The sequence below is a fragment of the Ictalurus punctatus genome, chromosome 3, assembly GCF_001660625.3.
Source record: "Ictalurus punctatus breed USDA103 chromosome 3, Coco_2.0, whole genome shotgun sequence".
NCBI classification, from domain to species: Eukaryota; Metazoa; Chordata; class Actinopteri; order Siluriformes; family Ictaluridae; genus Ictalurus; species Ictalurus punctatus.
In genome coordinates, this window is record NC_030418.2 from 21,712,663 (window position 1) to 21,784,751 (window position 72,089).

Here is a 72,089-nt window from a genome sequence, read left to right on the forward strand (position 1 = left end):
AATTTGGCATGATGGAGGCTTCATATAGCGAGCCTTTTTTTCACCCAAACTTGGCAAGTCTAGATATTAGATAAACTCAGTACTAAGTTTACTGTTAACTGACCATTTACTTACACAAAGCACCTCAACATGTCAAATAAAAAAAACAACAAAATATTGCATTTCACAACATGTTTCTCTCTCTGTGTGTATGCGTGGTTAGGGATGGGTTATACAAGTGTTGAAGTCTGGAAGGAATTGTGATATATTATTTGGGCTACACAAAAAATGTACTGAGTATTATAATTATAAACCTGAGCATTGCTGGTTGTGGGGGTAGAGACTAATTAAAAAAAAAAAAAAAAAAAGATCAAAGGCATTATGATCACGGGCATGTGCACAATGATGTGTTACACAAACATTGTGTTAAAGTATTGATTCAGTGTGTTTTAAGCAAATCGCATTGCAAAGGTTTGCAGCTGTGCATGCTATATACTCAGAACACAACTTAATGAACAGGTAAAACAGTGTTGTCAAACAGTAATTAGTAAAGTAATTATATTTAGTAAAGTAATTATAAGATACAGTAATTATATCTCATAAGCAATATTTTAGGCACATATTGCTAAATTTGCACATCTGCGAAATTTCCATGCGGAACTTTTAATGTTGTTGTTGTTGTTGATGAATTTTCATTAAGCAAACTTCATACAGCAGGACATTACACATTACATAAGCATACATGTTACAAATATAGATGTTCAGTTATTGAAACATAGAAAAAGACAGTGTGTTGAAAAAACACAAACATGAGAGACGAGAGGACATTTAAAAAAAAAAAAAGAGCCTGTGATAGAGGATGGAGAAAGTGGAGGAGACGGGTTGGAGACAGCAGCATCAGGCAGGGTACTAATGGCTCCCAGTGCTGTGAGACACAGGCATTATGCAGAAACATGCTGGCCATATGGAAAAGACAATGAAGTACAGTAATTAAAACAGAAGAAAGAGACTGAAGCACTGTGCCATAATTAGAACACTGATTAATCAGCTGATAATTTTATCTTGATTAATGTTCCTGATTTTCTCTTCATATTGACCTGAGCCAGTTGGGTATGGTCCAATTAAATTTAAATTAAGCCGCAGAAAATTCCTCGTCAAAATGGGATGTCACAGGACCCTGTAGAAAGCGTAATTGTTTTATTGGGGACATTATATATTATAGGTACATATTTTTGCCATAGCAAAGGCTTAAAAACTTTCTTATTCCTTCTCCACCTTGTGTTGAACTACCTGAAGATCACAAACACCTATACTTGTTCCGATTAAATTTAATAAGTGGTATATTTTGATGGTTTAATCAGCAAGGTGTTTTTTACATGACTCCTGAGACTCTCTGTTCCTCCTCTGCTTGATACCCAGCATTACATCCAAAAAGTAGATAAAGAGATGGACCCACACAGACAAAAAAACAAAAACAAAAAACATCATTTGAAGCAAGCAGCAGTTCTGAAACAGCCCAGCTCCCCGGGTGGTTCCTCTCAACGATGGCCCCTCTGACACCAGCCCCTCCATCACAGCCAAAACTAATCTGCTCAATATTACACAATGGCAGGTGCATTTATTCTGTCAATTAAGAAAAGAGGAAAGAAACAGTTGGGTGGCTAAATGAAAAAGCTGGCTTCCTCTCTCTCGTGGCCGTGCTGCATGGCGATCGAGTCCAGTTCGGGCCTGCTGGCTGGGCTTCAGCTGACTGGCTGGCCGCCAGCCCCTACAGAGTCACTTTGGGCAGGTCCTGCCAGCCATGCCAGTCTGCCAAAGCCTCTTCCAGTAGAGTTAGTGGAGGGCACCGCTACTGTCACCAGTGCCCCAGCAGACTCGACCCACTGTGCCATGTTAATTCGTTCAGATCTATTTAAAAGCAGGGTGACAGCTCTGTTACGGATGGAAAGGTGGCAAGGGCAGCTGCTTTCATATACACACACATACACATGTTGCGGAATGCAGTATTTGTAGGTTTTTTTGACATTCTGAATGAGTGTCCATGTTTTATGGTCAGTTAACAGAAATACAGTGCATCCAAAACAAACTTAGTAATGATATATGATATCTAATATCAATTCTTGCCAAGTTTGGGCAGGAAAAAAAAAGGTTCACTGCATGAAGCCTCCATTATATCAAGCCAAATCAGGATGAAGTAAATAAAGAAATAAAAGACAGTGAAATTGAGAGAGCAGCAAAAGGCCCCCTGTAATCTTCAGATATGAGGTTTGCTAAATTAACATGTGGTCTCCAATCGAGGGAGGCACACCACGGGGTATCTCATCGACACGGCCAGATAGAAAAAAACAAAATTATAATAAATAAAACCACCGAAAGCTAAAACTCATCTGCACCAGTCGAGTAGGGGAAAGCTGGGAAGAGATCCAAAATTTTGCTCACCAGTTTATATGCAATGACCCACTCCTGATGGGGGCCTCTGAGCTCATCTAGGCCCCTTTATCTTCTCTCTGGTGGGACCCAAACACCATCAAGCCTGGATTGTGCTTGTAATTGACCATTAGAGAGCCAGGTACAAATCATTCAGCTATCTCCCTGAGACAAAGACAACAACAGCAACACTACATGACAACATTCCATTAGTGCGGCATTTAAGGGGGCTTACAATCCGATATTGATTGAATATGACAAGCAATGTGCAAATATCCATAAACATTTGCTTGGCTTTCGGCATCTTCCAGTGTTAGGTACTTTCCATTTGCTTTGGAGTGTAAATCAAACCTAAAGTGGCAGATGACACTTGGTTCTATTCAAATGTTCAGGAATCTTATTTCTTCAGAAGGGCCATGAGCGCTGATGCCATGTCTCCTTCAGACGCTTAAGTTTAATTACGTGGAAACCTTCCTTTCCCCAGGCCATGGCACAGAAATGTTTTGACAAGTAAGTATTCATACTGACAACATTGCTCAGGAATTATTTCGGATTAATAGAATAGAACAGAGCAGATAATATTAGTCCATTAAAAACAGCAGGCTGCGCTGGTGCATTGATATTCAATGTTGCGCCAGCGATAAAAAATGATTATTAGTCCATAAAACCTGCACTAATTTAATTCAGACCTTGGGATTCCAGAGTATTGTTAGCCCCTGAAATAGCAGAATAGTTACTGATCTAATAAAACCCTGCAATATGAAATAAATAAATATGTGAATGACTCTGGGTTTGACATAAGCTGACAGCATTGAATAGGAAATTAGCCACAAAGCCGTGGTAAAAGTCTATTACTGGGTTCGGTATCTGTTTAGCAGCCATATGATTGGATTTGACACATCTGTGAACAGGTGCACATTTATCTCCTAAGTAAAATAAAGTGACTCATTGCTCATTTCAGTGGCGGTATTTACACACAAAAAAAAAAAAAAAAAAAAAGAACCGAGCATTCAATAGGTCTTAAATTTCTATTTCAAACAGCAAGAAATAAGTCATCTAAAAAAAGAAAATATGTAAATTTTTCATTAGAGCAATACCAGAGCTCAATCCTAGTTCACATTTTGCACAGTTTATGCAAGACCTTTTTTTCTCTGTGGCCTTTTTGATATTCTAATAACAGGCGGTGAGCTGGACGCAGGTGTGGTGTTCTGGGCAATAACAAGGCCTGAATAATTACTGCCGCCATATCCATAACAGCCCCAAACCTCTGAAGTGTGTTCAGTCTGTGGAGCCACTTCTTTGCGGCGCGCAGAGCCGTCTCTCCAATGGTAAATGGCAGAACTGGGATCTTTTCCAGATTTAGTGATGCCCAGTTAAAGGGAAATAAAGCTGGCAATCCTCAGGAGGACCCTCTAATGTCTCTGTTAATTGTGAGTTATGGGTAAACATTGCAGGCTTGCTGAGGTCAGACCTGTCAGCAATAATACTTTTCAGGAAGAATTTACAAGCTGGCCCTGTTTATTCCAGTGTAAAAGGAAGTAACAGAAGGAATTAGACATGGCCTGCTGTTGTCATTTGTTTTGGCTGTTGTTTGGTTATGTCATTCATTCTTCCAGTTATGTCCTGATTCACGTTCAATAGAAAGAGTTACTCATCGGAGTTGTGAGATGTTGCTAGTATTAGTAGATGTGACTCTTAGGCATGCTGGATAGAAATACAGCATCCTGTAGTGATGCCAGATAAGATACTCAAGACATATTGAAAGTTTTCCTTCCAAATTCCTCCCTCCATACATATGCAAATTTGGCTAAATCTCTCTCTCTCACACACACACACTCACACACAAAAACCCCAGGTAAGGAAATGTAGAGCGTTATGTAGTGTGAGCCATTAAAGAGTTAAAGATTGTGTCAAGTGAAATAGATATGCTGTAGTGTAGGATGGCATTGGCACGCTCTCTGGAGGGCATCCTCCCTGGAAAAGGATGGAATTAGACGCATCCAGATTCAGGCTCAAGCCTTGGGAAAAGTTCTGTATGGGGTAGCATTACTTTAACAGCTGTGTAAATAACTTTAATTCCTTCTTTGGATGGGACTCTGGCCAGTTACCAGATCGCACAGTCAACACAGAGCTAATGATACCAAAGCCCTCGCTGTTTGCTCTAAAACCTCCAGGATGAATTGAGATCCTCAGCTCCTAAAAATACCAGCTCCTCGCCACCTCCTCCGTAAGACCACCTTGTGCCAACAGAAGGAGCAGATGAAGCCGAGAGCACACAGGGGAGAAGTGTTAATAAACCCAAGGACAGGGAGAACAAGTGTCTCTCCATCTATCACCATCAGGACCAGGACGCCACAAAACACCATGAAAGACAATGGCTCCAACTGAATGAACATTCAAATGTTGCTTGATGGATGGAAACAAAGAAAAAAGCCAATCGTAAAGGGAGGACAAACATACACACACAACATGATGGCTACAGACACTTGATTAATCCAGGAGGCTGTGTTGCATATAAGAAGGGTATACTGCAAGAAACATGCATGATGACAAATGTGCCATGCAAAATGATGCAAAGTGCCTTGCTAATTACATAACAATAATTAATCACAAAGAACTGCACAACAGGCCTCGAGGCTTTGTGCTCCTTTGAGCAAAACAGAAGTAAAGTTCATTAAAAAACAACAACAACAACAACAACAACAAGATTTCTCTGTGTTCTTCATGTATATGTTCACCGATGTATGTTCTTCGTTTCTCAACACAAATACGTGCACCTGTATACTCTACACTCATGACCAGAATGCTGCCGAGTCAAATAAAGGCACGAAACGCATTGCTAGCTACCCTTGAGCCAATCTGGACATCGTCCCGGCCCTTCCTCAGCAGGACGGTGCCCTCAGAGACAAACCATGCGGCCATACCATCCTGTCACCTGCCCCCTGGCTCCCACCATGCTCTCTGTCCCCCTAACTCCGCCTCTCCCTCCTGCCAAACCTCTCCACCCTTCAGCCAGCATGAAAGGGAGCTCTAGCCCTCTAAATACATAAAACATGCAAATGATGGAAGTGACTGACACAGCATAAATAATCCACAAAGGCACATGAGAGGATATGTGGGCTACAGGACTCACTGTAATGATAAATAATGTATTACAGGAGACAGGCCTTGCTTATTTCAGTAGCTTGTGCGATTCCTCACAGACGAATTATTCCACCTCTGTGACTGATAGGCAAACACAACAGACAATAGCAAGAAGGGTGCATTCATCTTCTGTTTTTAGAACTGTGTGGGATGGGATTATTGGTGCTTGCGCTATATAGAGGTGTAAATATAGAGAGGTAAATGTCAAAAAAACAAACAACAAAAAAAAACCAGCCAGAATATTCTGACTTCAAATAAATAAGAAAAAGACTGGACATTCAAAAGGCTGAAGTTGTAATAGTAATAGCAAAGTTATGAAAATATTTTGTGATTTTTTTTTCTATAACTGTAATTAGAGTAGAATCCTCAAGCATCTCTGTTATCTCTTCAACACAGAAAAAAATAATCAAAAGAAACTTGGGCTGCTGTTTATGAGGAAAATGTCCACAGCAAAACAACTCCTCCAAGAATCTCATTTGCATCCTAAGGGAGCGGTATCTAGGTAACCACATCGGTATGTGGCTTTGTGACAGTGCTGATGGTGACAGTGTTAAATATGCCCAGTGAAACACACCTCAAACACACATGCGAGTGCACACACACACACACACACACACACACAACCTTGTGGCACATCACAACCATCCTGGACACCTGGAGGTGTGATCTGCCATGCAGGCCTGAAAAGCAGAAACACTGTGAAATGTCCATACAGAATTAGCAACAGCAATTAGAGGCATTTCAACACAAGAATGAACGGAGATGAGCTGAACCTCGAAGAGACAAATCTCAGAAAAGGAGACTTAATGCGTTAGAAAAGTGTATGTGGGTAGAAAAGTGTGTGTCCATGGGCATGACATTGTGCTGAAGAAATGTAAAGGCAGAAGTTAGTTTTTAGTTTTTTTTTACTCTGACCATCATGGACTCAGGGAGTCTAAAAGTGGTAGATAGTCTTAAAAGGAAGTCTGAGAGCTCAGTCAGGAAGCCATCATTGACCAAAGAGATGCATGAGAATGACAGGACATAAATAAAAAAACTTTCAAAAATGTAACACAAATAAGCTATAACAACAGCAACAACAACAACAAAACAAATCACTAGAAAGAGTAGTGGTAATGAGAATAAAAATAACTAATAAAATTTGTAAACACAAGAGGATGAGGGATGGAGCAGAAATCGAAAACATTAAGGGTGAGTGTGATGGACAGTGATCAAGAGAGGAAGAATGTGAATTCCATCAGCAGTAGGGAGTGATAATCGGGGGATGGGGGATAAGGGGATATGGCAGGGAGGGGCCACGTCTCGGAAGGGCAGTGCGGGCACAGGTGACTGTCATGTGTGATAATTATTATTACTGTACACCTGCTCCTCCACACTAATTAACTTTGGATATGCAAATCAGCCCTATTGCATCATGGCCCCTCTCTCCTCCCCTACAGATAAGAGGATGTTCAGCTGCTGGATTTAATTAGGATAATGAACGGTCGGACCACTGAGAGAGAGGAGGAGGAGGAGGAGGAGAGGGGAAAAGGGATAGGGAGAGGAAGAGAAAATGGGAGGGAGGTAGATGAATGAAAGCGGATGTTAGGGAGAGGTATGGAGGGATTTAAAGACAGGAAAAATCGAAATATGTCAAGGGAGAAACAATATTAGACAAAGCCAAGAAAACAAGCAGGTGGGTTACTAAGTGAGTGTGAAGGAAGCAGAGAGAATGAAAGAGCTATTTCTTCCAGAGTAAAGTCAACAAATAAAAATAATTAGGCCAACGCTGTGGCAAAAACCCGTTCACTCATTAATAACCCTCACAGATCTGTCTACACCACTCATGCCAATGTGCAGCCATTACATATAAATCAGGGTGTATGATGATCTCCATAATCACTGTTGTTGTCATGACTCTCTGCGTCTCAAGCTGGCAGAGTCGTGATGAACCTGGACTGATGAGGTGTCAGTGAGAGGAGGGGTTGGATGCAGGATGAAGGCCCATAGAGAAGACAGCAGGTGTGACAAGGGCAACAGCCCTCACGCCTCCATGCGAAAGCCTTTGTGCCCTTCAGCAAAGAGGGGCCTGCTCTCAACTCCACAGCCCTTGTCTATGGAGGCTTCTGGAAAGAAGGATAACATCACACCTTTCCATTCGGCACGTAGCCAACATGAATCTGAACTCCTGACCAACACAATTCCAGACATGCCTGATCACTATTAACCTCCTATTAACTACAAGGACACATTCCAGACTTTCGCCCTTACTCAGCTTGATCTGATCATTTTGTATTGTTTGTGGTGTAGCTACTGGATAATAAGCCTTAGGGTTTAATATATAAGGGATCATAAACATTGCATCACTACTGTGTTTTATGCTGATGAGCTGATGTTGAAGAATATTTGGGCATGCTGAAAGCTAGAGTGGCTTGCAGTAAGAAACCTGATGCTTAGACTAATTGCCCTGTCAACAGCATGCATAACATCATTCCCATCTTTTTAAGAAGGCAGTGGGAAAGTGAGAGAGATGTGATCAGACAAGTGAAGGTGAGTGAGGGAAAAAAAGCAGGGGAGTCATTTCTCTTTAGACCGTCTAATTAATCATGAGTTGATTTTCATCTTAAACCGGGCTATCTCATGCATGTTAAAAGTGCAAGTTCAAAAACAAAGCAGTGCCATCGTTTTCCTCTACAGACAACACTGACAATCTATAGTATACTACATTGAGAATATACTTCATTTGTACTGTATATACAACTATACAGTTTCTTCTAAATATTGCAACTGTAGCTGGGTTTGGATACTTGTCCACCATGCAGAGCACGTATGTATGCGTATGTATATGTCTGTGGTGTTTTCTTCACTCTAACACCCCCCCCCCCAACTCAATAGGGCTTGATAATTATCCATGTGTTAGGATCACGTGTTAGAGCAAGACAACCCCTTAAATGGGAATTGAGAACCACTTACCAAATGAGCAAGGAAAATGAGTGAAATGCTGTTCTCCATAATTTCAGCCACCATATGGAATTCAGTGGAGTGAATCTGATTTATTATGTACATCATGCCGAGAGTAAAAACAAAGTGGCTGAGTTGGACTTGAGAAAACAATTCTTTTCCTCAGTTGGGAGGGCAATGCAAATAAACTTTCAGACTTGCATCACTACTACTTTTTCCTGCTGTAGTGGCATGAACACCAGTCTGGGCTGCACTGAAGTCTTTAAAGCCAGCAAGAAAATATTTATATATTATGAATTAAGGATGCATTTCGAAACTGTCACTTGATTGAGAAGAAATGGAGATAGTAGATAACTTCAGTCTACTTCAATCAATAATCCAGCCAAGAAGCCGACAATTAATTGCTCTGGGCAAAACTGCCATGAAGAGCTTGGACAAAATTCTCAAGTGCAGGGATGTGACACAAAAGTCCAACTAGTTCAAGCCATGCTCCTCTCAGCCATGTCATGCGGACACGAGTGTTGGACAGTGTAGAAGAACGTTGGTGCTGGCAAAAAATCTTGCATTTACCTTGGATGGCCACGAAAACAAATGCGTGGGTATTGCAGCAGATCTCTTACTGTGGACACATCATGCGGAAAGGACAGGAAAAGGAAAAAGGACATCATGCTGGGCAAAGTGGAACGTCATTGTAGAAGTGGAAGGCCTGCTACACAGTGGATTGACACAATCACCACAGCCATGGATACCCCATTTTCAAGGCTCAGCTAGTTGGCATAGAGTTGTCTTGAGTCGACATTGACTCAGCGGCACTTAACAACAACCGATACTGTGCTTATTTACTCTTACTGGTAAAATTGCTCTGATACCAACATCTGACATGGGCAGGGATGGCTCAATGGTTAAGGCTCTGGGTTACTGATTTGAAGGTTGGGGGTTCAATCCCCAGCAGTGCCAAGCTGCCACTGTTGGGCCCTTAACCCCATTTGCTCCAGGGATGATGTATCATGGCTGACATCTACAATGTTATACTATGTCATATAACCCTAGTGTATGTTGATATATTTTATGGTCAAAGCAAGCAGGAGGTCAAACTGTGTTCTGCAAAACTCTATCAAGAGAAGGTACTACAGAATCTTCCTACAATACAAATTACCTTTATGTTGAAAGACGATATCTTTAATAGAGAGCGGGATGGTGGCCGATCTGAGCGTGCAGTATCAGCAGTCATGGTGAGCACACAGAGATATTTGTGAGTGAGCAATGCTGAAAAACTATCGTGCATGAGAGCACTTCCGTTCTGCGAGCACTGAGCACGGAGACACACATGCTTCCTTTCCTTTTGCTCACCAGGGTTTACACCTTTTCTTGGGAAACAAGGTGCAATTCATGGCACCTTGTGCTCATTTTTTTTAACATAAACATAAACTGAGCAATATTACATGTACCATAACACCCCTGATTGTGGTTTTGTGCAACTATGCATTTTAATGTACTGTTTCTCTAATTTATGTCACCTTTTTAAGGTTTTCATGTGACTCACCATGGAAATTAGTATTTTTCCTCTCATGATTACTATGACTGAATGCTTAGGAACTTACACAAAAGTTCAAATATTTTGTGGTTGCTTCATAGCCTTTATGTGTAGTTTTTTTTTTCCTCCCAGGCCTGACTCCTAACATTAGTTTGTAGTCAGCAGCTGTAGCAGCTTCCTATTTTGAGCTTTTCATAAACAAAAACACTCCATAACGCCCCTTTTGTTAATACAAAGTAGGTTACTCTTTTCATTATCAGTATCGGTACTGACCAAGTACCAAAAAAAAAAAAAAACATGTCCCCCATACTCATACTCGGTCTGGGGGGAAAAAAAATGTTATCCATGCATTCCTATTCTGAATTATACATACAACTCTTTATTTGCATAGTCCACTGTAACGGTTAACAACCATCCATAGCCTTTCAACATCCTGTCAGGGGCCTGTCATCAACCAGCCTACTGACTAATGCTGACTTATGTTTAAAGTGTACCTATTATGGTTTTTCAAATATTACCTTTCATGTAGCGTGTTACAGAGCTGTTTGTGAATGTAAAAAAATCTACAAAGTTTCAAAAATCAAAGCGCACGACAAACGCTGTTATTGACTCCCAAAAGAAGGAACCGATTCCGAACAGCTGAATCAAGTCGTTACTCGTTTTCCAGACTTACTTCCTGTATCTTCATTGGCTGGTCACGAACAGATGGAGCTGAAACTCGTTATGGTAGTGGCTGTTTCCTTTTTGCACACGTTGACAGCGAAAGACCAATCACAACAGACTGGGACATCTGACCAATCAGAGCAGAGTATGCTCTCTGAAAGGAGGAATTTAGATTGAATCCTTTAGAACGGATCATTGAATGAATCGTTTGTGACACTGGGGGAAAAAGGTAATGCTGTAATTTAAATTATGAGCACATTAAAGTGTTTTTTGTCCTTGCATGTATGTAAATCTATTGTATGAGACCTTTAAAACAAAATTAGGCACATTTCAAAACCATAAGAGGTGCGCTTTAAAAGTTTAACAGATAATCTATACAGTCCAGTTTATAGCTCTTGATGTATAGTAGATAATCTATAGAACCTATATAAACCAGCATGCCAACTCTTCATTAGTCCTATCACAATTTCAAATTCACTTATTTTAGACTTAATTGCTACATTTTATGACAGTCTATAGATTTTTTGTACTGTAGATTGTTTAAAGCAAACTATCGAAATAGACTGTTACCGACATCACTTTTAAACTTCATACGGTTTTATACTTGCAAGCAATATTTTAGTGTAAACCATCTCATGTAAATTTACTTGTTGTTTTTTTTGTTTTTTTTTTTAATAAAAAAAAACTACAGAACTTGATTTGTTAGACAATACAAACTGTAAATACCACAAGACCATCACACAATATCAAGACCTCACTTCAGATTGTTTGGGATCCCTTTATTAAGAATTGGAGGTGGTATAGCAACAAACCAGTCCAAAGAAGAAGAAAAATCTTAGCATATAGAAGAACATTGCTGTGAAATTTTGTCAAATGTAAGAGGTGGTGATTAGTAGCCTATGTTAATTCTACCTGCTGAATATAAGCTCTGGTATAATAGATGTAAGTGCATGCAACTGTTGGCCATTAAAATCAAACCTCTTGCTAACTATAACCAGTAACTTTGGCTGTGATCAAAGCCAAAAGCAGCCAATACTCACTGTCTCTATACAATGAACACTTTCCTCAAATGTTTTCAGGTTTTAAATAACTGTTTTGTGTATGCTAAAAATGACTACTTAGGACAGATCCATATCTGTTAATGCTTTAAATATTCCTTCCTAAATGATCAATACTGAGGCACTGCTCACATCAGTACTAATTTCACACAATGTACAAAAGATTGGACTTCATAACGCCACAAATATTTACTCATGTAGTTCAGTGGACTACTTTATTTAAGGGATTTTCAAATGATGCTATTTTTATATCTTTTGTGGAACCCTTCATAACTGCTGCAGTAATAAAGCAGGCTCTGTGAAAATGAGTAAATTCCTGCTCTGTTGTTATTGTTTTATGAGAGGGCGATGCAGACTGCCTTCAGGATCCACCGCTGATTTTACACACCAACCTGCAGCCTGAAGTCTTTTCCCCCCTACTTTTAATCTTTCTGCTTGAGGTGATTGATTGAAAAAGGAATGAGCTGTTTATTGGATGCAAGGGAAACAAATTGCTGTTTTAAGTGTGTTGCCTTAATACCAGACATGACTCAAGATGAAGCATCTAGCACCCTCTCGCTCCCTCCTTTCTCCCTGGTGTGCGCAATACAGTCTTCATTTGGAGAGCTGCCAGTGCAATCCCACTCACACAAACTGCTTAAGTGTGCCCTACACACACACTCCCCATTTAACATGGCATCTGTTTCAGCTGCTTTTTTGTCAATCCGTAAAATCAGCCCAAAGGTTTTCCTTACGAGTAAACCAAGCTCTAAAGTCTGACATGGGCAAAGTGTTAAATTTCACACCAGAAAACAGCATCTTATAAATTTTTTACTCTTAGTTCATATGTACCCCATGTGCTGATTGATCACATCAGAACAATGTCAGGACGCCACAAATGTGACACAATGTGGATACGATTCAAGCATGATGAATAGAAAATTAATAACCTCAGGGTGAAAAATAGCATCAAGTGCTTAGCTGTGAATCTAGAACATATGACCCTGCACTATTATGGAGAGTGTAGACTTATTGCTATGCATAATCCACAAAGATAAATCATTATGTCTTCCCTCAGTCAAAACACCAAGAGTTTTGCTTTCAATGAATTTATTCAACACGTTCTCTCTGTCATTTCCTCTGGCTCACCCTCTCTTTATTATTTTATTGCGTGAACGTATGTGCCCATTCTCTGGAGGCGAGCAGTCACGTGACCTACTTAATGACAATCTGTCTCTGAGCTCACATTTCTCCACACGGCTTATTTATTTGATAAAGTGTGATGCCTCTACTTTTGTGGCCTTAATCGGAGCTTAACGTCTTTACTCAGAGATCAATAAACTTTATGAATTATATCACTGGCATCTATTTTTATGGCTTCTCTTTGCTCATTAGCATGGCTTGCTTTATTAGCTGAGGCTTGCCAGTGTCTTTAGCCCGTCCTGTGTTCCTTAGGTACAGTAAATATCATTCATGTTGTAATTAATATGCACACCCTCAGCACTAATTAAAACATAGACCCCTCCAACCAGCTGGGTCCAAGCAGCCAGAGCCGCCGCCGCACTGTAATGAACTTGTTGTAAATGTGAGCCCAGCCATCGGATATCATATCCCTAGGAGCTGACAGCATGCGATGGAGGGGGGAAGTAATAAGATCTATGAACTTGTTAATATCCAGCCAACCATCCACAAGATTCCCCCTACTCCCCTCTGAAAAAAAGAGGATATTTTAATGACACAACTCTAATTAAAGCCTTACTTTATCTCACGTGTTTGCTTAAAAGGACAGAAAGAATGAGAAAGAGAGCAAGGAAAGATTCTATTATGTAAAGTTTATGACTATAGAATGAAAGTTTTTAGGAAAGTGATAATTTGGGCTACTTGTGAGTGAGTTATTGCCTTTGACACCAAGTTAACACTGTCTGTTTGAATGTATACAACGACGGTGAGACTGACAAGACCGCTGAGTGCTCTCTGTCTCCTGTGAACAAATTATAAGCAAATAAATTCAACCAGCCACGAGAGATCCACAAGAACCTTGTAAAAGCACTCTTTAATTGTTTTAACCAGACTTAAACTGGATTGACTGACCTTAATGTTGATTATTACATCCATGCTGCTGGAACATGAAAAGTGCATTTATTAATAAACTGACTGGCCATTATATGATGTACTAAACAACTATCAAATGTGGTCTCTTGTTAAAATTCATGGCTGAAAACTATCAGTCCATGGGAACTTTAATAATATTCTAACTCTGCATTATGGTTATAGACTTTCATTAGTGCAGAGATAATAAATATATAAGGATTTACCTTAGTATTATGCTAATTATAGTTCGTCACACGATGACAAGTAAATACGGTCCATTAAAGAACTTTAATATGGGGATTTAGATCCAACAGTCTTTCATTAATATAGAAACTTCCTCTATAACTCCCTAAACAATTCCCCTGAACGCTTAATCTGGCATTATTGTATCTTTAATAATTGAGCAAACAGTGAGAAAGGTCAAGGCTCATAACAACGAGAACAGAGATGTGCTGCTGGAAAGGACGAATGAACTCTAGCACCCAGCTCTGATCTCACCACTAGTCTCTGCTGTTGCTTCACTTTTCCCATTTCTGCAATCATACTTCACATATACATATACAATACATAGAGATGTATAAACTGCTATTGGGACTAAGGGCGAGGTGCAGTAATCATGATACATAAAATACAATATAAATGTCTGCACACTGCACTATATGAGAGAAGTTAAAAGTAATTATGTAAACACACTTAATTGCTCTGGAAACAAATAACTCAAATTGGCTACCTTCTGACTTTTCATCTAATTCTCTTAGCTATGAGGTTTGGATATCACACTGAGCTTTATTCAGGATGCAGCTATACATGTGGTCAAAGTTGAGCCTACCCGAGGCTTTAATTTGGTTATAGTTTATTAATGTCAGAGGTACAAGTCCATTAATGAAGTTATAACACAAGTGTGTACAGGGAGAGACGGCAGCACTTCCTCCTGGTAATAAGATCACATGTGTTTGAAAGGGCTGCCATTATCTCTGTGGGTTTCCGAGCTTAAGTTAGAACTCCAAAAATGATTTTCATCCCACGCTCATTAATATGCAAAATTATTCAAATGAGATTGTAATTAAGCATCTACTCAGTGGAAACCCTTTTCATGATAATTTATGATAAACTTAGCTGCTTTGATTGAGATTGATTTTTTTTTTTTTTTTTTTTTTTTTAACTGAGGAACTGTCATGAATACAAAACTGATTTTAGCATTCAGGTAGACACTCAGAAAAGAGGAGATTGAAAAAAGAAATAAATAAATAAAAAGCAGAAATACACCTGAATAATGTAGTGTGTTGAATCTGAATATCGCTTAAAGAAAATTCTGTTTTTCATCTTCTTTGAATTCACCACTCTGTGATGAAAAATGTAAGACGTGGACAGGACGAGTTCGAAAATGAGCGAGAGCAAGAGATGTATAGAGAGAGATAGAGAGAGATAGAGAGAGAGAGAGAGAGAGAGAGAGAGACAGAAAGAGAGGGAGAGAGAAAGAGAGAGAGAGAGACAGAAAGAGAGGGAGAGAGAAAGAGAAAGAGAGAGGGAGGAGAAAATGCCATAACCCAGAGGCTTCTCTTTCTCTTAGTCAATTCCTTCTCTTAATAAGCCACTGGAGAGTGAATTAAAAGGTCCTGTTAACTTATGAGGTTCAAAACTACACCACACTTGATGTGTAATGGCATCTAATGGCTTGTTATAAACTGATGAAGCTAAAATAGACTAAGTACTGAGAGGCATTTATGAGGGCATTAATGCAGAGTAAAGGAGCCTCACACTCATCCAGCTTTACCTCTAACAACAACTTTCATTCAACTGCACATACTTCACATTTCTTTGAAGAAAATATTTTCTATATGATAGATGCACACTTTTAAATGTCTAAAAAAAAGTGACTGTAACCAGGAATGTTCTTAATGGTAAACTGAAGGATAAGTTAACTGATAACCAATATATTTGAACAGCTCTGTCTGTGTGTGTGTGTGTGTGTGTGTGTGTGTGTGTGTGTGTGTGTGTGTGTGTGTGTGTGTGTGTGTGTGAGTGTGTGTGTGTGTGTGTGTGTAAAAATGCAGTGGACATGGATGAGCATATGCAAATGATAATAGCTCATATAATTAACAGAAGATGAGATAACGCCTCAGGGATGAAACACTCATTGTTATTAAGGCAGAACATGAAAGAGAAAGGTAATTTTGAACAAATAATATTACTGGAATTGACATATGTGTATTTTGGTGCAATTCTCAAAGCTTGTTAAGTTTCCTGATGAAAGCAAAGGGGGAATACTGTTCATTTCTTAGATCCAAGTTCAGGTTTAGGTTTGTATGAAGGCTTTAGGGAAACAACAATTTAGGGAATCTTCGTGAAGCTTTGAAACAAGTTCATACTTTTTAAGTTCTGCTTCCTAAACTTCTTGTTATTTCCCTTTGATTTTAACCCAATTTCTACCAGTTTACCCAATTTGTAACCAATTTCCAAATGAAGGCTAACACACACGTATGGCCTGTTGACACAGCTTTAGAGACTGCTGCTCATACAATATAATGGGGCCGCTGAACACACTTAGAGGAGAGCACTAATCACCCTCTTCAGTATACATGAGCTTTTTGATACTTGTGATTGGCTAGTGTCACTCTAAATAACAATGAAGAGATTAATGGCACTCCAGGGCCAGTTATGTCATCTTGGACATAAACAAGTGTAATCTGAGCTTAGGTTATATCTGAGTGGTTTCAGATGTTCTCCCCATGGTTTCATGTGGGTTCCCTATGGATTCTCCAGTTTCCATCCCACTGTTCAAAAACATGCAGGTATGCGTATTGGCTATACTGAATTGCCCTTTGAATGAGTGTGTGAGCCTTTGCTACTCTAAATTTATGAATGAGTGTGTAAATATGTGTGCATTGTGCCCTGCGATGGACTGGAGTCCTATCTGGGGTGAATTTTCCCACTTTGCACCCCAGGATCCACTGCAACCCTGACCAGGAAGAAGTGATGAAGCATGAAATGTTCTAATCCAGAGTAAATCATACGTCTTTGCTGTTTCACAGATAACATTTTTAAATGGAAACGTTGTGGATTAATTGTATGATTTTTTTCTCAAAAAAGGCAAGAATAAAAATATTGACATCAAGGTGATCCCAGACAAAAGTCTGAAAAGGCAGGGACTGATGTGAAGAGAGGGAGAGAGACGTGAAACCTTCACGTCACACAAAGGATCTGATCAGCTAAATGAGTCACCAGCTCCAGACTCTGTGATTGTTTGCATCTCACTGAACAGTGACAAGCCTTCACAAATCATACGAGACCTTCATACAGACCGAATATGAACTTGACATGAACAATAACAGATAACAAAAAACATGACGTGAGGGTATCATCAGTACAGAACTGCATGAAAAATGAGGTGTTTCCCTCACACATTCTCATAAAAATTCATGCTTTATAGGACTTTATAGGAAATGATTTATAAACCACACGTGTTCTGAATAATTGTTATAATAATGGTTATAAATAACAGTTGTTCTGACCCTGTGATAGAGGACTAACAGGCCAAGAGGCTGGCCATGTGGACAGTTTGGTTATTACTGGGCTGAAAGTGCTGAACGCGCCCTCTTTCATACCCCATACGCGTTAAGCCTCTCAGTATTAGACAGCTTTATTAACTCAGTGCTACATCTGCCCATTGCACTGACTCCAGGTCAGAGTAAGACCCCACAGTGTGTGCTGGAAGAGGAAGCTGGCATAGAAGTGGCTGCCAAGTGTTAATTCACATTTCTTTTCCTCTTTTATGCTCCCTCCTTCCCAACTCTCACTGCTCAATGAGCCTCTTGTGAAATGGCATATATGGATAGAAGGCAATGGACAATAAGTTGATGTTCTAGATTATTAATATGTATAAGAAAAAGCTGAAGATTAAAAAAGCACACTCTAGAGACATGCAGATTTAATCATTGAAATAGTGGACTTTTTTTTAAGTATAGTCCTCAGCTTCCTTTAGGTTTTAATAATGAAACACAGTTTTGAAAAACTATGAAAATAATCCTTTGATTCGATTAAGATCCTTTGATTCGATTTCAGGGCACGAGGCAGGGAACTCAGGGTATGAGGCAGGGGACACCCTGGACAGGGTGCCAACCCATTGCGTGGCACAATCGCAAACACACTTACACACTATGGACAATTTGGAAATGCCAATCAGCATACAATGCATGTCTTTTGACGGGTGGAGGAAACCAGAGTTCCCAAAGAAAACCCCAGAAGCACGAGGGAGAACATGCAAACTCTGGGCGGAGCCTGGACTCGTACCCCCAACCCCAGAGGTGCCACTGTACCCCCCAGTGAGGAGATCCTTCAAACATATGTTTTTCACTGATGATAAACTACTTTATCAGTAATACATGTTCTACCTGTACTGTGAGGTTTGGGGAATTCCACATGTAATGTTGTTAAATCAGATATTTCAGATATACTGTAGATTAATGTTGTAGCTGAATGACAGCTGTGTTCGAGTTTCAGTATTTCAGAAATACATGTTCCCTAAACAGCCACTACAGCGCAAAAATAGGTCGCGTAACATGCTACCTCTTTTTACCTCAGCAGCTGTGGTGCCATTTAGAAAGGATCCAGGAAATTCAACTATAATTATTACTGTTTTTCAGGGCTTATAAATTTACAGACAGCAATCAGTAGCTGTCTAATGTCTTATGCTTCTGGATCAGCTACTAAATAATAATGCTTGACTGTATTTAACTCAAATCCCTAGGCAGTACAAGTTCTCCTGTGAATCCTGAAATCAGTATACTGTAGTATGTGTAGCTTGTCATCTCAAAACATTGTCATTTTCATTTTGTTTCATAACTAAATTTATTTAACATGAACTAAGCTCAGTTTAGCTTGAAATACTTCTCTTTATTTTATATTAGACCTAATTATATATAAGATATAATTAGCACACATTTTATACATGTAGCAGATTTCATTTCCATTGTAGTACTTGTATATATATATATATATATATATATATATATATATATATATATATATATATATATATATATATATATAAATTGTAATGTATAGCCACAGACATTTAGGGAAGATTATTCATCTATTAACAATTATATAGTCTCACTTCAATTTATACAATGATATAGTTAACTCATTACAACTTTAAGAAAGAACTATATTTATATAATGCTATATATTTTTTTTTCACTCAATGATTCATCTTTACTAACTTCAGTTCTGGTCAGGGTCACAGTGGCTCCAAAGCCTATCCTGGGAAAACTGGTTGTGAGGCTGGAAAACACTATACACACATATTCACAGGAGGGAATTAAGGAGGGAGGAAACCAGAGAACTCAGAGGAAAAACTGATAGGTACAGAAAGAACAGCAGGGTTTTCCTTACCATAGAAAGGCTTAGACACCAGAGTGTTTTTGCGGAGCACCTTAAGCCAAATGAACGTAAAAAGGCATTTATTTTCATTAAATATCAAACATGGTATTTGGTGAAATGCATAGACTTTTTGACTATAAGTACAATAAGTGTTGCCAGCTTTCTTTCACAAATATGCTAAGGATAAGGATCAAAAACAACATGACAAACTTAAAATAACTTAAAATTTCCTTCAGAATTTAGTTAGACAGTATAATAAACATGATATAGAACTCTGTGTGCTATAAAATGGAAAAAACAAACAAACAAACAAAAAAAAACAAAAACACCACAGTATGGATATAAAATCCAGTAGTTAGCGGCTTTGTAGCTGTTAATTGATTGCTGTTTACATTAGTATTATGTGCAAAATAAACTTCTTACAGCATTTTATTATGGGATTGGAATTCATTTACAACTATAGCATAATAATATTGATATACACAAAAGCAGATATACTTCTAAGCCAACTTTAACATGCATGAACATTTCATCCGTCTTGCAAACCTACCATATTGTGTGCTTCAAGGCCGGAGTGCATCAGTCAACAAAACTTGGTACCAAACTGCACAGGGTTGTTTTTTTGAGTAGATACAGTGGAACACCAAATAATGTTTAGATCGGGGTCTGAAATTTCATTTCATATGTTAAAGCCTTAATGCAAACCCTGGTCAGTGCATGCTCCCCAGAGCAGATCCAAGCTTTATTAGCATCTCTCTGGTCTCAATATAAAGGCAAAAAAGTCACTTATTACAAGTCATTAGATTCACATTAAGCATATTTGGAACAACAATGCATCTACTATATAACAATAACTGGTCTGAAAGCACAATAATGTAGTGAAGACAGAACATACTCTGAGCAAAATGATTTGTAATTGGAGTGTAGTGTAGAGGCTGCACAATGGAGTATTAATATCCTACTTTTGGAAAATGACTTATATAATCAGTAAAGATATGTGCAGACGAAAATAATGCTGCAATCTAAAGAGTATTTAGAGACAGGGGAATGACCTGTTTTACTGGCAATAACATAATGAGTGGTAATTCTGCGTTCAACATAGGCAACAAAAGGTAAAGACCCCCAGAAAGCACCTGATTCTGTGGAAAATAAGGGTTAGAGTTGTCTTTTATAATCTTTTATCTTTTATCTCTTTGTCTTTTATAAATAATATAGTGCAGACTTCCCCAAATCAAATTCTTGTGTAACGCAGTGTGGTGATTCCACCTGTTTCAACTGTGCTGGACTCCGGCTCTTCAGAATAGGGAGTGAAAAACCCATGAACACCTCAGCATTATTGCTTATCAGCTAAAGATACTGGGTGTAGGAAAAACCCTCACATATCTATGGGAAGAGAAAAAAAAGTATATTATCTTGCATGTGCTAAACATCTAAATAGCGTACTAAACATATTTTACATATGTAGTCAAATATGTTTGCATGTAATATGTTACAGAGACGGAATAAGATGCACATAGATAGTGTGAGAGAGAGAGAGAGAGAGAGAGAGAGAGAGAGAGAGAGAGAGAGCATACTGGGCTGTCAAGACGGTCGTAACAAAGCTAATCTGTCAGCACTAGATGGCTATGGTGAAAATAACAGCTCGTAATCCATATTGGGCATGTATTACTGATGGACATAGCACATTAACAGACTCATTATCTATTTCAGACCATATGGACCTGGGCTGGGGTGGGTCACTGCAATGCCATCCTGAGCTGCTCACCCTAATTACAACAATTACAGCATCTCCATCATAAGGGGCATTTATGGAAAATGGTGGCATGGCCCATCAAGATTGGTGTCACTGATCTCTGGACTAGCAAGGAGTTATCAGCACTATGACCTGTACAAAATCCAAATCTGTTCATTTTTCTAGTTATTCCATGTGTATATGAGTGGTAATGATGGTGCTAGGGCCATAGCAGATTTTTTTTTGGAGGCATAGTAGATAAATAACTCATTAGGAGTATCTATAGGAATAAGGAATAGGAAGAAGAAGAAGAAGAAGAAGAAGAAGAAGAAGAAGATGACAATGTAAGTAGGCTAATACTCCAAGTTTTTTTTTTTTTTTTTTTTCCAGAATCCTTCCCAAATAAAAAAGGGACATAGCTGTAGATCCAGAAATGATATTTTATTAGTTGAGTGTTTGTTTTTTAAAAGTGCTTTAATTCATTAAGTACATTTTATAACCTCCGTATCTGGGTTAGTACTGCAGTGGATTCTGAGCCTATCCCAGAAACACTAGGATCCATACACACCCTTTCTTTAGTGAATAATCACATCTGGATGCTGTAGACTTGTACCCAAGAACTACTACTGTAATCATAAAGACTGTGATGCTCATCCTAAAAATCCTTTCAGCAGTGGTCACGAAACCTCTTCCTTGAGCTCTACCTTCCTGCAGGTTTCATCTCCAACCAAAATCTAACACACCTGTTTGATCAAGCTGAACAAGAACTTCTTAAAGCAATGATTAGATGGTCAGGTGGGCACAATTATGGTTAGAGCTAACGTCTTCAGGAAGATAGATCTCCAGGAACAGGGCTGGTGACTGCTACTTTATTGTATACAGTTGTGGAAGAATTGTAATGATTTATAATCCCACTACCTGGTGTTGCGCAGAAGAGGATGAGTTCCCTTTTGAATGTGGTTCCTCTAAAGGTTTCTTCTACATGTCAGCTCAGGGAGGTTTTACTTGCCTCTGTTCCCTCTGGCTTGCTCATTAGGGTAATATAATTTAATTTAAATTTACATCAAGATTTCTGTAAAACTGCTTTTTGACTTTTTCATGTCTACTGTTAAAAGCACTGTACAGGTAAGATTTCAATTACACTGGATTGAATTGAGTTGGATTAAATATATACTGAGAGGTTTTATAGAATTCATGTAATTTTATTGTATAAGAGAAACACTTTCCTATAGAACCTTTCCAATTGTTCCTCAAAAGTACCTTTAATAAACTTTAAGAGTCACGTTATGGTAGATTATATATTGTGGGTGCGCAAAAAAAAAAAAAAAAAAAAAAAAAAAAAGGTAGGTAGGCCATCTTCCAAAGAGAGCAAAAAAGTACACAAGGAACTGTTCTTAACAGAAATAAGACTGCGAGTTAAACAGCAGTGCGAATAAACATGTATGATCGATTGACGTCGATTCCAGCCTATGGTGCTTTGCGCGTCACAACCAACGCCCGCCTTCAAATGCACAGGATTGGTAGGTGTGACATGAATGAGCGCCTTTCCTCAGTTCCAATTGGTTGAAATTTTACAAATCGCTTGCCGGAGTGTCTAACCCTAACTTTCAGGAAGTTAAAGCATCTGCTTAGTTAAGTGTCAGACAAAAATAAATATGACAGAAAAAAAACCCTTAAAATCTTTGCCATTCACTTATATTCGAAAGTTACGATTTTCTAACAAATGGTTTGTTCGGAATTGAGCTCTGTGACAAAATCATCTAACTATAGCTTAGTTAACAAGCTATAGTTAACAAGTTAGCTTAGTTAACAAGTCTGACTAGCCTGGGTAGATTCCCAAACTGCCAACAGTAACAGTTTCGGTTTCCCTCTTGGTCTGATCAGTTTTGATTTGTACGTAGAGTTGGTGGAAACTATCGAATAGAAAACACCCATGTTCTAGCTTCGCTGTATTAGTTAATACTACGTGTAAACACAGCTTGCTGACTTTAATGTCTCCTAAGAAAAAAGCACTGCCTTGTCCCTTGCCTGAAGGATGGATACTGACAGACACAGAAAAGAGAAAGTGGCGTCTCGGCAAAATCATTGGAAAAGGAGGCTTCGGACTCATTTACCTGGGTAACTTAATGCCTGTAATACCTTTTAAATGACAAGCTTCCGAGATGTATGGTTTTGGTTACCCTAAACATCTTAAGTAAAAGACATAGTCTTATGTATTTCTTTTGTGTAGTGGTTACGACAGACAGACAGACAGACATCTAGTCAGTGTGTCTCGTTTATTTCCTAAATGTAACAGTTGGGTGGTTCCATAATTGGGGTGCCATTTAGCTTAACCAAGTCATTAAACGTAAAAATAAAAAAGGACGTTTAAATGTTTACTTCTTCTTCTTCTTCTTCTTCTTCTTCTTCTTCTTCTTCTTATTATTATTATTATTATTATTATTATTAATAATAATAATAATAATAATAATAATAATAATATTTTTAAAAAAATAAATACACAATGTGTTTAGCTAGCATCAATTATTAGGATGAGGACAGTAAAGATTTTTTTTTTACTGATTGATTGATTTGATATCATCACAATCCTGGGTGTCATCCAGTTAACTAGGATAGTTGGATTGTCCACTTATGGAAATCAGAAATAATGCAGGTCCTGGATCTTGAATAATCCTCGTAATTTATACTATACGTTGGATTACTTATGGTGGTCTTTCTCCTGTGTTACAGCTTCAGACCGTGTGGAATCACCTGTGACCGAGGATACTAATTATGTAATTAAAGTAGTAAGTACAGTTTTGATGTTCCAACCACAGTATTTTCAGATCTGAAATATTACAGACATAACAGACCTGGCATGTGAACACAGGACACACATTATCTTAAAGCATGTCTCCATTGTGTCTGTGATGTTTCTCATAATGTAAAAAATGGATTATTGAGCTACAATGAGTGTTCGTATTGGATTAGTATCCGAGGCCTGATATCAGAATCATATCTAAAAATGATGAAATAAAACTGTGCTGGACTCAGTTTTCTCACCTGGTGGGAGAATATGGTAAATCATACATCCCTGACTGTGGCATTTCTGATTCTTCTTGGTTTTTGGTATGCTTTTCTAAAATATAGTCTAAAGGTTTTGGTCACCTCTAGTAAAATTCTACACTGTCTTAATTTTCATTATATATCACTGCCTTTTGCTGCAAATATTCAGCATATTAAACATAACCGTTTGGCTTATAATAAGTGGCCTTTTTTTTTTGGTTAGGAATATCATGAAAATGGACCTCTGTTCTCAGAGCTGAAGTTTTATCAAAGAGCAGCAAAACCTGAATGCAGTAAGTGCTTATTTTTATGTGCACTGCCAAGGTCTAAAGCATATGGGATTGTATACATAGAGTACTGGCATACACATTTGAGTTCCACATTTTGAATCTTTTAAATCAAGTCACTTGTACTACAATGCAGAATCCATTCAAAGGCTTGGGTTTACTGATGGTGAAATAAAAGAATGAAGAGATGCACTCTTGAGAGCGTTGTGAAATGAAAGTGCGGCAGACCACTTCACCTGAGAGTTCTCACACTTGGAGTACATGTCACTGATGAAGAGGCTGTGGATGTAAATTAGCCTCACTGGACAAATTAATAAGCCAAAGCAAACATGCACCTCTGCGATTGTTAGCGTAAGCCCTCCCTTGTTGTGGAGTGACCCAATTGCAGATGAAGATGATTTCTCCAAAAGAGTTTATGGCCACCTGTCAGTCTGGTGCATCACCTGTCAAAATCTCCTTAGCAAGTACACAGAAATGTGTGTTTGTCTAGGAAACATAATCAGCACACTTGATATGCAATCTATTAATATTTCATGGTTATTTATTTGAATGTTTTAGTCAGCAAGTGGATGAGAGTCAAAAAGCTTGATTTTTTGGGCATCCCAACCTACTGGGGCTCTGGACTCTCCGAACATAATGGAACAAGGTATGATTTGGTCTGTGCTACTCATTATGATGAGTAAAATGAAAATAGTAATGATGACCTTTACTCTAGTTATGTATGTTTTTGTTTTTCTGGTCAGGTACAGGTTCATGGTGATGGACCGGCTGGGTACTGACCTGCAGAAGGTGTTTGTGGAAAATGCTGAACAGCTGAAGAAGCCAACAGTGTTGCAGTTGGGTTGCCTCATTGTAAGTGATCATCAGTATGTGGATTCACGGTGTCTAGGTGCAAGAAAATAGAAAAGTTTGGTGTACTTGGCTAGTACGGTTTGCTGAGATTCTTTATTATTAGTAATACTAATTAAAAGTGGCATCAGCCTGCCCAAAGAAGTCTCTTAGATTGAATATGCTGTGTTTGTTGTATCGCCACATTGTTCATGATGGGTAAAATTCCTCAGTTCTCCCTACAAACTACAACAGCACTAGCAAGATATGAATCACAGCAACATGATCTTGGCACCTCGGCCCGGTCAATGTATGTTGTTATGGTTATGTTCAGGCAATTTGAACTGGATACTATTAACATTGTCACTGTAACAATTTTAATAATGATTTTACTGAACAGCCCTAGAGTATACCAACACGAGTCGCATGCTGTCAGCAGTCATTATGGAGGGTCATTGTGAATAGGTTAAATTATTCATCTGTTAACCTTACCCTCTTTTGCTTTGTCCTCAACAGTTGGATATCCTGGAATATATTCATGACAACGAATACGTCCATGCTGACATTAAGGCTGCCAATCTCTTACTGGGACACAGGGACCCAGACAAGGTTAGTGAATTTTTGCCTAATGGCTAATAAATAGTCGCTAATAAAAGAAATGTTGCACTGTATGGATTTTTAGTGCACGGGTAATACAGTTAATCATTTTTTATTGTCAAACACCGAAATGGCATGCCCATTTTTTTCAGCCTGACTGACCTGTGCTATGAGCTTCCTCATCTAGAGAAGCGCTTGGTGTGGCAGATGACCTGTCATTTCATTATCTCTTGCAGGTCTACTTGGCTGACTATGGTCTGTCATACAGATACTGTCCTAACGGAGAGCATAAAGACTACAAAGAGAACCCAAAGAAAGGACACAATGGCACGATTGAGTATACAAGCATTGATGCTCACAGAGGTGTAGGTAAAGCGGATATATTCATTCATTTTATCTACTGTTTTCAGACTACTGAAAACTACTATTATCTGTAAATATTTGTGGTGGTCTGAGAAAACCTGGCGGATGTCACCGTGGCTGCAATTTTGGAGAGAAAAAACAATTGACCAAAATTGAGTTGTTCTGTCAATAGTTTACTTTGACACCTCTATTTTAAAAACCCAAATAAATGTTTTAAAATTACACAGAAATGGTTTTATTTAGGTTACTTTCTAACCTTGCCTCTGCTTTCTGCCTGCCAAGACCACATCAGGTAAGGAGACAGTTCAACAAATGCAGCAGTAAATGTAGCCTGTCTAAAGATGTCTAAAACCTTGCTAGTGTAGTGTGCTTTTTCCACACAGTGAATGTCAGTCTTTGATTGCTGTTAGACAGCTATGACCATAGCGGAACACACATACACACACAAGTCTAATCACTTCCGTTTGTGATCAGATACCATCTGTCGAAATGTCACCATCACCTCATCAAAACAGAGACGTGTCCTTACAGACTCTTTACAGACAAAGTTTAAATGCATTAAACGACCTTACCATTAATAACAAGAAATTTAGTCAACAGAACTGAATGAATTATTTAGCAGTCATACCATGGTCTGCCTTAATAATCGATTCTGATTGGCTGGAAGGTGTGCGTTTAAACTGTTAATGCACAGGTAGTTCCAGTCAGTTTAATCACAGTTCTAAATTAATGCGCTGCCTATAAACAATTGTAACCATAGTAACATAGTTACTGTTGCCTACAGTAGTTAAACTCCCAGCTGCTGCATTAGTAGAGATGCATCACAGATGCAGGTAATTCACACACGAAATCTCTCTCTCTCTCTCTCTCTCTCTCTCTCTCTATCTATCTATCTAACTATTTATTATAATTAATTCAACTAAATCTTCCCGCACTACTTTATCTGTGTATGATTTAGAGCGGGCAGAAATCTAGGTCTAATGACCCATATATAAAAGACAAAGACTGAGGTAGATGATCCTGGTTATTTAAGTGACCACTTAAGTATAAACTTATAATTATTTAATATGTTAGTAATGTCATTTTTCCACAAGTAGATTAGGTTATAATTGGAATCTTTAAATGCAGTTTTTTTCATGTTTCACTTCTGAGAGTAACCCAACTTTAAAATTAAATTAGTTTTACAACTTTTAATTGTGATTGAGGCACATGTAAAAGAGAAACCTATACTGTTCTGAAAACTATATGGTTGAAAATGTCAAAATTTGATCACATGAACGGTTTTATCAGGCCACCACACATGGCTTAAGAAGGCAGATATTTAAAAACAAAAAACAACTAAGATATATTTATTCTGGATCATTTCTATTATAGAACCGGTATTTACAGTGTGTGTAATCCCCCTATAATCAAGCCTAGTGTGCACAGACTGCATCCAGCATATCAAACTCCTAATTCCAGGTCGAGATATTGGAAACACATTAAGTTGTAAATTGCATATAGTCTCTTTTTTTTTGTGGGATATTGATTGACTTGGTCGTGTGTACCTGGCCAGACTTAATTCAACAATTCCCTAAATAGTCCAAGTGATAACCTGCATCTTGTATGCATTTGCCATTAATTAAAGCTTTGATGTTTTATTAGACTGGGACTCAAAGCCAATATCTTTGCCTGCAAAGTAGTGCAGGCAGTAGAGATGTTAAATACTAAATCCATGCCAAGGTAAAGCTTCCTATTAACCCTGCTTCTGCTGTTAGTTCCCAGTTTATATGAAATGAATGATAAGATGCTGACTCGGCAGTAAATATAAGTTTAAGAATATCTTTACTGAGTGGTGATGTGTTTCTGAAAAGTTGAAACCAAAACACTAAAAACATTCTTGGAAACACTAACTTTCTCAGATGATGCAACATACAGTATATATGGTATTGCTAATGATCATGGAGATGGCAAAAACTTGAACATGATCACGTGAAAAGTATTTCCATGGAACACCACTGTGGTTGTGATGTAAACTCAAACTACATGATATTTTGTAAGAATGAAAGTAAATCACATTTAGGTTCATACAGGGGTCTGTACTCTTTGGAGCAAACCCATGTTCTCACTACATGACAGTTAGTAATTTGCACATGCTCAGGGTTTTACATATGGTCTTCATTCCATGTCCTGCTCCTTGGATGCATAGGTGGTCATGGTAAATATTTTATTGTATAAAGCAGCGTATTCTAATCGTGGGTCATGATAACATTAGAGAAAGGACTAAATAATAAGAACTGGAGAAAGATATATATATATATATATATATATATATATATATATATATATATATATATATATATATATATATATATATATATATATTATATATATAATATTAGTTCCCTGGCTGAGCTCAATGCAAAACCTTATAGAAGTGACAAACCTGATTTTGGTGTCACAGTAGTGGACTTCTCATCATGAGCTGACAGCTGTTGTGTAGGTCGTTAGCATCGAGTCGCCCCCGTAGATGAATGCAGATTGTGGAGTGTTCCTTTACTCATGGCCCCTGGCACCCTGTGTAGATGTTGATGTGTTACCATGGTGAGAAGTGAGGAGACAGGCACTCTGCTTCCTGCTGAACTCCATGCTAAAGGCCTAATTATCACCTGTAGGGCTGAAGAGAAATGGCTGAAATTCAGAAGGAGAGGTTCAAGAGTTTGACACAGCACTTTAGGTAATTTGAATAACAATAGGCCATAATTATGAACAACAGCCTGGCACTGATGGAAGGTGTTGTGTCTGGCTTGGAACGCCTTGCTCTCATGGATGCTCGTTTTAAAAAGCGATTTGGTTTCAGTCCCTCCCAGGCAGCTGCCTTTCCCCTTTTGCATAAGCATACCACAGTGCTAATAGAGTAAGCAGTGTTGTGTGTGTGGTTTTTTTTTTTTTTTTTTAAATGCACTGAAGGCCAGCATCTCAGTACAAAGGCCAACATGGTTCAGAAAGAATTAATTATTAATGTTTTGTTCAAGGTCATCACAATGTTTTAGGTCTTTTGAGATCAAAAACAATTTTGTGTTTGTTAAATTACAGGCTTATTAAGGGGGAAAACTATAACTGTGTGGCCTTTTGGGCCTGGCTGTGAGATTAGCTAGCAGGCAAGATCACCTAATGGGCATGGCGAGATCAATGGCAGGAATGGATCTAGGCTGAGATTTTCCTCTTTGATGAATGCAGTCAATAGGTAATTTCTCTGGAGATGGACTGCAGTTACAGTATTGAGTTGATAAACTCTCCAGGCACGAACAGGCCGTGTGCTTTAATTTACCCTTATTGACAAAATGAAACTGGAGCTTTTCCATGAAGGGACCCACTTAATGTTATATTAACCCACATATTTAACCAAGGCAGGTGAAGCAGTCAAGTTATTTATTTATTTATTTACTGAACACCTTTTTATATTTAACAGTGAGTTGACCTTTATTTCTTGCCAATTTTCTGTTCTTTAAAATCCTCCATGTTAGCAAGTATTATTCGGTCTTGTAATCTGTTTCCTTTATTTTACACGGAAGACTGTACTGCACAGTCATCTCTCTTCTCAAAGTTGAAAGGAAGTGTGTTGATCCTGTAAGGGTTTTTTATTTATTTTTTTTATTTTTTTTAAGAAAACTCCAGTGGATAAAATATGGTCAAACTAAACACGGTCAGTTCTGGGAGATTAAGTAAAAGAGAGGGTGATGAAGGCAACGTCGTCTCAACGTCTCTTTGCAGAGTGAAAAAGAAACGGCTGGTTAAAATATTTCTAGCGCATGTGTGAAGAAGTGTGTTTACACTAGATGGCAGTTGTGTAATGTGGTCTAGCTGATGTTAAGGTGTAGAGGAGGTCCTAGACACACACACACACACACACACACACACATCTCTGGGTCTTCTCTTATGGCCAGCACAGAGCCTACAGAATCCAGTAACATGTGGGAACAATTTGGTCTCAGACATTTATTTCTTTGTTTTACTGCCTGGCTCCGTGGTGGAGAAAGTGTTGGTCCGGGCCATGGGCCGTCTGGATCGTGTCAGAGGCCGCGAGTATCAGGTTCCTGGGACGAGCCTCCAGGCCAGACGAGTGTGTGTGCATGGGGGGTAGCTGGACAGACAAGAGGAAACTGACCCACTCTGTTGAATCTGTACCTCTTTTCGAAGGATGCTGTTGTCTGTTAGCTAGGCAAGAGCACCAGCTGAAAAAACAAAATACTCCTCTTCATCGCAATCCCCCTTTCTGTCTTTTTTATAAGGGCATATTTCAGTGGCTAGTGATAGGCCATTTAATCAAAGGAGTTTTTATTTATTTTTTTTATTTTTTTTTTTTTGCTGAATTTACACCAGGTATTCATCTCTCTCTTATTCTCTGTTAACTCTCCCCCTTCCCTTTTTTCTCACCCCATACCATGTTTATGCTCTGTGCTCCTCTCTTTCTCTGTGGCAGCCCCATCCAGACGCGGAGACCTGGAGGTGCTGGGTTACTGCCTGCTCCACTGGCAGTGTGGAACTCTCCCCTGGCTGTCAATGCTCAGGAATCCAGTACAGGTCCAGGAGGCTAAGGCCAAGTACGCACACTTCCCATTTCCCTCTTCTTTCACAGGTCCAGAAACAGCAGTAGTGATGTGGCCGTTGATCACAGGCTTGCAGCTGTTGTGGTTATTCATTGCCCAGTGTTCTCTGAACTGTTTTGTACAGTGTTGAAAGTGTAATTGGCAAAATACGTAGACGACTTCATTGCCCGGAAAAGTCTTTTTCTCAGATTTCTTTGAGACTTTTGAGAGACATTCATATCAAATAAAATCTAATATGAAGGCACACGAGTGGGTTTTCTAATCCTACTCTAAATACAGTCTAAAAACTATTGTTGGTTGTAAGATATTAAATAAACAAAAACAGTAGTGTGTATGGTTTAACTTGAACAATTTTACTGCAAATTCTATAATCCTACACCAGAAATGAAAACCAAAATGACTGGTTAACCTTTACTTTTCTGTTGACCTTAGGCTCATGGATAACTTGCCATCCTCCGTGATTCAAATGTCCACCTCTAGTATCAGTCTAGGTAAGAGAGAACGGGTTTATTTGTGGATGCAGAGACCACTTACAATGATCAACAAGGTGTGGTTAAGTGACTGCGCCACCCTGCTTTTCCTCCATCAGCAGCCCGTACCAGCCATGCATTATCTTTATTCCCGGCACAGAGCAAAAGGGCAAGCATGTCTCCTGAAAAGAGGCTTTGTGATCTATGATTATGATGAGGTCTTTTTCTGCCCAACCCTGAGAGACTCACTGCAGCTGGACCAGAGAGATAAGGCCTCCAACATGCATCAATGCCACGCATGTGATATACATTCCGTTAGAGATGCTGCATACAGACCCAGTGCTACTGGCAGCTTATTTATTACACTGAAGAATGGAAAGCGCCCATATTAGACACACCTTTGTGTGTATGTTTGAATATTGAAGCTCGTTCACTGTTGTGTTATTGTCAGGGTCCATGTACTGGTATGATGCCCTGTTTTGTTCCTTTAGAAAAAAAAAAAGTGTCACTAGTGCATAAGGCTCTGGTTTCGGTGTTCAGGATCATGGATTCATGATTTATATGCAGCATTTTGTTAACGCACTGGATGGTGATCCATATCACATATATGCAATTAACTGAGCTGTGAGTCACCTAAAATTGGCGTAGATGAAATCATAGCCACCTTAACCTGTCTGTCCACTACCTCAAGGGATTGTTACTGTATTTGCGATTAATGATTTTGAAGGAAACTTGATGATAAAATAACATTACTAACTAGCCTTGCTTCTTCTTTGATCTGTTTTCCTCAGCTGAGGTAGCCCAGTTCCTGCTCGATGTGAGAACGTTGGGCTACAAAGAAAAACCAGACTATGATGCTCTGAGGAAGGTACTATCACATGTCAGGCTCCGAGGCCCACTGGACCTTTCCAGACCGAGAGCAGCAGAGTCATCCAGGCCAGCGGCAAACAGGGTGAGCATGAAATGCTTTGGCCCGCAAGAGTTCCTGTCTTAATAGGTACCATATGAGCAAAGGCTGGAGTGCAGAGAGCAGCCTGTGGGCTGCGGTAGATTTATCTGTCTGGGAGAGAGCAGAAGATGCTCAGGTTTGAGAGAACCTCTGCTGACCTCTTCTCATGAATGCTCACTCCCACTCCAATTTGAGGTAGTGCAGAGGAGGGCGGAGTGGAGATTTACACAGTGGTGACAGTCTCGGACCTGTCTAAAGCCTCCAGCTTGAAGCTACAACTTAAAACCGCTTCAGAAACGTAAGGGAGCAATTTCGTTAAATCCCTCTTATTTATAGGAATCATATACATGTTGGAGATAGTATTTCAACAGATGTATGTACTTTGCACAACTCAAATTACAAACCCAAATTACTATTCTATGTACAGCTTTTTAAGATAAAGAATTATAGTGAAAAGAAATAGGAACTCTGCTGTTTTTTTTTCTGCCTCATAGTATAGCTAAATGATGCAGAGAATCTTGACTTGGTGTCATAGGTTAACCTCTACTAACCCTGTCAAGAGGCAACTGCGTGGAGGCGTTCATTCTGTAAGAATCACTTTACCACCCCTCATTGCTAACTTGAACCACTGAACTCTATGAAAGGCCAAGCAGGGCAATTTAAGGCTATTGAATGCACACATTTTCCTGAGGCCAAAAGATCACCACTTGGAATTACAGTGGATTTTGCTTTGCCTCTCATTTCCATGTGAAACCTGCCAACAGTTTGATCTATGGTTAAAGAGTAGGTGTCAGTGTTGAAGTCAGTAAAGGCATAACATTTTGGATGTAATTTCCTGCCCTTTTTGTGTTCTGATATCATAACCTCTTATAGCACATTCTTGTCCTTACTTTTGAAATTGAGATATTTTATTTTCCTGTAACATACAGATCTCATGTAGATTCTTAAATGCACTGCAATGTTCATGTACAGTATACAGCACACATCCAGAAGGCTCAGGGAGGAATACAGAGCTTTAGTATATCTGACCTTGGCCAAACCTCCCGCACAGATGGAAAAGATCAGTGTCAACACTACGGGCATTAAAATTTGAATCCCTACTTTTTTTTTGTAGTTATATTTTCTCTGTGATTTCTGTTCATCTCCTGCTGGAAGGTCAAGCTCGGATTCCTTTTTAAATAAAATTTAAAAATCATCATCATCATCATCATCAATGTCACCCTTGTGTCTCACCTCTCCTGTAACAGCATCAGGCCAAGAGAGGTATACCTCTCCTAACACCACTCCAACGCTCCTGGAGTTTATTTTGCCTACACCTGACCTCAGCAGTGATCTGTGGCCAAATTTAGTTTGGAGTGTTGCCACCTCAGGGAGAGCATTGGGTGTCATTAATCAGGAGAGGTGCTTTACTCTCAGGATCCAGGTCAGGTTGAGAGAACAGAGGAGAGAGAGCGAGAGAGAGTGTACAGCCAAACTCAAGGACTTATGCTCACGCTGAGTTATCAAGGGTTCCAGTCAGCCCTTTTCCCTGAAGTAGCTTACCAACTTTTTGAAATTCTCTAAATCATGTTTTCCACTCTGTTCCCTCTTAAAGAACTCGAGGCAGGCCCAACCTGTAGTAAGTTCAACTAAACCAAAGCCTATGACTCATGATGAAGACCTCACTAAACTTCCCTATAGAACCAAAGAGAAAGCAAAGGCAGAAGTACAGGTAAGGGATAAATTCCATTTTTTTCCTCAAAAAAAAAAAAAAAATTGATACCTGTCAGTTACTAATCACTTTTTCACCATAGAAACCTTACAACGTCAGTTCTGCAACTGACGCCCGTGCGAGGTCTAGGCATGTGGCCAGTGACCGTGATGAAGACCAGGAAGACGAATATGATCCTTTGCCACCAAGATTCCACCCCAAAACACGAGAAGGCACAAAGCAAAGGCAAAGGCATGACCAAGTAATACATGCCTCTCACAAACACAAAGAATGAACAACAAAATGATTTGAGTTTTATGGATACATCAGTGAACAAACAAGTTTTAATAATATGTATATACATATAGAAAAGAAATCTATATTGCTTGCTTAAGTATAATCAAGGAAGAAAATCACTATTGCAATACCCACTATGTCTGACCTGAGAGGAAAACATTGCAGTACATGCTTTGCTATCTATATTTTGCTAAACAAGTTGGCTCCAGCATTTGGAATGAGGAGAAGAGATGAGGACGGTCTACAAATGCGGAAACAGCACAATAAGCCGGGGCGTCAGGATTTCAGCCCTGATGTCACTGACCACTGGGGAGGAAATTACCACTCATGGGAAGCTTACTGCACAAGAACCAGTGAAGGGGAAGACTACTGGGACAAACCAAAAGATAACCGCTGGGAGGAAATTGATTATAATGGACATCAATTGAATGCTGATGTGCATAGTGAATACTACTCCACACACTGCAACAGGAACAATAGACGGAACTCAGAAGACAAGTCTTTTATACACAGGAGCTGTAAAATTTATGCATGCATCATTACTGTTGCACTCTTCCTTATTCTGGTTGTTTTTACTGCCTTTTGAACACAGTGTTTTGGTTTTCATATTCCAGTATTAAGAACGAAATTTCTTGTCCTTCTGAAACACAACATCCATTTTGCAGAGTGGTCACGGTTTTTGTATGGCCATTTTCACTGTGATTGGCTGGGGGGAAGAAGGAATTTTGAGATTAATGTCTTTTTAGAAATTCATGTATGTATCCATGCAAATTATTTTAAAATAAATAAAGCATGCTATCCAAAAATAAGTGATCGTTTTATATTAACCCTTGTGTTCTGTTCACTACTCTGCAAGGGATTTACTGTTCACGTGTCATATTGACTTCAGGCAGCTGAGAGACAGATTATAATATTTGAAACCTTGAATACATCTATGCTTTTGGGGAACAGTAAAGACACACAACCACTTCGCATGTGGCGGGATGCTCCTAACAGCACGTGAGTGAAAATAAGACTTGGAGGAAATACAACAGAGTGAATTCACCTATTTGTTTTATTATTATTTTTTTTTGTAATGTCTTATTCTTGGGTTCAAATAAAACCTGAATATAACCCGTGTGATACATATGGGGGGGTTAGAGCAGGTTTAAATAAATAAATTTAAAAAGAGATTTTTTTTTTTTCCTCAAATGTTCAGTAAAATTGAGGCAAACAAGTTCCATGTTGGAATTTTTTTTTTTTTTATATGGTCCCTCTTGAAATAAAACTTTAAAACCGACTCAAACAGAACACAAGGGTTAAATAACTTGCTTTAAAGACAGTGTTCTGAGTAATAGAAAGTTGAATACTATGGCACCGATACCTTGCTGCAGTAAGGACATTCTCCGAACACAATATTGAAGCTCTGGCGACTGGTGGGCAAACCTCTCAGCCACTGAGATGACAATAATGCGAATTCAGTCGATAATATGAAAGAAACAACCACGTCCTAATCATTCTTGCTCATTAGTAATATTATGTGCTGAGTAATGATGGGCTAAAAGGGTGTACGAGTGATAAATCAGTGTATTCACCTCATAGAGACAGGCCTGATGAAAAGGCTGCCCGCAACGTGGATCGTTGCATACCTGATCTGGAATGGCAGAGTCCAGGCGATATGAATAGCAGATGCCGCACTCCACACTAAAACTCTGACATAAAAACACAATCATATTGTATTAAGAAGAATTTCAAAACCAGCTACACCACTGAACCGAGCAGCATCAAGAAATCATTGTTTCTTGCTAAAAATGTTCTGGACACGATCAAAAGAACGCCACCTCCCATCTCAAATCTGCATCTACTTATCCCCCTTCCCCCTCATCCCTTTTTCCCTGCTGGCTAAGAGGCTGTAATGCATGGAGGTTCATATTTGTTTCCACTAGGGTGAGAAGACTCAGGTGGGCTCATCAACCCTGTGTATACTTGACCTCCACTTCACAGAATCCTCCTCTTTTGCAAGATGCCAAACTGAGTCTGGAGAGCCTTCATACATCTTCCCCTTATTCCCCTATTTTTCTGTTCTCCTCTACTCCTCTCCACTCTACTCCGTGTTTGCATATTGCTTTTCCGATAATTAGAGTTTTTTTTTCCTCCCCCTTAAGCAATCCATTAAAAGGATGGCAGGTAAAATTTAAACATCTGGTCAAGTAAACTTTTCACTCTTCCGAATGTTAATGATGGCCAAGCATTAATCAGTGGTGCAGACTGAATAAACACAGCGCCCTTTCAACCCACCAGCAGTCACACACGCTGAGGTGGGGGGAAAGATAATTTGCGAATCTATGATTAAACAGCTCTTGATAGTGCTGAGGATTCTGCCACCTTTGTTATTGTAATGATCTTATCTGTAAACAACCCAATTAAAGGAATTCTGTATCCACCTCAACTGATTTAAAAAAAAAAAAAAAAAACCCCTTGCAAACGCCAAATGTTACTGAGATGTGCGACTAATTATAAGTGGTGGTGTGACGCGAAAATGCTACGTACAGATTTTTCGTGGGTGGCAGGTGATGGGAATTCTATCTCCATAACATCCTTCATGTTCTGCAGGACGCTGCAGTCGGGGTTCCTGAGAGAATGGGAGACCTATATTCACTCATAAAACACGCAAACACGGATGTGGTAGTGTAATGTCTGTGGAGATCAGGACAAAGAAGCAATTAATTACTGTCTCCTTACCATAAATGCATGTTAGCGTTCAGCTTGCTCCTCAGGGGGGTTACCGCTGCAAAAATAATAACACTGACTTACAGCTATAGAATTTAAAATTAATACTAAATATTTGTATATTGTAAAGAAATGAGCTTGAAATGATAAACAATGTCCCACTCAAACACAGTTGCAAAACATGCCTGAGGGAATGTTCTATATGACAGGGCTCGCTTTGTAGTATACCAGAGCAGTTTCAATTAACTGCACCTCATCTTTCATTCAATGCCCGTCACCCTGATTGTAGTGCACTGACAGACAATGCACAGCCATGCCATTTCTTACCACTAATCTCTGCTCTCTCTTAGAAATGCCACAGTAAAGCTGGGCACTTCCTACTGTGACAAACATTCTGACAGGGAGGGAAATATTCAAATAATTCACATAAAACGTGCTCATCATGGCTGCTCCACCCTGAGAGATCAATCTGGAAGGAATGTGAGTCGCTCGCTCTGTTTGTCATTTGTAAATGCAAAAAGCAATATTTCTGTCTGACCCCTCGCTCGGAGGGTCCACGTCTGCCACTGTCTTGACTATCGAAGTGTGGATTTAATATCAATGAATAACATTGCTAGGCAACCAACAATATGTTCTGTGCACCACTGTCAGCCAAGCATGACCTTGGATTTAAAGAAACAATCACAGAGGCTTAAATAGTGCAAACTGACCTCCATTCTAGCAAAATCTCTCTCTAAATCTAGGAAGACCTTACATATTGTAGCTTGTCAGCCAATCCTGTTGTAGAAAGCCTGTGTTAAATGTAATAAAACCTTCATGGGATGTACACTTACGAAGACAGGTAATTGGAAAAACAAGGTGATAAATGAAATTGATGGATATGGACTTTTCATATGTGAAATACCATTCAAACTGGTCATTTTAACTGTATGAGCAAATCAAAGTTAATCCAAGATATTAAATGCAATTATTATATTGCAGATATTAAAAATACCCACCATGCTCAGCTCCAAGCAGGCAGCATTCTGGTAACATCTTCGGATGCCTGGGGTCGATCTCAACCTTTATGGAGACGTTGTTCCCTAGGCACAATAAGGCCGAAGTCAATTGCTGTAATATGGTATAGGTTTATTAAACCACAGACAATAAGGGTGGCAGGAGTTTACCAATAGCAATCCTTCTCATCGTGTCTGCTCTGATAGGTTTTTCAGGTTCCAGCACCCAGGTGTGTTCATCAAGCTCATCCATCACTGCCCAGAATTCAGCCAAAGCTTCCACAATCAACAGGAACTGGCTATGCATGTGGGCTAAATTACTCTGTGTGGAACAGGGGATGGGATATATATGTTTATTGTGTAATCAAATACACTGCTCCATATGTTAAATTGACCATCATGCTTGCATGCATTATAGCCTCCATTACAAAAACAGTCACCCATCCAACATTGAAAATCAGATCAGAATGAGAAACTTTCCTGGCCATACATGACACAGCTACAACTCAAACCTCAATTTATTGGGTATATACAAGTGGAAAGTTAAAGTTGTTAAAGCCTCACAATGTCATAAGAAATCTGAAACTCATAAATGTGTTGGAAATGCATTCTCGGCTGAAACTCCACACAATTTACAATAAATGAATAAACAGACACAATCATTTTTTAGATATTGTTTCTGTAGATCACCCAAGAAGCAGCACAAAAGAAATACAACCCAAGTTCCAAAAACGTTGGGACGCTGTATAAAATGCAAATAAAATGTACATAAAAACAGAATGCAATGATTTGCAGATCTCATAAACCCACGTTATTCACAACAGTACATCGAAAACATATCAAATGTTTAAACTGAGTAAATGTACCATTTTAAGAAAAAAAAAAGGTAATTGTGAATTTGATGGCAGCAACACGTCTCAAAAAAGTTGGGACGAGGGCAACAGAAAGCTGGAAAAATAAGTGTTACTAAAAACAAAACATTTGGAGGTTAATTGACAACAGGTCAGTAACATGATTGGGTATAAAAAGAGAATCTTAGAGAGGCAGAGCCTTTCAGAAGTAAAGATGGGCAGAGGTTCACCATTCTGCAAAAAACTGCATCTATAATTTTGGGAAAAATTTCAGAATAATGTTACTCAACGTAAAATTAGAATGACTATGAATAGCCCATCAACTACAGTACATAATAACTTCAAAAGAGTCAGAGAATCTGGAGAAATGTCTGTGTGCAAGGGACAAGGGTGAAAATCAATATTGCATGCCCGTGATCTTCGGGCCCTCAGACAACACTGCATTAAAAAACAGGCATGATTCTGTAATGGAAATCACTGCATGGGCTCAGAAACACCTCCAGAACTCATTGTCTGTGAACACAGTTCGCCGTGCCATCTACAAATGCTGGTTAAAGCTCCATCATGCAAAGAAGAAGCCATATGTGAACATGATCCAGAAATGCCGCAGTCTTCTCTGGGCCAAAGCTCATTTAAAATGGACTGTGGCAAAGTGGAAAACTGTTGTGTGGTCAGACAAATCCTCTAAACTAAGGAGGGAGACTAAAGACTAAAGAGACTAAAGAGGAGAGGGACTAACCGGCTTTTTATCAGCGCTCAGTTAAAAATCCTGCATCTCTGATGGTATGGGGGTGCATTAGTGCCTATGGAATGGGCAGCTTGCACATTTGGAAAGGCATCATCAATGCTGAACGCTATAGACAGGTTTTAGAGCAACAAATGCTTCCATCCAGATCCCATCCCATCTTTACTTCTGAGAGATTGACCTATTGCCAATTAACTTAATTAGTTGCAAAACATTCCTCCAACTGTTTCTTTTTAGTAACACTTACTTTTCCAGCCTTTTGTTGCCCCGTCCCAAATTTTTTGAGACATGTTACAGCCATCAAATTCAAATTACCTTTTTTTTTTTCTTAAAATGGTACATTTACTCAGTATAAACAATATGTTTTCTATGTTATATTGTGAATAACATATGGGTTTATGAGATTTGCAAATCATTGCATTCTGTTTTTATTTACATTTTACACAGCATCCCAACTTTTTTGGAATTGGGTTTGTAAAATCTTACATAACAGAACAAGGAAACACTTTTTCCCTGCACAAATGCCAACAGAGTGGGAGAGAGTGGAGGTGGAGGATCAGTCTGTCCATCTGTCTGTAGTTATAGTTTATCACATGATTCTCTGCTTGCCTTCAGTATGTTCACTGGCTAAATACAATTAATCCTTTGTTATTTGTGCGGCACCATTTTTGATTAGGATTTAGGCAGTAATTCAAACGGGGATAAGCTGTCGTTCACAAAAGTCCCTTCATTCCCTGCTAATGTAAAAATTATTAAATGCAAATAGTGTAACTTACAAAATTGGCCAAAGGATCATGAGTGATCTCAATGCTAAGCAAAAAAAAAAAAAATCTTACTTCCCTATTTCATTAAAAATTGTTCAGCCCTACCTTAAACACTAAAGAAGGAACATGAAAAGTGTTATGAAGTCTGTGTTGAATCAGAGACTTTTACAAAAGTTGGTTAAACATGGACAACAACCCTGAATGTAATACCAAACAGACACCAATCCCTATTATACTCTAGGGAGAAAAACCAGCAGCCTAGAGCTTCTATTTTAAAGAAGCAAGTTAAAACAGAAATGAGAGTGAGACCAAACTAAAATGAGGACAAATATTGGAATATTAACTTGACAGCTACACCTCTGTAGGACTAGTATGCGTCTCTTGACGTTACAAATCCAGGTAAAAATATTGTTGTAGTTTGCTAGCTAGCTACTAAAATTACTGCAGGCCATGCTATCCAAGCTGAGAGTTTTGGAACACCTGACCATCACACCCATATGTGCTTTTTGGACATCCCATTCCAGATTTAGTCCCTTTGCTGTTATAATAACCTCCACTCTTCTGGGAATGCTTTCCACTAGACTGTGGAATGTGGATGTGGGGATTTGTGCTCATTCAGCCATAGGACCATTAGTGAAGTCAGGCACTGATATCGGGCGAGGAGGATTGCGGTGCAGATGGTGTTCCAGTTCATCCCAAAAGGTGTTCAGTCAGGTTGAAATCAGGACTCTGTGCAGGTCATCCATCCTCTTCCATTCCAAACCTGCCAAACCATGTCTTCATGGATCTCACTGTCATGCTGAAACATGTATGGACCTTTTCAGTTGTAGGCGGCTGTGGCTCAGGTAGAGCGAGTTGGCCACTAATCGTAGGCTTGGCGGTTTGATTCCCGGCCCACATGACTCCACATGCCGAAGTGTCCTTGGGCAAGACACAAAGGTTTCTTCACGTTGATTTTAAGAAGAAAATAACCATGCATTTGTCTTTGCTAATACATCTATTTCATAAATTTCAAACATAAATACAATCCAAAGTCTGGTTTTGGGTAAGATCTTTCGAAGAACACTTTAGCCAGGAAAAGCTATCAAGTTTATAAAAAGAAGAAGAAGAAAAAAAAAAAAAGACATCTCTGAAGTCACTCTGGCTTTCCATCAACCCATCAGCAAACCACTGATGAGAGAAGAAAATGAGAAACCCACTCATAAAAAATACTGACTGAGAAAGGAAGAACCTATCCCATGCATTAGCAAACAACTGAAACTGAGAAATAGCTTTTGATCACTGCACACCACAGACAGCTCATTTAAGGTTCTATATTACAGTTTTCTGTATTCTAACATACACAAACACATTAGGGGCTCTCGTTCCTGTGGCGCTTGCTCAGCTGTGAGGCAGAAGTTACAGTTTAAGGACGGCAGCTCATAAATCATAGTTGCTGATTGATAGCTGATGGTGGTTGGCCGTGCTTCACTCTGTGCTGTCAGTGTGAGTAAACGCAGGTTGAGCGTGGCGATCTGCTCTAAGAATCATAATTCCAGTACACAGTCTTTAATCTCAACCCACAGAGAGCTTTGGTCTGGACACCAGATCCTCTCTGCAAAAAACAAGACCACTGGTTTATCTTTGTAATAGGCCACACTTCATTTGAGCTACACTTTAACAGATAAACTGTACCATTCTCTCAGTGTACTCTACACATGCATTCGCTCACTTGTCAAGAATATGACTCATCTGACCAGATCACTTTTTTCACATCTCCCTAGACCAGTGTTTACAGTTTTTGCACCACTGAACTCTCAAATGTGCATTGGTCTTCGCGACGTAAGGTTTAGGCACTGCAAGCCTACTACATTTTCCCTCTTTCTATGTGATGTTCACTTTTCCCATAAATATCGCACTAATGCCCAAACATCACGGCCCTAAATGCCACTTTACTTACCGTTCCTATTGAGCAGTGTATGTGACTCAAGCTCCTGCCATCCATGGCTCAATAACGTATCCTGTTTTTGTTATTTAATATATTTCCAGTGCATATATCCACTTCAAGTTTACACACACACAAAAATACAAAAAAAAAAAAAAGTACATATTCATGACCATAAACAAAGAGTTGTTTAAAAACTAATGTGATAGGAGAAAAAAGTATTCAGACACTATAGGAAAGTAATTTAAAAAGAGTTGCAGGATGACCTGAAAGCAGCAGGAAGAACAGTTACAGAGAGAACAATAAGCAAGGCACTGCACTCGTCACCATTCCCACACCTCACGTTTTTACAACTCTGCTGAAAAAAAAAGAAGCACAGAGATGTGCATCTAAAATTTGCACACAAACATTTAGAAAAATCAGAACTCTTTTGGAACGAAGGACGAAACAAAAATAGAACTCTTTGGCAATAATACAGCTCATCGCGTTTGGAGAATGAAGGGTTATGTGGATGATCTCAAGAACACCATACCACAGTGAAGTACAGAGGTAGGAGCATGACGTGGAGCTGCTTCTCTGTAAACAGTACTGAGGCATCACACGTGACGGAAGAGAACATAAATGGAGCGAAGTATCGGGACATATTAGAGGAGATTTTAATCTCACTGGACAAGAAAGTGAATCTGGGAAGAAGATGGCCGTTTCAACAAGACAACAAACCTAAAACGACTCAAGGTTTCTAAAAAAGGTGTACGTGCTGATTTTGTTTATGGACGATTTTGAAATTTAGATCAAGTCATTCAGAAGGACCCTTGTAACCTTGAGGAACTGAAGATGATTTGCCAAGAGGAATGGACAAAAACTGAACTAAATGCTGCACAATCACAATGCTGTGAAAACCTGCTAACCTCTGACCATTGATACCAACAAGTGCTTTGTAACAAAGTACTAATTTTGGTGATTTGTGGAATCAGAATACTTTAGTAACAGTATCATCTGTTACTCCCCAATGATATTTAAAGTTTCTAAAACACAAAAATGCCTATATGCAATGGAAATCCCACATGTAATTATCACTTGTGCATGTTTATAGGTTTTGTGCATATTTTTCATGAGATTGATAAAAGCGATTAGAATTCACTATAAATACTGAGACACTGACCAAGAGACAATGGTTAATGAGAGATGAATGAATGGAAAAAAAAAAAGTGCACTGAGCCATCTAAAAATATAATTTAGTTAACATCCAAGCATGTAACACTTGGATTTTGACTTCTTGTCAGGGTAGCAGTCATGATGTTTAAGGCAAAGATTTCTCAAGGAAATATGTACCAGTGCTTTTATGGAGAGAAAAAACAAACAAACAAAAACATAACCACCCAGCGCAAAAGCATACCGACTTAAGTATAAACCTAGGCAGAAGGCTAAATGTTAAATCGCCCTCGTCATCAGTAGCCTCATTTTGCTCCATTGTAATACCTCTGACCACATAAAGAAGCCAATTTACAAAGATTTTAGGAAGTACAGCCATATTTAGGGATGTAATTTCGTTCATCTCCTTTTCTTTTGTTACATAATTTGGAGTATTTGAACTGCCGTTGATTATGTGCTTGATTTTGTCATACATTTCTATACATGTTAAATTGAAGGGACAGAACATGAGCACAACCCCCAAAGCTTGTAATTGGCCACAACAAAAAAATTGATCGCTCAGTGACTTCATGTTGAGCAAGATAGATTAAAACACACCACCTCCATGCACATATGATGAGAGAATGATTATATATATATATATATATATATATATATATATATATATATATATATATATATATATATATATATATATAAACACACAAATAATGGCACGGAATAAGGAAGAAGAAAAGAATACAGAGTTTGTGCAGTCTAACTGTAAAGAACAACTTGCGGTGTGGGTTCAGGTGAAGAAGAAAGCATAAGGTGGAATGCATTAATGTGAGTGAGCCACCTAAGAAAAGAAAAGCATCCTGACACAGAGAGAAAATGAACCAGAAATGATGGGTCACTGTGCCAGCAGAGTGCACACAATTTAACATGGCACAGGTGCAAAAACTCTGCAATTACTTTCCAATTAATGCCAGTTGTGCGATTACAGTTATGCTTTTATATCAATATATGGTCCAAATGAAATGACTTTGTAATTGAATTTTGACTAGAAACAAGCTTAAAATGCAGAGTGGCACAAAGATCCATGCTTCATAGGATGAGCCTGTTCTCCACACTGTTAACTATTCTAATTAAGTCTCTCTTCATAATGGTCAACAATGCATATTCATAAAATCGCCTAGAAGGAGAACGAGCATGAGGTGGATAAATAAATACAAGCCAGGAACCACATGATGTTGCCTTCTTATATCCCTTAAGGAATTTTCTCATACATGTTAATGATGGAGAATAATGTATAGTACAAATCCAAGGCTACACTAAGTCTTTTAGGGTTATGGTGTTTTCTGTCTTTTCTACAATAGATGTGATTTCTGGCCTCATCACAGACTGGATAAATGGAGCAGAGTACCAGAAACAGAGGTTCTGGCGAAAACACATCTTTTAATTGGCTTGAACAGGTTTAGAATGGTCACCATTATTCATCCAGATGTTTGTGTATCTATGATGGCCAAATCGTCTGATCTTGCGTTCTATACACACATCGTAATGTGTAATGGCCAACACTGACATCATTGTATCACAATGTTATCCAAAAATAAAAAGTAGTATTAAGTATTTCGAGAATTATTAAGACTTATCAACTTGTTCATTCTCCAGCCCTAGGTATGGGCAGCATTTCATTTAGAAAGAAAAGGGGCAACATTCCTGACTTTGACCCCAAATGACAATGAACTGGTTCTACCATTCAGGCATGCTTCCAAGTCACATGGGTTTATCCACTGTTTATCCACTGACACCCAGTGTACTGTGATCATCTTTAATTCATAATAATGATGATTGAGATTTGTCTTCCAAATTAACTTGCATTTATGAACAAGTAAAATACATAGAATTTACACCAAGTCAAGGTTATTGAAGTTAGCAAAATATTTTACTAGTAAAAACAAAGTTTCAGCAATTAGATTACCTTTTTTTTTTTTTTTTTTTTTTTTTAATATAACAGCTCTATTTATTTACTTAAATCAAAAGATGTTTGAAATGTTACAAATAATTGGCATTTAGCAGTGTGCAGAGCAGTAAGAGTGAGCGTGGTCATTAAAAATGAATGGAAGGTGCTGTGAATGGAGCATGGAGCAGTGAAATAAGTATACACTAAGCTGTTCTATGTGAGAGTGCTTTAGTTCGGCAAGCACTGAATCATGCTTCCTTTACCCTCGCTTGTGAGTCAAATTATTTAAATTAAAAGAGCCATGGCCAAATGTTGAAACAAGTGATTTGGGATGTATACTTCACTAGTATTCTGACAATTTGTATTTAAAAATAAAGTTTAAATTGAAAATGTGCCCTCAGTCCCATTGACATCACCTACCCAGCCCTCACCTGGTTTAAATGTTTATCATAGTTATATTCCACATGGATACCCAAATAAGATGACTGTGTTAGCGGCATGCGCAGAGTGAAAGATACAAAATCATATAGAAAGACATCTCGAGTGTGAATGAAAGAAAATGGTGAATAGCTCATGAGCCACGATGGAAAATACTCATTTTAAATTATGCCATAGCGATCCTAATGGTATGTTTTTAAATAAGCAGTCAGCACAGTGTTTGATGATTAAGCTTTATGGATAGTAGCAAATCCACACGGTAATTATGTAATCTTGTCAATCTCCATGTTCTTAGTAGTGGCCAATTAAGTTATTTTATGTGTCACAGCTTGGGTATATTTTCCTTCCTTAGTTCCAACTCATGTGCTCGGTGTAAGCACTTAGAATTTGAACTACTAAGGGATAAACACAAAATTGACCTAAACATACTGTTTAATATTTGCCGTATATGTGTGTTAATAACTGAAGGGTGTACTAGATTAATCTGTTCTAGAGGAAAGAAAAGGAAAAGTGTGTATGCATGGCCTAAGATTTGAAGCAATATCACAAGCTTCACTTTTAATATCAGGCTTTATTACCATATGCACAATAACGGCACATTTCGTGTGCACTCAGGCTTGATGAGTTTGATGAACGAGTCCACAGGACGCTGGCTGGGTGACTGACTGAGCTGTGTTCCTGCAGAGCCACACCTGCACTGCTGCATGTGCCATCTTACAGAGAGCCCAGAAGAGCAAAAGCCTCTTATCAGGGCTGTAGATCCATCATATGCAAACATGCATTATGGCCTTGCAATGACATGCAGTGTAATTATTCATTTAAATCAGCTGGAAAGGTAGGGGGGCAGAGTTTTCTTGGAACGTAGAAGATGCTTCAAGACATCAGCATCCCAGCAGTGCAGGGGGAAGCAGAAGGTGCTGAGCTGGCCTTCATCATCAGAGTGCCATGTACTACTGCCATGCTACATATGGATCCAGCTAGTAAACTCTCTCACCTTCAACACTACTTTACACTACATTAACTGTAGAATATTCTCATATGCTGCCTGATAATGAAATATGACTGTGATCCATTTCTTCCTTAGTTTTATGCACATTGTTGCAAACTTCTCTACTTTTAGAGACTTAGTAGTTGTGTCTTATTAGTGTTTTTTCCTTTATCACAGTCTCATCACTGTCCTCTCAGTTCATCTGGCAAACCTGAAGCCTCAGAGAGCTGTAAACTCCATGAAAAAAAGCAACATTGCCATACAAAAACACTTTCTTCATCAACACAAACATGTCTTCAACTGCCAACCTTGAAGGAATTAGCATCATTGTGCTTGCATTCTTGAGTAAAAAGAGGCCAATTAAAAAAATCTAAGCAGAATTCAGAGGGGTGTGGATAAGCTGCAGTGCCAGTACCTCACACATCAAATAAATAAAACAATGCATTTTTAGGAACCTGTGTGTACACAAACATTATACCTGTGGGGTCCACGTAATGACCAGTGGGATAGGCAGGTCCGCGGAGCATTCTGGAGCTTCTGCTGGGTACTGAGAAGACCAGAACGTAGGGAAATAACATTACTCTTTAATAGGTGATTGACAGTCACTAAAGTTATAAATTAGAGGTAATGTAGGAGCGTTTTGTTTTTAAACTCCACTCCCACCTACAGAAAGTTTGATTACTGCACCTACACCTACGGTTATTATTTTCGTTGACACCTGCTCACGATATTTTCAAATGAACTTATTTTGTTCTATTTCCCAAAATATAAATCAATATATACAGTAATTATATACAGGATTTCTCAAACATTGTGTAGTTAGAGACCACTTTACCTGTAAACTACACTCCACTATTTAAATAATAGACTCCACTATCCATTATGGAAATGTATACAATAATGTTTGTCTATTTATTAGTGCTACAATGTTTTTTTCTATTCCTGAAATTTCAAAGTAGATATTATAGATAGATGCAGATGTATAGGCTGACTTAGAGTACTGTGCAAAGGTCTTAGTAGGGTTGCACAATGAATTAAATATTGATCTTGATTACTATTTTGACTGCCCACAATTACATGAACATGATCGACTGCGATATTGACGTTTAAAGTTCGTCCTCCGCTCATAGAAAACTCCACTGAATATCAAACCAAGCGCTTCCTAAACTTGCAGCCAGTCACCATAGAGTGGCACAGGGATGACGTCATTTTATAATGCCAAAACCCAAAAACGAGTTAGCTGAAGTCTATTTTTTTTTTTAAGAGATGCACCGATACTAAATTTCTCAGCTGATACCGATAACCGATTATTCAGTGATATCGTCCAATACCGATAGTTCTGCCTTTTATGCCTTCTTTTAAATTACTAATTAATTGCACAATTCTGAAGGAAATGCAAATAAAAAAACTTTATTCTCTCCATTTCAACAAGTTATTTCACAGTAACTGGTCTCATAAACAGAAAACACATTACTCAAATTAACATTAACACAGATTAAAGTAAGATTTCTTAACTCATTGAATGTTTTTAATTCATATTAACACTGACTGAAATCTAAAAAAACCTCCTGTTAGTCTCACATTCACTCACCACAAAAAAATTTCTACTTCATCACCGACATCAAACTGGTAATATATAGGCTTAATATAAACTTTTTTTGATGCTATTAACTCATTAACATGAACTGGATATGAAACATACTACTCTAGAAATATATTTTTCTGTGCAATATATACTTTTTTGTCAACCCATCTTCATTTAAAACTTTCAACCGTGTACCGGTGCTTTAATTCAGCGTGAACAGCATGTGAGTAGCGTGGGAAAAAATGTATACTCTACGCCGAAACTCCCGTTTCACTGAGGCTCACTTTTGGTGTAAAATTTTAGCATTGCAGAGATTACAAACTATACACACACACACACACAGCACGAATTCCTGCTCTTTTGATATAATCAGCCCTGATCATCGAAAATAGCCTTTATCGACTGATACTGCTCATCGGCCGATACATCGGTGCATCTCCAGTTTTTGTTTTTATGTGCTTTTGGTTAAAAGCCTGAAATAAGGTCTGTGGTGAACACAAGCTCAAAATATTTTCACGTTTATTCTACGACATAAAATATGCCAGTAAAACGCCAGTCAATTTTTAAAAAAGCTTTTACATATATTGAAAGGTTTATTGAAGAGAGTTTTATTGAAGAGAGGCAGACAAATCCAAAACGTGAGACAACAGCGTGGTCAAAAACAGGCAAAAGGTCAGGCAATCGGCAAATGGGCACAAACAAGAATCAAACAACGGGACCGAGAACAGGATCAAAACTATGAACAAAGGCTTAGTACACAGAAAACTCATGCAATACTTTGCGTCGGACAATGGGACACGAAGGGTTAAAATGACAAACGTAATTAAAGGTGAAAAAGAATAGCTGAGACTAATGATGACACACAAGGGGGCAGCGACAGGACAGAAATCATAACAAACGCACAAAGTCAGTGTCACTAAAAGAGGGCACTACGAGCTCCAGCACTTGCGTGAGGGGAAATCGCATATTTGCTCTCCAGCATTTCTTTGCATGTGCCTAAGACCTTTGCATAGTACTGTACATTTGCATTACTGAGGTTTGTATTGAACCCAATTGACCAGTTAATGACTAATAATTAAAAGAACTTGGTCTTAAATACAATAAGTCTGATAGTGGTGGGTTATGAATTACTAACAAAAACTAACACTAACTAAATCCGACTCTAAGGACCACTGACTTAAACTGCAGTGACTCTGACTAGGAAGTATTTACTTAGGATGAATGAATGTAAACATGGCATGCTGCACCATGTGATCAACCAGCCATATTCAATACACTCCCATATTAATGGCTTTCTTGTCTCTTGAGCTTTATATCTTCTGCCTGCTCCCGCCCACATGATTGCCCACTCCCGTAACTTTTTTCTAGGGTCATGCAGGATCCTAGACCCGATGAAATTTCTACTAGAAATAGCGTTCCTCTATGGAAGAGCCTATAATGCAGAAAGTAATGTAGTAAAAATTTGAAAGAACACACATTTGGCATTGAAATTTTCTTAGTCACCCAAAATAAGAAATACTGTAAGTACTTGAAATTTACTTTACAAACTCAAGAAATTATAAACTGTATAAACCACTTGGTTGAATGTGTTGCAAAACGATCGTAATTTCCCATTACTACTTTCATACAACTCCCTCGCCATTCAAGTTAAACTTGAGGTTATCTAACTGTGTCCATGTCAGCAGCATAGCGTCATGGGGAGGTACAACTTCTGGAGGTCCTGACAGAGAGACGCCTTCCCCTGGGAGGGTGAGCATATGTGAGGCAGGGGCATCGCTGCTATTTTTAACCCTCAGTAGGCAGGTGGGCATGGAGCGTTCCTCACGCCCTGCTGAATCTCATCAAGACCCTGCACGGTGCCAGCGACCCGCCGCTGGCATTTCTGACCCACTATCGCTCCAAATCCTGAGCTGCCATGGCCACTACTTCTCTCAGTGAAATGCTATTTTGTAGCTCTCGCACAGCTCAATTTTCTGCTTCTGCTGTGGCCCCTGTAATCATTTTATAGAGATCATGTATGGCCTTATCTCTCCCTCTGCACGTCTTACCTTATCCTATCTCCGCTAGGGCTAGTTCTTATCTAAATTTTCAGATCTGCAAAATGTCTTACTGTCACAGGACATCACATAAATGTAACCAAAAATTAACATATAGAAACAACAACAAAAACAAACCACTACTATAATTCAGTCTAGGGCTGGGCGATAAAACAGTATCAGTATTTATTGACGGTACAACTTTATCCGTAACGATAGAAAAAATGTTCGGTATAACGCTCGATAAAATGTAAACAGACATAAAGTTTGGTTGCATGAACAACTTTCAAGCATGTGCCCTGCCTGGACCATAAACAACCGATCATATGCCTTGGTAAAGGAGTGTGCTATGAGTGACAAGCAAACAGCCAATAACAAGATGCGTATCTGTGGGGTTTGGTTGTGCCATCGCCACGTGACATTAGAAGACACGCGAAGGAGTTCCTGCTGAGGAGATTCCTGCTTTTTTTTGGGGCTTCTTTTTGTCTGACCAACATCAGCACACAGTTGTTTGTAAGCTTTGCAAAAAAAACATCCTGGGCCAAGTACAGAGAAGCTGTGAGAGACTTTTAGTGCGCATGCGCAGTGCTCCACATGTACACTGCGTGTGACTCTGACCAGCGGGTGAGGAAGAAAGGTGACATTATGCTGCTTTTTGTGTTTTCTGTTAAAATGTCAGCTTTGGGGAAGACAGTGAGTTTCCTCAGAGCAGGAGCTCGACTCATCAGACGAAAACCTCAGTACAGTGTTCTTCTGTAGTAAGTGTCAAAGTGTAAGTTTTATACGAGGCTAGGCTAACTATGCTGACAGGCTGAGCACAAACCAGAGCACCAGGAGTCACAGGAATCTCCCTTAAACTTTGCCTTGATTGTATTACATTTAAACTTTTACATTGCACACATTTTGTAACATTTTATTTATTAAGTTCAAGAGTTTCTTTAACACTTATTTATTTAATCTTCATACAATATATAATTGAAGATATTTGTTTAAACTCTATTTTTGACTTAAAACTAAAATGATTTGTTGTTTGTCTTTATAAAGTGGGTAAATTTTAAAAAATACAGTGGTTATATATATATATATATATATATATATATATGTTTAAAAAAGATTAAATGTATCAATAATTATAATAATTAAACCGAATTGTATGAAACATTATATCCTGATACATTTTTTGCTGTACCGCCCAGCCCTATCTCAATCTAGGTTTATGTCACCTGGTGGATGTAGCTTACACTTCAAAAGTTTCATTCTCAAACAAACCCATCAATTAAACCAAGATTTAGGAAATACATGTAAAGAAGAAATGCATGTGATCTAGGTTTTGAAAGACAAGCTTGCGCCGCAGCCTCACCTTTGATTTAAGCTTGACTGTAAAGACATGCTGACGATGAGAGGAGTCCTCTGCCTTCAACTTAAGAGTGTGGAAGTCAGTGTCGATGAATATCAGCCTGCAATATAAGACAATAACAGTAAGTGCGAGTGGGAATACTCATATGGCCACATGTATCAATCAGTTTAAAAAAAAATAATAAATAAAAAAAAAAGCAAACCTAGTTCAACTTAGAATCAAATAATTTGTAAATTAAACACATGCAGAAGTGTTGGCACATGTCAAACAAAGATACCTTCAGAAATAATGCAGTTTCTTTTTAGATTTAAAAAGAGCAGTAAACAGCACTAATTAAAACATATTTAGTGACAACCCTTCGTCTTTAAAAATGTATCAGTACATTTTGTGCCGTTTTATGTGCATATTGGTGGGGACGTTTTTCCAAGCATGCTGGAGAATCTACCACAGTTCTTCTGGAGCCTTGACAACATACTTGAATACTTGACAGCATTAATGTTTTGTCTGAAAAGTGGTCTATTATGTAATATGTTACCTTTTGCATAAGATAGAATAATAAATGTATCCTTGAACAGGCCTCATGCAGATACATCTCTTTCCTTAATTTATAAAATAATTACAGACAGGTGGAAAAGTAAAGAGAAAAACTGGTGGCGCTGTTATGCTCTGCAGGGATTTTTGCTGGCATGGTTTAGGTCCATGACTGATCACATTTATCCTATTATGAAACATTTCTATCCTGATGGGAGCGGTCATATCCAGGATCACTCCAGTCCCATCCACAGAGGCTCACTGAATGATTAATGAGTATGGAAATGATGGAAATCATATGCTATGGCATGCACAGTCACCAGATCCCAACCCAATTGGAGTTCTCCATCACCATCAAAACATCAAATGAGGGAAGATCTTGTGGAAGAACGGTGTTCATCCTGTGACTGCAGGGCTTCCAGAAACTCTAACAGACATTAAAGAAACTCTGGTGGCTCAATACACCTTATGTTGGTTTTTGTTTGAATTTGTTACCATGTGCAGGTCTTCTATAAAAGGTTCACTGATAAAAGGAATTACAGAGCAGAAACTGTGATAGTGTTTCTTTTACTAAAATTTGAGCTTTACACAAACTCAAATATAGAACATCTTAGTCTACTTAATTCTCCTCATCACAGCACAGAACCAGCAGTTATTTCACGATTCCCTCAAAAAGAATCCTATCTTTATGACAACTTCATTCACTAACTATACCTCTAATCAGTATTCTCATCTTGTAATACTATGTAATCAGAATTCCTTCATTTTATGAATAGTCTTGTTTCTCATTCTTAGGCACCTTCCTTTACACTCCATCAAGCAATGGGATAAAGATCACATTCAGTTACACGAACGGATGCCTCAAAACATACGCTTCGTTCATTTCCAACAAACAGAAGACCTTTTTCCAAGCCAGTATGCCGTTCTGCATTCCACTGAGTGAAGTATCAGGGCATGCTGGCATTCACTTCAGATGATTGAAACAGCTTGACAGCTTGATGTCTTGCTGGGAGGATTGATGAGAACATTACATTTGCAACTACAAAATCAGCGGCGCTCATAAACGTTGGAGGGAACATTTGGTGTGTATGCATACAAACAGGCCAACATGGACGAAGATACAACAGTATAAAACATTTGGATGAAAGATATATAAAGTAAAACTATAAGCTGTAATATTGTCAAGGATCCAGGATTTTTGGAGCCAGGTGCTAAAAATAGTGAATGGTATTCCGTTCTTAGGGAGGTGCCACCAGAGATCATGTGCTTTTAAAATACAAAGTGCCAGCTTGATCTAGAAGGCAGGAGGGATAGCCAATAGGAAGCATTTTCAGGTGTCATTATCCTGGTGGGGTGTTAAAAGACTAAAGAGAGAGGCTCAGATTATATCCTTTGTATATGTGCAAGCTATGACAACTTCCCACCAAGGTCCTGGTGCAAAGACTGTCCTCAAAATAAATAAATAAATAAAAATAAAATATAAACGCAGATGCAAACTCAACCAAAATAAATAACTAAAATAATGAAGAGCCTTTTTCTGTGTCAGAAAAAAAGCGACACACCTTACTGCATACCCTACACTGCAGCTTTTAATACATCTAGCTGAGTAGTGATCAAATGAGTTATCATTTTTCTTAAAGCCTGACACTTTTAAGCTATTTTTGAGGATAAGACCAGAGTAAAAAAAGTGACCCCCATCTTTACAGCAATTAACACTAAATATGCCTTCTTCAAGGCAACTAAAACTCATTAAAATGACCAGGTTCTGCAGCATACCCCCCTTGCCTAAACCAATCAGAGTTCACTACCATGTCAGACTTGAGGCTATAACCACTAATACAAATTAAGGATCTTAATTAATCTCAAGTACATTTACAGATAGTGCTTCTGTGTAATACTTCTGACCACAATTCAGCAGTGAAAAATGGAAATGTGCACCTTGTCTCATCTCTCTCTTATAACTTCTACAGTTCCCCATTAAGCTTAAATGTGGGCTCCCAAATATACCAATTTGCATTTACTAATATCATAATTACATCTCTGACCGTTAACAGAAAGAATCAAAGTATGATACGTGGTCTACAAGCCACAAACGGCCTCCGTGTAGGGCGAACTACGCAGCTGAAGTACACTGCTGCATCATGTAGATAAAGATCTTAGAGGCCAACAATGTATATGCTCTAAAGCTCCAATCAGGATATTTCAATAAAAGAAAATGAAACAGAAAAATGTTTTAAATATCAGAGTACTTAGGGTAGGATTCAGGATAAGCCGCTGTTTTCATGCAGTTGTTTCATGCATTTTGTGTTTCAGTATTCTATCCCGTTTAGGGCTTATCAACATTAAAAAAATTAAAAAGGTTTTAAATACTAAAAACACTTCAGGAGTTCAGAAATGCATTTTAGCCACTAGTGTGAATGCAGCAGTCTCTCCAAGCCATGTTTAACAACCAAAACTACCTGCTGCATGTCATCGTAATACACCTTGTACATAACCGATGAAAAAAAACAGCATGGAAATTTGCGATTGTTGATGCATAAATCATGATTTGCAAACAACAACAACAAAAAACACCAAAGAAGTTGGTGGTCAAACATAATGAGCTAATTTGCATATTACACCATTACGGAGTCTGCATTTCACTACAATTTTAAAGGCGGGTGGTTAAAACACAGATGTCAATCTCATCTGTGAGCTAAATAGAGCAAAGAAAAACATACTGAATCGGTCTAGACTTCAGTCCTACTCAACATTTTCATCCTGGAGAAGTATTTCCTTGAATTCACTCTGGAAACGCTGCGTAAGTGTATAGTGGCCATACGTCTAATCTGCATTGCACCCATTCCGTTTCATTTTTATAAAGAAAAACAATGCCCAAACCTACAGCAAAATCTGTAAGTCATGTCAGGCATGTGGAGTGTTGACATTGGACCAGCTGCATTTACCATACAGTTCAATTAAAAATGTGACATGAATGAATGTTTTTGGGAGGTGGAAGGAAACCAGAGAACCCGGGGAAAGACACACAGCGAGGACATGTGAAACCCTGGAGCTGTGAGGTGGCCACGCAGCCTGGTGCATCACCGTGCCACCAATCCTTATATATTCTGATTGTAATAAAGTTCACGTTGTAGAAATGGTACAAGTGTGAGGTTTCAGTGCATTTTTAAGGACTTGTAGAGTAAAGTGTAAACTGTCTCTCCATGAAAACTGTAGCCATTCAAATGTACATAAATCACTGCCAGTAAAATTTAACATTGCAGTGAATATTGTTAAATATCATGACTAATGTAAGGTGTTACACCTTGAGATATACATAAGATCAGTTCAGTCATCCTGTTCCTAACTACTGTAAAAACAGTCTTTCTAAATTCCCCCCCATTAATGAGCGTTGGAAATTGTGCCATTTCTTCCCTTACCTAATAAGGCAATTATTTTTTACTTTAATTCCTACCCTTTCCTGAAATAAAAGTTTTCCTATTTTAGTACAAAGGCTACTTAATGGCCATCTATGGGAATGCTTGTTCAGGGTCACAGCCCATTTCGGGTGCAAGGTCTTTTAAAAGTCATTGCGAATGTAACTGCTGGTGTCTGCATGGGTTACAGTCAAACTGTTTTAATAAAAACAAGGTTTCCATTAGTAACGACAACATTTCTGTCAGTCAAACACAATTTATGGTATTTAAAAAAAAACAGAAGAAAATGACCAGAACTTAAGATTATAGATAAAATCAACATTTTATAGTTTTACTGTGTCCTGTTTTGGGTATGTTACACTCGAAACAGCCACAGCCTTATTCCCAAGATTCAAACTTCCCACTGGATCCCACATTCAGGCATGATGTGCATCATCCACACATTAAGGTATGGTGTTACCATAACTTCCTAGTGATGAACTCTGTACCTTCAGTGTCCTGAATCCTTATTTTTGACTGGATCAGAAATAACCTAAAGAGTTAACTTGACATATTCAAGTTAATGGATCAAGAGATTATGTTCAAACTTGTTTTCAATGTTATTTATTGACTTGTCAAATGTTTTCCTATTTTGTAAAATAAAATTTTAATTGACAAATTCATTGTTATTTTTGTGTCCTTGTTACATGAATTTGAATGGAGATGTTATCTTTTGAACTGCACAGTGGCTTAGCACGTTTGCCTCACACCTCCAGGGCTGGGGTTCGATTCCCGCCAGGGCCCAGTTGGAGTTTTCTTCCAGGTACTCCGGTTTCCTCCCCCAGTCCAAAGACATGCATGGTAGGCTGATTGGTGTGTATAAAGTATCTGTAGTGTATGAATGGGTGTGCGAGTGTGTATGTGATTGTGCCTTGCGATGTACTGGCACTCTGTCCAGGGTGTACCCCACCTTGTGCCCAATGCTTCCTGGGATAGACTCCAGGTTCCCCGTGACCCTGAAAAGGAGTAAGCAGTTGAAGATGGATGGATGTTATCTTTTGATCCATTTGCCATGATGTCTGATGGGAATATCAGCATAAGAGTGGGAGTGTTCTTCAAAGTTCATTTTTCTGGTATTTTACCCTCAGGTCACGGCTGCAGTTTTCATGGCGTGACCCTAAAACAAACTTGGTGCATTTTGGTGCATTTTATGTGTGTCTTACAGGGCTCTTGCATACGGAAATGCTCGTCTAAAAACATTTCACGTCTGGTGTTATTTGGCCCTTGTTATAACGATTGAGCTCCAAATGTTAAAAAGCATCAACAAGAGACAAGAGTGGCAAGAGACAAAGGACATGCATGTTCTTAGCAATGATAAGCCTGAGTGATTTCTTTGTTTACTGCTACAGTAAAGAAACTTAGAGAATATATGCACACTTAATGACCTTAGTTTACAGCCCTGCAAAGTCTCACAAAAATGTCCACATGGCTCAGATAGAAATTGAGTTAGAATCTTACCAACATACAAAATGCATGAAACACCCAAATGAAAACAGGATCCAAAACAATAAGTTGTAAACATGTCATACTTATCCCATCCTAAACTCTCTATCTCCGTGATGAGCTGTGAATAGTACTGAGGTGGTGGGATGGACTGCCAGCTTGGCTGGCTCTTCATTGCTACTTCCTGATCAAAAGTGATGAAAACAAAGAAACATTCAGAATACGGTAAAACTCAGTATGTTTATACAGAAATTCATGCTTTCACCATGAGATACATGAACATGTAGCAAAGACATGAAACAACAAGCAAAAGAGAAACGACAAATTAAAGTAGAAACTATAAAATTACCAATATGGTCCTCAGCTCCAAAATAAACCCGACCAAATCTGAAGAATGTTGTAACCTCTGTATAGACAGAACAAAAATCAGTAGCGATCATTATTATTGCTCCAACCCAACAACAACTCCAATGCTGGCATATGATTAATGCACATACTCCACAGTGTTAATGAATGAAAGCATATTCAAAGCTTTCCTATGAATAATATGAGCCTAAATGCAGCTCATCAGTGGCTTGGAACATACAGAAATAATGACTGAATATTGGAAAGTAATTAAACCATCGACTGATCGATCTAATGATGGAAATCTAACAATAGTGTCAAGCCTTGTGATTCTACAAACCTGTTTTAGGATGTGCTGATGGTTTTTCAGCAGCCTTTTCAGTTCCCAGCAACAGTGCAACCTGTAAAGCAGCATTAATAACCACAGTGCAGCATTAATAACCAACTATTCCATAAAATCCTACTGATAAAACTGCTGCTTAAAGCGCCCAAGAAATAGCTCAAGTTGACTTGATTCTGCATGGTGTGTTTAAGCGCTTGACTGATTTAAACAACAGCCGATAACGATGCAATACAATTTCTGCGACAACGAGGTGTAATGCATGCACGTTTGAGCTGAGGCTGACCGTCAGCAGCACCGATGATGACAGAGAGCCATGGGGTCATCTGACACTTCTATGTCTTAGCTCAACAGTAGCAGCTTGTTAGGCGCAAACATGGTTCATCTGTGTATTTTTGCCATCTTCCCACACACTAGTCCCTTTTCCAAGAATCACTAGGTTGAGGAAAAAAATGGTTGCAGTTTATTGATTTAGGAGAGGGTGAAATTTATCCATGTTTGCACTTTTCAGAGGAGTATTTTACCAACTTGGGGCTGTTCAATGGTGAAATGTCTCGCTACCTTAGACGGATCAAGAATGTCATTCTGTCTTTAGGTGCTTTCAGGGCTTCTCCACCAATAAGAGTAAGTAATATAATTTTACCAACCACATAGAAGAGACAAATGACCCTTCTTATAACAAGCTACTACTTTTGAGCTAAGACCTGGCCAAATGTTTGTAGACACCTGAACATCCCATTCCAGATTTAGTCCCCCATTGCTGTTATAATAACCTTCACTCTCCTTAGAAGGCTTTCCACTACATTTCGGAGTATAGCTGTGGGGATTTGTGCTCATTCAGTGACAAGAGGGTGTTGGGTAAGGAGGCCTGGGGTGCGTTCTGCATTCCAGTTCATCCCAAAGTTATTCAGTGGGGTTGAGGTCAGTGCTCTGTGCAGGCCACTCAAGTTCTTCCATTCCAACCTTGGCTAAACATGTCTTCATGGACCTCAATATGTGCACAGGGGCACTGTCATGCTTGAACATGTTTGAGCCTCTTAATTACAGTGAAGGGAAACTGTAATGCTACAGCACACAGAGACATCCTATACATTTGTGTGCTTCTAAATTTGCGGCAAGTTTTAGGAAGACCCACATATGGGTGTGATGGTCAGGTGTCCACCTACTTTTGTCCATGTAATGTATAGAGGGTGCGGGGCGGGGGTCAAAAAATTCCCAGAATTTTACATTGAAGTGCATAGGTATCTAGGTGAAAGCATCAGGAGAAGACGTCTGGAGACGTGGTGCACCCAGAACAGGATTTTGCACCACGGTAACGCACCTGCACACACTGCGTTGCCAACCAGGGAGTTTTTAACCAACCAATGTGGTTATCGCTTCACATCAACTGTATTCGCCAGATCTCACTCCTTGCGATTTGCTTTTGTTCCCAGATTTCCCAGAAATCCAGAGAAAAAACAAAAGAGGCTCTAGACATGATGACAAAAGATGACTACAGGAAATGTTTTCAGGAATGGGAGAACTGCTGGGACGAGTGTATCGCATCACAAGGAGAGTACTTTGAAGGGGATTAAAGGAGAAATGCTGTAAGGTTTATAACATGTCTTTTTTTTTTTTTTTTTTTTTTAACAATTCCAGTAAATTTTGGGTCCCCCCCCCCTCATACATCATAGACAGCACTTAATTGGACAAACACATGACTAGTACAGAATACATACATACATACATACATACATACATACACACACACACACACACACACACACACACACACATACATATACATATATACATACATACATATTCCCTTCTTCCAGAAGTGACAAACTACCAAAAAAAAAAGGTAATTATAAATAGAGATGAATACAGATATCCAAAACTTTTTTTTTTTCTTGGTAGTTGTCATATTGATATTCAGAAATAACACTAAGACACATGGAGAAAAGCTCTTTGGATTTCTGGGGCACTTTAAAACTATATAAGACTAAATTAAAGGAATATATATTTTTATACTTTGCCTGCTTCAGCTGATGGTCTGGAGGGAGTGTTATTCTTAACCTGAAGTCTCTTTCCTGTCAAACACACACAGTGCTATAGCGCTGGATACACGTACATAAGCGTCACTTTTATTTGTTTGTTTTTAGCTTGACTTACCTGTACTGAGATAAAACCATCGTAAATAGTTTTCTCTTTATCCAGCGCAACTAATAAAGGACATTCTTTCAGCAAGTTTTCAGACATGGTGTAAACAACAACAAACAAATAAACAAACAACAACAAAAACCCACAGGTATTGCTCGGCTGAATAACCGAGTCCTGAGAAAAAAGCTAGCAAGCTAAACACTACTACTGTACACTGCTACTGCTAAACTAGCCGGCTAGCTAATTCAGTCACTTCCATTCCGAATTTTACTCCTATTACTCTTTACTGACGCAAACAGAGACTTATAAATATCGCTTGCTTCCAATATCCCGATATTCTAAAGTTTATTTCTGTAGTTGTCGTGAAGCCAAAAGTTCCTGCAGCTGTTTCCCGCAAAACAGAATCAAACCAGCGCTACGTCATCACACACTCACTCGCTCACAAAACTTTATTTGAACGCGCTCGCGTAAAATATAAATAAATAAATAAACAAATCACATGACATTGTACATTGTACACATGACCCAAATGAAAAAGTTTTTAATAATTCACGAGGCTTGAAAGTTTTTTTTCACTGTCACGCTATGACATCATGTATAAAATATATCTTAGCCTGCATATACAGTATAAATATATAAACTTATATTTATACTAAACTCGCTAGGCTGAGCTCGTCGCGCAGTGATGGTAGGCATTTTTTACCACTTCAAATTATTGTTATTATTATTATTATTATTATTATTATTATTATTATTATTATTATAATTATTATTATTATTGTTAGTAGTAGTAGTAGTGGTAGTAGTAGTATGATAATAATATAGCTATCATCATTACTCAATCTGTATTTGCAGTACGGTGTAATAAATAACATTAGATATTTATGTGATTAGAGTTCATTTATCTTTTTTAATGAGGTTCTTTGACTATATTGACTTGAAACAACTGAAATAATTGTATTTAAAGTAGTTTACCTGCTACTCAGATCAGATCACACTGATACACATTACATTACATTATGTACTATGCAGCAATTTCTGATTCAAATGAATATTTTATGGAATTTAATTAGTAATAATAATAATAAAAAACAACATTACCACATACCTGCTACATAGACCACACTACACCACATATATAACATCTGTTTTCCGCTTCTTCTCCTTCTTCTTTGCAGTATTTATAATTTAGACATCATCATCATCATCATCATCATCATCACCATTCCGTTGTATAATAAAGGTAAAAATGGCTGTATGGTTGAATGGTTTCATGAGTTACATTTTATGTGTATGCGTATATTAGTAGAGTTTGTTTGTTTGTTTGTTTGTTTAATCAGTTTATTTGAGTATATTGATTATAATAACAGTATAGCTGCTAAATAGAGCAGACTACACAGATATATTGCAAAATTACATTACATTACAACATACAATATTACAACAGGCAGTTTATTATGCTGAAGTGTTTCTAATTGTTTTTCATAAGTAACATTTTTTAAAAATACATATGTATGTGTACATTAGTGGTTAACCCCCCCCCCCCCCTTTTTTCTTTTTCCTTAAATTTATTTATTTATTTATTTATTTATTTTAATTAAACCATTTTTAATTACACTGTTTATTGACAATATACCAGCTACTCGGTCTGGAATACATGACTGATCTACACATTACAGCATACATCATTACATCCTGCTTCAATTTCTAATTTCCTTTGTAATGTTTGTTTGGGTTTTTTTTTTTGTTTTTTTTTTGCACTTGCTAAGAATCTCAAAACCCATTGTCCTTTATTTGCAGCAATGCATTTAAATCCCCTGGCAGTATTAAAGCTATACTACGTATAATTAGCTTTAAAAGCAAGCAGTGAAGAGTGTGTTGTTATATATGCTATAGCGTGTGAGGAGTGTGTCAGGCGTGCATGCTACACATTGTGTCTGGAGAGATTGATGTTTTGTCATCCACCTGCTTTAAAGCTGTAAAAGCAGCTGCGGCAAAGGCAAACCTACTCGGTTTCCAAATCCAAACAAAGAAATCTTAGTGGGCTGTTTACATATCAGTGGAGGGATATGTGGGCTTGTGCTGATGTAGTGCCAGAATGGTTGAGAGATTTCAGTCCCTGCATGACGGGTGAGTGTTAAATGCCTTTTTTGTTTGCTACAGCGAGGAACAATTTAAGGAGACTTGGGCTCTGGTTTTGTGAGGGTAAGCCTGGATCACACGGCATTGCTTTATTTTTCAACCTGGCATGCAGATTGTTACAGCCGTGCACTGTGTAAGTCTAATGGCATTTTGGAGTTAAGGTTTATGCAGTTATGCTTTTCTGAATAGCGTGCACTATTTCCATTCTCTGTGCTCTTCCTCTGTTCTGACGTCTAGCATTCTTTTATAGCGTTTGAGCAGAGTGATCTATTGTGTCTTGTTTATCGCCAGCCATGGTCACTTCTCTGGAATGCAATTGGCTGGAACTACATCGTGTGGGTCTTGCTCCCTGCTTTTTTTCATCCTCCTCCTCCTCCTCCTCCTCTCTCTCTCTCTGTCTCTCTCTCTCTAAGAGATTCCTTTAAAGTGAGACAAGAGCAGGGGTGCTTGGTTTATCGTGCCTCTCTTTTTCTCTCTCTCTTTCTCTCCTCTCCATGCGTGTGTGTGAATAAGAATAGGGGACCATTGTTCATCGCAGATTGGACCAACTGTATAAAGCTAGTTTCTTTAAAAAATAATCTATATTGCTAATGTATATTTGAATTTTGATTTATACAACTCTTATTAGCTGTTATGGTTTATTACCTGGGTTTAATAGATGGATCATTGTTTTCCTTGTTTGACTTCTCTAATAGAAACTTTTTACATTATGTTTTAAGTTTTATATTATATAATGTTGATATTCTGTTATATCATTATATATTCCATGACAGTGCACTCTTATTGGCTGTGTGTGTACAGTGAATATTTGAACACTGAGTTATGCTACACACACTCTGAAGTGTACTATAGTGTATTATTCCACCTTTTTGCTTCATGTGATTGGAATGCTTTGTGTAATGAAATGGATCAAGCTTAGTTCAGGGCTGACCAGAGATGCCATGTGTGTCAGAAATTTGGCCGCTGTCCTGGATTAGGCTCTTTTTATGGAGCCACTGGCACGGTATCTAAAGCACAATATGTCAGATGAAGTTAACGTGTCCCAGGCCATTCTCCTCGTTCCCCGTCATTGACAGCATGTGCTCTGTGCTATGACTCAACTGGCCAGCAGCTTGTGGCTCAAATTCTCCATTATTGTGATCGGATTATGTTCATGTCATGATATAATTATTAATGCCCTAACCAACAACAGCAACAAAAAACAGATCAATGTTCTCGCATCTGACATTGGCTACCAAACCTGATATAATACCATGTCCTATCATGATCATGAGAATAACTTCTGTGTGTCTATTTTCATACTTTTAAATTCATAATTAATATTGTTAATTTTGCTGATAGGATATCCACTGAACAGGTTTTGTTTTGCCCATGTCAGTTAATTAAGTTGCTAGAGTTTGCTTACTGGTTGCTGGTTCTACAGTACTGGGCCTTCTGTGCATGATGTGTGTGTATGAGAGGTGTGGGTTGAGGACAGGTCCTAATCATTTGCAGTGTGTGCTGCTATTGTTGACTGTAAGCAAGTTTATTCTGCTCCGGCCCTTGACACTGAACTACAGTTTTTTGAAGACTCTGTATTTGTTTTATAAATGGAAATCTGCCTTAAGTATGTGAAGGATACCTTATTATATATTATTATTATTATTATTATTATTATTATTATCATCCAGCCATCCATTTTCCGTACCACTTATTCTACACAGGGTCATGGGGGCAGAAGACGGGGGACACCCTGGATTGGGGCCAACCCATCGTAGGGCACAATCACACACTACGGACAATTTGGGAATGCCAATCAGACCACAACACATGTGTTTGGACACATGTGTTGGAGGAAACTGGAGCACCCTGAGGAAACCCCCTGGGTTTCATGCAAACTCTGCGCAAAAAAGGTGGAGGCAGGATCCGAACCCCCAACCCTGGAGGTGGTAACCACTACGCCACCATGCCTACCATATTATTATTATTATTATTATTATTATTATTATTATTAGTGCAGCACAGCGGTACAGACAGTGGGTAGTATTGCTGCCTCACTGCTCCAGTGTGCCCGTTTTGATCCTGGCCTTGGGTTTCAATCTGTTCTGTGCTTTTCATGTTGTCCTGGTGTTCATGTGACTTTCTTCCAAGTTCTCTGGTTTTCTCCCACCACCCTTAAACATGCAGGTAGGTAATGGGGATTGGCATTAGGCATCCTTAACCGTAAATGCGTGTGTGCAATGGACTGGCGTATTCCCGCCTCATGTCCAGTGTTTCCAAGTTAGGCTCCCGATGCACCTCAATCCTGATCAAGGTAAAGTGATTACTGAAAATGGCTTTACACTGTGGCAAATTGTCCAATGCTTCCAAGGAATTCCTCACAGCAGGTTTCAATTCAAATGGATTTATATACTGCTTTAAACAACAGACATTGTCACACAGCAGATTTACAGGACTGTGTGTCATACCAGACAAGTAACTGCGTTTGATCCTGTTACCCTCAGCTGTTACCACATTGGCACTCATACCAGTGAGTGTGAAAGTACAAACGTGGCACATTTTCTGTGTCACGCACCAGACCGAACCCTTTCCTCCTAACTAAAGCAGGTGGTGTGAAGACTTAGCCTGGATTACAGGACCTCAGAGATAGCACTGAACCCAGCTTCCTGTCTAACATGAATTGATCGGATTAGAGCGTGTGGCTTCCATCCCTGAGGGGAAAGCAAGCAAGTTGTATATAATTGACTTTTCCCCCTCTATGTCTTGTGGGCTGTGTCCTCGTAGGGTAAATATCAGAAAGGGCCGAGGTTTGGGCAGACTGGTAAAGGCTTTTTAAGGATCAATACCACAGTGTTGAGTTGTAGCTGCAGCTCAAGGATACAGTGCATAGCAAGTGTGTGTGTGTTTCTTAACACAGTCGTGCCGTGGTGGTTGTACAGGTCTTTGTGACAGTTGGAGCTTTTTATTGTTTTCCTCTTTCAGCTCCATATCCTTCAACTCTTTAGTATATATATATATTATCTAACTAACTTTTTTTTCTTTTTACTATGTCCTTAATTTTTTATCAAAACATTGTTACAATGTATGTGCTGAAGCGAGAAACTGCCAAGTCACATTCCTTACCAGTAAATCTGATTGTAATCCGGATCCTCTTGCTTATCTGCAGAACGGCCGTCTGCCTCTGATGAGTGGAGCAGTAACAAACACTCCAAGAGCAGCTCATCAGAGTCACACGGACTCTTTTTCATTTCATTTTCTCAAGCTTTCTCCTTGTCAGGGCATAAACTTGTGTGTAATCTATAGGTATGGCTTGGTCAATATGCTGATATAATACTGATATCGTGATAATATATATGACAATATTGCTGTTACTGTCAGTACTTTCCTAACATTGCAGGACTCACTGTAGTGAGAAATTCTTCAATTTGTACTCACTTTCTTGCTCAAATGATGTATTTTCATAGAAAACACTACAAACATTATTTGTTCAAAAGGTTCACATACAAGCCAGGCATTTTTGATCTGCTTCTTTTCTGGTACCTCCATTTAGGTTTCATTCATTCATTCATTTTTGGTAATCACTTTATCCTGGTCAGGGTTGCAGTGCCTGCTGAGCCTGTCCCTGGAACACTGGGTGTGAGATGAGGATACACTCTGGATGGGATGCCAGTCACACACACACACACACACACACACACACACACACACACACACACACATTCACACCTAGGGGCCAATTAGCAGTCCCTCCAGGATTTTGAAATCCTGTATGGACTGAATTAGAGTGGGCAGTTCACATACTGCCATGTTTTTTGGAAAGTGGGAGGAAACCTGAGAACTGAGAGGAAACCCACACAGATCATTGACAAATTTCGATTAAATATAAAAACATGGGAATGATATTACTATCGTTAGGTCCTACTTAGGATCTATCCTATCCTATCCTATCCTATCCTATAATGCCACAGAAAGTCTGTAAATGCTGCATCACTGTTTCACTGCTTCAAAAGGAAAACAAGTGTTGGCTGTTTTTCAGCATTTTGCTAGCCAGCTGTATTTGTGACATGAGCTGAGCTGAAAATGAATTTGTTTCATATAAATCTTTGCACACATTTACGTATCATATTATATCATATAAGATTATCGCAAAAGCATGTGCAATATTTTAAATAACATTAAGTATATTTTCTAATTGATTTTTTAGCCATAGATGAGAATGAGAGCTGATTAAAGACTGTACAGGACAGCCTCAGAGTGCATTTCATCTCATTATATTGCGAAGAGATAGTTTTTATTATGTATTAGCTCTTGCTTATGATTCAGATTTTTAGAGCTTGCTCTGTGTATGTATGTATGCATACACATAACCCGGTCTTGTGTGCATGTTAATTTCTCTGTATATCTTTACACTATATATATATATATATATATATATATATATATATATATATATATATATATATATATATATATATATATATTTATATATATATTTGTGTGTGATATTTACCTCTTTTATTTGTATTTTAATCTTTTATTTATTTATTTTTTGCATTTTCCAATTAACATTTCATGTTGATGCCCTACATGCCCTACACACACACACACACACACACACACACACACACACACATACACACAAGCAGTAACCCTCTGCTTAGTGTAAAATAGCAACTTTAAGACAGCATGAAGTAAAGCAGAGATATGTTTATTGATTTAATGAGGCCATTTCATCTTCAATATAGTCTTTATATGAGCGGCAGAGAGACATATTGCTATTCTTCACATAACCACATGTAGAAACACAGCCCCTCTTTCATTTTGTCAAAGAATTAGGTTCAACTTAATGGATCAATGTTTTGATTATTAAAGCCAAGCCTCTGTGGTGCAGAGTAATGCGTTCTGCATTGATCTCCCTCCAACCTTTTATTGTCATTACTCCAGTGGCTCTCACATTTAAAAGATATGTTCACAGGAATAAAGATTTTACAAAGTGACAGAGAGATAAATAACTTTATAAAGCACGGTCAGTGTAGGAGACATGTTGGGGATTCTTTAATGATACTGTATACTGGTCATCATATCTTAAATCTGTGATTAGCTTCACTATACTGTGCTCCAGTACAGAGAACATGAAACATCTTCTGCCTTATGAACCTCATGACCTTCACCTAAGTCCAGTGTACTGTATCGGGTAGTGTTGTACACAGTGAGCAGTGAAGCCTGCTACACTTCTTGATGATGGAGTTTGATTTTTTTGGGCAGGGAAGAAGGAAAAACAGTGTAGTGATGCAGTAAAAAAGGCCTGAAGCGTATGCAGCTTGTATTGACCAACAGTGCGAAAAGGAATACAAGAGTTCAGGACATAATGATCGCAGTGAACTGGGTCTATGAGCAGTGCCTGTGGGCTAACCAATCAATAGCCCATCAATACCTTTTTATTAAAATTGTTTGCAAAGAAATAAAAATCTATATTGTTCTGTAGAGAAAAAAAAAACACAGGAGACGCCATTTATGTATTTATATGCCAGTTAGATGAGTAGAGAGGAATATTGGTTGTTGTGCGATGGTATTAGAGCTTTGTAAATTTATACAGAAATTGGAGTCTACTCGTCTCTTCGAATTGATTTTTCTGAGAAATGCACTTGTGATTATATTATTTTCACTTATTTTCAGCTAAGCTGAATACCCCTCACATTACACTCATATTAAGATGAGATTAATAACACAAGTAATTATTACACTTTTCAGATTAATAATATGCTGCATAGGCAGTATTGATTTCACTCCAAGGTCCTATAAAGATGAAGATTTGCTTAATATGGTTTACTGCCGAGATGATATTTGTTGTAATTTGTTGTTGCCTGTTATACAGTACAGGCCTTTTTAAAGAGTCTTTTTTTTTTCAACCAGCATGAAATATGAGAGTATAATTCTCACCAGTGAAACCTGTCACCCAAGAAAGCTTTGTCTTTCTCTCCCCTCCTTTCTTTTCCGCATTGTTCCCAGCCTAAACCAGATCTGTAGTGCTTCCTCAGTGATAGACCATTAGACATATAATGAAATTTGAAGAGCATCTTTATTTAGAACAGCCATTCTGGAGATTACTGTATAAACTACCCACCTCTTCTCTTCGCCGAGATCCGAGAGGGAAAAAAAAGGGAGAAAAAAGAGAAAGCAAAGCAGATAGGTGTGGAGGCTGAAAAGGGATGTACAGTGCGAGTTACATTGCCAGGCTTTGTGTGTTCTTGTTGCAGAAGACGGGGGAAATCAAAGCAGCGAGGGCTCCGAGAGGGACCGATGGAGAGGTGAGCTCTGCAATGGAGGACGGCTACTTCCTGTTCCTGCTGGAGTGACCCGCAGGTCTGAGGAGGAGCGAGAGACAGAGCGAGGGAGAGGGAGAGAGAGCACGAGAAACAGAGAGAGAGAGAGTGAGAGAGAGAGTGAGTATGAAATAACAAAGGGAAAGCACGGGCACAGGAGGGGAGTGAGAGGGAGAGGGGGATATTCCACACAATATGATTGCTTTATGAAGGAGCTGAGGCCAGTCGAGAAGCAGTTGTCAAAAGGTTCAGGTCATCTTGATATGCCAGCTATAATTGTACTGTTTTTGAACGTGATGCGCTATTTCACTGATGTGTACTTTTAGCAGTGGTGATTCTATGTGTGTGTCAGATTCTGCTGCATTTTTTGTTTTGCTGATTTATGTGCTTAGCTTAATTTTTGTTCTTAATTTGATCTGCTGAATTTATTGCACTGGGATTACATTCCTGCACTACCCTTGAGCTTTGTAGTGTATTTAAAAAAGCAACCATGTATTTGTTTAGTGTATATTTATTACAAGAATATTATAGTTCTCACACATTTGAAGCTTTTTTAATTATTGCTAGAAAAAAATTCCCTCCTAACGGGCTGCAGTCGCACATACCAGCCAAAAGAGGGCAACATGATTGCAGAATTCCTCCACTTGCCCGAGCGCTCTTGTGGATGGCAGGTTAAACGTGTAAGGTCCGCATGCTTGGCAACAAAGGAGGCGATTGTCACATGTGCGAGATCTCTCGTGCTGGAATAAAGTTCTCCACAGTCAAGGTGACCATGAAAGGACTTTGCCCTTGTGGCAGCCAAATAAAAACAAAGGAGACATTAAATACACCTGTCTCCTGGAAAACAGACATCTTCACTCATCATGCCCGCTGCTGAGATCCTGATGATAAGATTATAAAATGTCTATCTAAAAAAAAAAAGGGCAGTTTCTTTTTTTTTTTTTTGAGGAGTTAATTGAATTTAAATCGCTTCGGTGAGTGGCAAAAATGGAGTGGCAGGGAATAGTTTTAATCATTTGAATTGTAAACCATCTTTATAAATGAGAAATCGTCTTCACAGCTGAGAAGTATTATCAGAATGACATAAAAGTGTCATGTTTCTGTATTGCTCATATTACTGCGTGAACATTACCGTATGGGTTGACAGATATGATCATAAAGATGTGCTGAATTAATACAGACATTCTCGGGTTGATTATTCAGTGTGTGTACATGTTTGTATGTCTTGATGAGGACCAAATGTCTGCACAAGAATAGGAATATCTTACATCTTTGGGGACATTTGGCTTGTCCCTATGAGGAAAACTGCATTTTCTTTTACCAAAACTCTCAAAAGGTTTTTTTTTGGATACTGAGGTTAGGATTTGATTTAGGTGTAGGCACTGCGTTAATAAGCTGCATTAATAATTATATCACTGGAAGGTCCTCCAAAGGCTAGTATGGTAAACGTGTGTGTGTGTGTGTGTGTGTGTTAAACGTACCTGTTACTGAGATGCTGGTCTGATTTGGCAGAAGCTGCTGGAAGATCAGTGAGTGTGAGAGGATCTTGTGCACTTCAGCGAATAGCCGACAGAGGGAGGCCTCCTCAGATACATAACCATGAAGCCAAAACTGAACACCAGAGCTTTTTCTACTTCACAGTAAAGCATCGTCTATTATTTCTATTATTAGTATTGTTATTAATAATATAATTTCGACTAAATCAATTAGTCAAATCTATTTTCATTGGATGATATAAACCATTACCCTGAATTATATACAACAAAGCTATATGATATTATTACATTTGTCATTTTTTAGAATATATTCAGCATTTTAGTCACGTTTTATATATATATATATATATATATATATATATATATATATATATATATATATATATATATATACAGTACTGTGCAAAAGTTTTAGGCACCCTATTTTTCTTAGTACTAACTTTGTTATAGATTTTTATTTTACGATTTCTACATTATCGAGTCAGTACAAGAACATTTCAGTTTTCCAGCACAAAATTAAATGTTACAAGAAAATTTTTGTATGTCAGTAAAGAAAGCAGCAAATTACGTGATAAGAAACACTAAAACATAATGAAGGCTGCTGGATTTTGCAACAAATATAAGAATCAAGTGAACAGTCAAAGTCTCCACAAGAACTGTGGCTGGTTCTGCAAGATGCTCAGTAAATCTTACAGCTCATTTACTTATAAACCTGGACTAATTCTACCTGAGACACATCAAATATTGCCTTTGTATCATTTATTACTGTTTATTTCTCTGTATAGTATTTTTTTTTTTATATGGAGGAACATTTAATGTCATTATTTTTGAAGGCATCTTTGCTCTACAGAATTTCTTTGCATGTGCCTAAAACTTTTGCACAGTACTGCCAGTACTATGTGTGTGTATATATATATATATATATATATATATATATATATATATATATATATATATATATATATATACATACACACACACACACACACACACACACACACACACACACACATATATATATATATATATATATATATATATATATATATATATATATATATATATATATATATATATATACATACACACACAGTACTGGCAGTACTGTGCAAAAGTTTATGTGTATATATACACACACACACACACACACACACACACACACACACACACATATATATATATATATATATATATATATATATATATATATATATATATGATTTTACATTTAAAAATGTAATCTTATTATATTGTTATGTTGTTTTTGACTCTTCCTTGCTCGGCTCTTAATTTTGTATCACTCCTGTCACTTTTACTTCCATAACAGCAGTGCACAATGTAGCACAATTCAATTAGGCTGGACATGCTGTACAATTAGGCTTTCCTGTTACAGAATTTAACGGTAAATTACTTGCATATTTGCCAGTCATTTGTGAGTGTGGTCTGATTCATTTCAGTCTCAGCTCTCAGTGTTGGAGAGAGGGTGATGTAGGTTCATGTGCTTTCATTCATATATACAGTATATACACTACCGGTCAAAAGTTTGGAGACACTTAACTGAAATGTTTCCCATGATCTTAAAAACCCTTTGATCTGAAGGTGTATGATTAAATGTTTGAAATCGGTGTAATATATGCAAACATATAATTGTGCCAACATTTTCATTTCTTTCATTAGAAAACTAACATTTAATTTCCAATTTAAATTTTTTTTTTTTAAAAGGATGACTTGGAGCGAAAATGCCAAGAATACATTTCTGGAAATTCTAGGCAAAAAGGGTGTCTACTTTGAAGATGCTAAAATACTAAATTATTTTGTTACGTCTTCCGTTTGTGTTATTCCAGAGCTTTGATGACTTTAATATTATAAATTGTGGAAAAAAAATACATAAAGAATTAGTGTGTCTAAGCTTTTGACGTATAGTATAAATAAATAAATAAATATACACACATATACACACACACACACACACACACACACACACACATATATATATATATATATATATATATATATATATATATATATATATATATATATATATATACATGCACATGCACACACACACACATAATCTAGGAAGAACATGGAAGAACATATTGAAAATTTACTACCCAAACACAACTGACATTAGACTAACAGAACTCTCAAGGTGTCTGATTTTGATCACTGATTATTTATTTGTTTGTTTGTTTGTTTATTTATTTATATATTTATTGCTGTTTGAGTCATGAGTTTAGGGGATGCCGTTCTTGTTTAGCTAAATATTGCATTAAGCAGGTGTGTATTTCTCCTCTGATCTGTTTATGAATGCAAAGTACTCGACTTTAATGCTTCCCTTCATGTAACCCATTACAAAC

General features: G+C 38.3%; 2 protein-coding genes and 1 long non-coding RNA gene across 5 annotated transcripts; 2 read left to right on the top strand and 1 right to left on the bottom strand.

The window, feature by feature from the left end:
* The first annotated feature begins 21,735 nt into the window (after positions 1-21,735).
* On the top strand, positions 21,736-34,853 carry vrk2 (VRK serine/threonine kinase 2). 2 transcript variants are annotated; one of them, XM_017464603.3, is made up of 14 exons: positions 21,736-21,966; positions 22,933-23,047; positions 23,660-23,715; positions 24,198-24,267; positions 24,820-24,907; positions 25,005-25,113; positions 25,606-25,698; positions 25,923-26,055; positions 30,512-30,632; positions 31,071-31,129; positions 31,900-32,060; positions 33,652-33,768; positions 33,851-34,009; positions 34,244-34,853. In XM_017464603.3, the coding sequence occupies exons 1-14, from the start codon at positions 21,868-21,870 to the stop codon at positions 34,628-34,630; spliced, it is 1,767 nt and encodes a 588-aa protein (XP_017320092.1). In that variant the 5' UTR covers positions 21,736-21,867; the 3' UTR covers positions 34,631-34,853. The 2 variants fall into 2 exon arrangements, with proteins under 2 accessions (XP_017320092.1, XP_017320095.1); XM_017464606.3 differs by lacking the exon at positions 21,736-21,966 and having other exon boundaries at positions 22,542-23,047.
* Positions 32,075-33,396, top strand: LOC128632734 (uncharacterized). The gene is made up of 2 exons (XR_008396309.1): positions 32,075-32,355; positions 32,593-33,396. It is a non-coding gene; the product is annotated as an uncharacterized LOC128632734 (long non-coding RNA).
* Positions 34,040-60,231, bottom strand: fancl (FA complementation group L). 2 transcript variants are annotated; one of them, XM_017464607.3, is made up of 14 exons: positions 59,802-60,231; positions 59,661-59,719; positions 57,648-57,708; positions 57,312-57,368; positions 57,049-57,146; positions 51,537-51,633; positions 47,034-47,102; positions 37,920-38,070; positions 37,752-37,835; positions 36,766-36,811; positions 36,574-36,655; positions 35,619-35,735; positions 35,408-35,479; positions 34,040-34,750 (listed from the first exon to the last, which is right to left on the bottom strand). In XM_017464607.3, exons 1-14 carry the CDS (start codon positions 59,886-59,888, stop codon positions 34,715-34,717), a joined length of 1,116 nt encoding a protein of 371 aa, XP_017320096.1. In that variant the 5' UTR covers positions 59,889-60,231; the 3' UTR covers positions 34,040-34,714. The 2 variants fall into 2 exon arrangements, with proteins under 2 accessions (XP_017320096.1, XP_017320097.1); XM_017464608.3 differs by lacking the exon at positions 47,034-47,102.
* Positions 60,232-72,089: the final 11,858 nt, after the last annotated feature.

Coding starts and splice junctions, on each gene's coding strand:
- vrk2 (XM_017464603.3), top strand. CDS start 21,868: ATGAGTTCCCTTTTGAATGTGGTTCCTCTAAAGGTTTCTTCTACATGT. Junction 21,967..22,932: donor CCTCTGGCTTGCTCATTAGG/GTAATATAATTT, acceptor ATGTCTCCTAAG/AAAAAAGCACTGCCTTGTCC. Junction 23,716..24,197: donor CTAATTATGTAATTAAAGTA/GTAAGTACAGTT, acceptor TTTTTTGGTTAG/GAATATCATGAAAATGGACC.
- fancl (XM_017464607.3), bottom strand. CDS start 59,888: ATGTCTGAAAACTTGCTGAAAGAATGTCCTTTATTAGTTGCGCTGGAT. Junction 51,634..57,048: donor GAGAGTTTAGGATGGGATAA/GTATGACATGTT, acceptor CTTATATTGCAG/GCTGATATTCATCGACACTG. Junction 37,836..37,919: donor GATGAGAAGGATTGCTATTG/GTAAACTCCTGC, acceptor TATTGTGCCTAG/GGAACAACGTCTCCATAAAG.